Source organism: Nuphar pumila, chromosome 15 (assembly GCF_984573655.1).
Source record: "Nuphar pumila chromosome 15, dmNupPumi1.hap1.1, whole genome shotgun sequence".
Lineage (NCBI taxonomy): Eukaryota > Viridiplantae > Streptophyta > Magnoliopsida > Nymphaeales > Nymphaeaceae > Nuphar > Nuphar pumila.
The window spans coordinates 45803477-45875565 of record NC_143263.1 but is presented as its reverse complement, the minus strand read 5'-3'; the positions used below and the strand labels follow the sequence as shown (position 1 = coordinate 45875565).

Below are 72089 nucleotides of genomic sequence, written 5' to 3'. Positions count from 1 at the left end.
GCACGTATATCAAGTTAATGTTGCATTGCGACTGTTGGACGGTTTTGGAGGCCTTTGATTGCCAGTCAAAGGTGGGTGACCGTTCAGGTACCTTTTCATCCTATTTTCAAACCGTCAGATTTATGGCCATTAATCTCATTTATCGCAAAACGTTTTGGCCTCTCTAAAAGTTTATAAATATCTTCTATTTTCGTCTTTTGAAATGACAAGAATTTTCTGACTCTCCAAATCTTCTTCTTCCTTCTTCTCGATTCGGCTTGCAGAGTACAAGTGTGGTAGAGATCATCTGTCCTTGAGAAGCAGTGACTCTCTGGAGGTTCAAGCCTAGTTGTATCCTGGGAACTCAGTCGCACAAACCCCTTTTCGCTTTTTCGGACTTTCCGGAGTGGGGCGATTGAAGTTCTAAAGATAGTGATCTTAAGAACGTGCCTCTAGGCTTGAGATCTCTTTTCTGAAATCCATTTTTCACAAGGTTGTACTAACAATTTAGAACTTCAACATGGCCTCTGGTTTGACATCCAACTCCATCAATCTGCTTAGCCGTGACCTTGAAAAACTCGATCGATTTGATGGGTCAAACTTCAAGCGGTTGCAATCAAAGGTCTCTTTCTTGTTGTCCGAGCTGCATATTGACTATGTCCTCAAAAAGCCCTGTCCCACTATCATTGCTGGAGAAGTTGAGACGGAAGAACAGAAGACAGAGCGAGACAAGTCACATACTGACACCTACCGATACAAAGGGCATATTCTGAACACTTTAGCTGATTCTCTTTTTGACCTGTATTCACAATTGGAGTCGGCTGGAGAGTTGTGAAATGCTCTCGAGATCAACTACAATGCAGAAGATGCTGGTAACAAAAGATTTATCGTAGATCAGTATGTTAATTTTTCTATTGTTGATGATAAGCCGATACTTGCTCAAATTCATGAGATGCAAATATTGGGCTATAAGATCGAAGGAGAAGGTATGTATCTTGATGATGACTTCCAAGTTGCTGTCATCATTGGAAAACTGTCGGATTTTTGGAAAGAATATAGGAATCACCTAAAACATAAAAATGAGAAAATCACTTTAGATGGTCTTCTTAAGGACATTCGAATTGAGGAGGAGACTCGTCTTTGTGACAAAAAGAATTCGAGTCCTAAAGAAGGTTATCCTAAAGTGAATTTTGTTAGTAACAAGGGTGGCAAAATCATAAAAAACCCAGAAAATAAAAAAAAAATCGTGAAAGGGAAAAAGTTAAATGACAAAAAGAAAATTAGTTGTTATGTTTGTGGCAAGTTTGGCCATTTTGCTACAGAATGCAGAGAACGAAAGAGGACTGGTCTTAAGCCAAATGAGTCAGAAGAGAGGCTTGTTGTTGTAATCTCTAAAACCTTTATAGTGGCTGCAAATAAGGACTGGTACCTGGATACTGGAAGCACTGTTCATGTGGCAAACGACAGGAACTTGTTCAAGTCGTACAAAGTAGCGGGGGAAGGGATGCAATCTCTTTATAGGAAACTCTTCCTCAACTAAACTGCTGAGAAAAGGGACTGTGGAAATTAAATTCACCTATGGGAAAGTCCTAACACTTGAGAATGTCCACTATGCTCTAGAAGTTCGAAAAAAATTAATGTCTGCAGATCTCCTGTCACGAAATGGTTTTAAGATTGTTATTAACTCTTGGATTGTAACTGTAATCAAAGGAAAAATCTTTATAGGAAAAGGCTTTGCCACTGGTGGTATGTTCAAGATGAGCATAAATGAAGCTACTACTTCTGTTTATATGGTTGACACCTATTTTCTTTGGCATTCACGATTAGGACATATAAATTCTCGTTGCATTCATAATATGAATAACTTTGGTCTTCTTCCTTGTCATGTTAGAATAGAACATAAACATAAGTGTGAGACATGCATTCAAACTAATTTAACTAGACTCCTGTTTCCTAGTGTAGAAAAGAATTATAAATTGCTTGAATTAGTGCATTCTGATGTGTGTACCATGGATAATGTTTTGAGTCGTGGTGACAATAGGTACTTTATTACCTTCATAGATGATTACTCAAAATTCTGTTATGTTTATTTGTTAAAACATAAATCTGAAGCATTTTCCAAATTTCTTCTTTATCTAACCGAAGTACAAAATAGATTTAAAACAAAGATTGTACATTTAAGAACAGATAGTGGAGGTGAATACTTAGGTGGAGAATATGATGAATTCTGTAAAGATAATGGTATTATCCATCAAACATCAGCTCTTACAACTCCTGAACATAATGGAGTAGCAGAAAGGAAAAACAGAACACTTGTAGAAATGATGAATGCTATGCTTCTTAATACGGGTTTGCATTCCAACTTATGGGGAGAGGCTATACTTTATGCTTGTTATATTCTTAACCCAGTTCCTTATTCCAAATCTGAAAAATCACCTTATGAATTGTGTTTTGGTAAGAAACCTAATCTTACTTGTTTTCGTGTTTGGGGTTGTTTAGCATATGTTAAAATTCCAGAAAATAAAAGGAAGAAGGTTGGACCTAAAGCATTTAAATGTGCATTTGTTGAGTATGCTGAACATAGTAAAGCATATAGATTTCTCGACATTGTTAATGATGTTATTGTAGAATCTAGAGATACATCTTTCATAGAACATAAAAATGCATTTGATTCTCTTCTTGATGGAAGCCGGATTATAGTAGATGAACATCCTGTTAATGACATGATTGAATATTCTAATGATTGTGCTGATGAACCAGAAACTGAAGTTAGACACAGTAAACGCATTAGAAAACCAACTAATTTTGGTTCTGACTTTTATATATTTCTAATTGGGGATGATCCTGTGTCTTTTCAAGAGGCAATGTCTTCTCAAGATGCTGCCTTTTAGAGAGAAGCTATTAATGATGAAATAGAATCAATTATGTTTAACAGTGTTTGGAAATTAGTGGATTTACCTGTTGGTTGCAAAACTATTGGCTGCAAATAGATTTTCAAAAAGAAATTAAAAGTTGATGGTACAATTGATAAATTTAAAGCTCGTTTGGTTGCAAAAGGCTTTAAACAAAAAGAAAGTATTGATTATTTTGATACTTTTGCTCCTGTAACCAGAATATCTACTATTAGAATTCTGATTGCCATGACTGCCATATATAAGCTTCAAATCCATCAAATGGACGTCAAAACGGCTTTTTTGAATGGAGAATTAGATGAAGAGATATATATGGAGCAACCTGAAGGTTTTGTAGTGCTAGGGAAAGAGCGCAAAGTTTGCAAACTTGAGAAATCCTTATATGGATTAAGGCAAGCCCCTAAGCAATGGCATGAAAAATTTGATAGTTCTCTGGTACACAATGGTTTTAAAATTCATGATGCTGACAAATGTGTCTACAGTAAAGTAGATAGTAGCTCAATTATTATTATATGTTTATATATTGATGATATGCTTGTTTTGGGTAACAATAGTGAATGCATAGATCAAACAAAAAAAAATTTATCTTCATTGCTTTGTATGAAAGACTTGAGTTTTGCAGATGTTATTTTAGGAATCAAAATTATAAGAAATAAAAATGACATTGTATTATGTTAATCACATTATACTGAGAAAATTCTTACAAAGTATGGATATCTTAATAGTTCACCAGCATGCACCCCATATGATCCAAATATGAAATTGACTCCTAATGTTGGTGCAAGTGTTCAACAATTAAAATTTGTCAGTGTTGTAGGTAGCCTTATGTATGCAATGAACTGCACAAGGCCTGATATTGCCTATGCAATGAGTAAAGTGTGTAGATACACTAATAATTTTGGTCATCAACACTGGAATGCAGTAAACAGGATTCTTAGATATCTAAAGCATACTTTAGACTATGAAATTCACTATACCGAGTTTCCTGCTGTTATTAAAGGGTGTAGTGATGCTAGTTGGAATACTGACTTTCAAGATTCCAAGTCTACGAGTGGCTGGGTTTTTACCCTTGGTGGAGGAGCAATTGCATGGGGGTCTAAGAAACAGACCTGTATAACTCATTCTACAATGGAATCTGAATTTATTGCTTTGACATCTGCTTGTAGAGAAGTTGAATGGCTTAAGAATATGCTAGTGGATATTCCACTAGGTGAGAAGCCTATACCTGCTATTTCAATGTTTTGTGATAGCCAATCAGCTATATATAAAGCAGGTAGTATGAAATACAATGGAAAGTCTAGACATATTAGTCTAAGACACAACTTTATAAGACAAATGATTGATGACAATATTATTTCATTTTAATATGTGAAGTCGTGTCAAAATTTGGCAGACCAATTTACGAAAGGCCTTTCGAGAGATGTCATCAATAAAACATCGAGGGGAATGAGAATTAAGCCAATTAAGTCAACACCTAAGGATACTCAACCTAGAGCGTTGGAGATCCCACATGCACAGGTTCAATGGGAAATGAATTGGTGAATGACAGATATTGGGCATATTTATGTAAGCCCATTACTGATGTGTGCTCATGAGCTGTAACTAATATGAGGGTTGAGCTAATAGCTCTTAATGAGTTTATAGGCCTTAAGGATAGGGTGTGTGTTACAGTACACCTAGACAAACTCACCTATATGAGTGTAGAAATGTGAGTCGTTTCTTATGAGAATTGACAGTTCTCTAGAGCACTCATGAATCCAGAAAAGCACAAGGCTCTAAATGTACCAACATGAAATCCACACAATCGAACTTTTGGAAACCTATGTATGATTGAAAACTCCGTTAACAATATAAGGAGCTAAGTTCAAGGTAAGTCCACTTAGCACCTTGGTTAATTTAGGTTTTCTCTCAAATAGTGGGTGTTCAAGTCATGCAGACACTCTCACTAATGCATAAGTTTCTATGCAAGCCAAATATATTTTAAAACTAGTGGGGGATTGTTAGGAAAGTTTTAAAATTGGTGATTTCTTTCCACCAAAAGTGCTTTAAAAAGTTTAGTCCCATATCTAAGAGAGAAAAGTTTTTTAAGAGGTTTAAATATACAGTTTGTTATCTATTTTTTACTTTGGTAAGCCTTGAGTCTTTAGGTGGATTGCGAACGTTGCTGCGCATCGTGTAGCAACAAAGGCATCGTTCGCGCGCGTGCGCGTGAGTGCGCAAGGGCGCTTGAGGCGTAATTTGGCATTTTGATGGCGCACTTCGCATGCTCGCAGCGGTGCGAGGTGCTTATGAGGTGCAAATGTCCGTTTTGACTTTTCGGTTTTGAGTTATCTGGTCGTTTGAAAAGCTTAAAGTTGCATGTATATCGAGTTAATGTTGCATTATGACTGTTGGACGATTTTGGAGGCCTTTGATTGACAGTCAAAGGTGGGTGACCGTTCAGGTACCTTTTCATCCTATTTTCAAACCATCAGATTTATGGCCATTAATCTCATTTATCGCAAAATGTTTTGGCCTCTCTAAAAGTTTATAAATATCTTCTATTTTCGTCTTTTGAAATGACAAGAATTTTTTTACTCTCCAAATCTTCTTCTTCCTTCTTATCGATTCGTCTTGCAGAGTACAAGTGTGGTAGAGAACATCTGTCCTTGCGAGGCAGTGACTCTCTGGAGGTTCAAGCCTAGTTGTATCCTGGGAACTCAGTCGCACAAACCCCTTTTCGCTTCTTCGGAATTTCCGGAGTGGGGTGATTGAAGTTCTAAAGATAGCGATCTTAAGAACGTGCCTCTAGGCTTGAGATCTCTTTTCTGAAATCCATTTTTCACAAGGTTGTACTAACAATTTAGAACTTCAACATGGCCTCTGGTTCGACATCCAACTCCATCAATCTGCTTAGCTGTGACCTTGAAAAACTCGATCGATTTGATGGTTCAAACTTCAACCGGTGGCAATCAAAGGTATTTTTCTTGTTGTTTGAGTTGCATATCGACTATGTCCTCAAAAAGCCCTGTCTCACTATCGTTGTTGGAGAAGTTGAGACAGAAGAACAGAAGAAAGAGCGAGAGAAGTGGCATACTGACAACTACTGATGCAAAGGGCATATTCTGAACACTTTAGCTGATTCTCTCTTTGACCTGTATTCACCATTGAAGTCGGCTGGAGAGTTGTGGAATGCTCTCGAGGTCAAGTACAATGCAGAAGATGCTGGTAACAAAAGGTTTATCGTAGATTAGTATGTTAATTTTTCTATTGTTGATGATAAGCTGATACTTGCTTAAATTCATGAGATGCAAATATTGGCCTATAAGATCAAAGGAGAAGGTATGTATCTTGATGATGACTTTCAAGTTGCTGTCATCATTGGAAAACTGTCGAATTCCTGGAAAGAATATAGGAATCACCTAAAACATAAAAATGAGAAAATCACTTTAGATGGTCTTCTTAAGAACATCCGAATTGAGGAGGAGACTCGTCTTCGTGACAAAAAAAATTCGAGTCCTAAAGAAGGTTATCCTAAAGTGAATTTTGTTTGTAACAGGGGTGGCAAAATCATAAAAACCCAGAAAATCAAAAAGAATTTCGTGAAAGGGAAAAAGCCAACTGATAAAAAGAAAATTAGTTGCTATGTTTGTGGCAAGTTTGGCCATTTTGCTAGAGAATGCAGAGAACGAAAAATGACTGATCCTATGCCAAATGAGTCAGAAGAGAGGCTTGTTGTTGTAATCTCTGAAACCTTTATGGTGGCTGCAAATAAGGACTGGTACCTGGATAGTGGAAGCATTGTTCATGTGGCAAACGACAGAAACTTGTTCAAGTCGTATGAAGTAGTGGGGGAGGGATGCAATCTCTTTATGGGAAACTCTTCCTCAACTAAAGTGCTGGAAAAAGGGAGTGTGGAAATTAAGTTCACCTCCGAGAAAGTCCTAACACTTGAAAATGTCCACTACGCTCCAGAAGTTCAGAAAAATTTAATGTCTGCAGATCTTCTGTCACGAAATGGTTTTAAGATTGTTATTGAGTCTTGGATTGTAACTGTGATCAAAGTAAAAATCTTTATAGGAAAAGGCTTTGCCACTGGTGGTGTGTTCAAGATGAGCATAAATGAAGCTACTACTTTTGTTTATATGGTTGACTCCTATTTTCTTTGGCATTCACGATTAGGACATTTAAATTCTCGTTGCATTCATAATATGAATAACTTTGGTCTTCTTCCTTGTCATGTTAGAATAAAACATAAACATAAGTGTGAGACATGCATTCAAACTAAGCTAACTAGACTCCTGTTTCCTAGTGTAGAAAAGAATTATAAATTGCTTGAATTAGTGCATTCTGATGTGTGTACGATGGATAATGTTTTGAGTTATGGTGGCAATAGGTACTTTATTACCTTCATAGATGATTACTCAAAATCCTGTTATGTTTATTTGTTAAAACATAAATCTGAAGCATTTTCCAAATTTCTTCTTTATCTAGCTGAAGTACAAAATAGGTTTAAAACAAAGATTTTACATTTAAGAACAAATAAAGGAGGTGAATACTTAGGTGGAGAATTTGATAAATTCTGTGAAGATAATGGTATTATCCATCAAATATCAGATCCTAGAACTCCTGAACAGAATGGAGTAGCAGAAAGGAAAAACAAAACACTTGTAGAAATGATGAATGTTATGCTTCTTAATACGTGTTTGCATTCCAACTTATGGGGAGAGGCTATACTTTCTGCTTGTTATATTCTTAACTGAGTTCCTTATTCCAAATCTGAAAAATCACCTTATGAATTGTGTTTTGGTAAGAAACCTAATCTTAGTTATTTTCGTGTTTGGGGTTGTTTATCATATGTTAAAATTCCAGAAAATAAAAGGAAGAAGGTTGGACCTAAAGCATTTAAATGTGCATTTATTGGGTATGCTGAACATAGTAAAGCATATAGATTTTTGGACATTGTTAATGTTGTTATTGTAGAATCTAGAGATGCATCTTTCATAGAACATAAAAATGCATTTGATTCTCTTCTTGATGGAAGCCGGATTATAGTAGATGAACATCATGTTAATGACATGATTGAATATTCTAATAATTGTGCTGATGAACCAAAAACTGAAGTTAGACACAGTAAACGCATTAGAAAACCAACTAATTTTGGTTCTGACTTTTATATATTTCTAATTGGGGATGATCCTGTGTCTTTTCAAGAGGCAATGTCTTCTCAAGATGCTGCCTTTTAGAGAAAAGCTATTAATGATGAAATAGAATCAATTATGTTTAACAGTGTTTGGAAATTAGTGGATTTACCTGTTGGTTGCAAAACTATTGGCTGCAAATAGATTTTCAAAAAGAAATTAAAAGCTGATGGTACAATTGATAAATTTAAAGCTTGTTTGGTTGCAAAAGGCTTTAAACAAAAAGAAAGTATTGATTATTTTGATACTTTTGCTCCTGTAACCAGAATATCTACTATTAGAATTCTGATTGCCATGACTGCCATATATAAGCTTCAAATCCATCAAATGGACGTCAAAACGGCTTTTTTGAATGGAGAATTAGATGAAGAGATATATATGGAGCAACCTGAAGGTTTTGTAGTGCTAGGGCAAGAGCGCAAAGTTTGCAAACTTGAGAAATCCTTATATGGATTAAGGCAAGCCCCTAAGCAATGGCATGAAAAATTTGATAGTTCTCTGGTACACAATGGTTTTAAAATTCATGATGCTGACAAATGTGTCTACAGTAAAGTAGATAGTAGCTCAATTATTATTATATGTTTATATGTTGATGATATGCTTGTTTTGGGTAACAATAGTGAATGCATAAATCAAACAAAAAGAATTTTATCTTCCTTGTTTTGTATGAAAGACTTGGGTTTTGCAGATGTTATTTTAGGAATCAAAATTATAAGAAATAAAAATGACATTGTATTATGTCAATCACATTATACTGAGAAAATTCTTACAAAGTATGGATATCTTAATAGTTCACCAGCATGCACCCCATATGATCCAAATATGAAATTGACTCCTAATGTTGGTGCAAGTGTTCAACAATTAAAATATGTCAGTGTTGTAGGTAGCCTTATGTATGCAATGAACTGCACAAGGCCTGATATTGCCTATGCAATGAGTAAAGTGTGTAGATACACTAATAATCTTGGTCATCAACATTGGAATGCAGAAAACAGGATTCTTAGATATCTAAAGCATACTTTGGACTATGGAATTCACTATACCGAGTTTTCTGCTGTTATTGAAGGGTATAGTGATGCAAGTTGGAATACCGACTTTGAAGATTCCAAGTCTACGAGTGGTTGGGTTTTTACCCTTGGCGGAGGAGCAGTTGCATGGGGGTCTAAGAAACAGACCTGTATAACTCATTCTACAATGGAATCTGAGTTTATTGCTTTGGCATCTGCTTGTAGAGAAGCTGAATGGCTTAAGAATATGCTAATGGATATTCCACTAGGTGAGAAGCCTATAACTGTTATTTCAATGTTTTGTGATAGTCAATCAACTATATATAAAGCAGGTAATATGAAATACAATGGGAAGTCTAGACATATTAGTCTAAGACACAGTTTTATAAGACAAATGACTAATGACAATATTATTTCATTGAAATAAGTGAAGTCATGTCAAAATTTGGCAGACCCATTTACGAAAGGCCTTTCGAGAGATGTCATCAATAAAACATCGAGGGGAATGGGAATTAATCCAATTAAGTCATCACCTAAGGATACCCAACCTAGAGCGTTGGAGATCCCACATGCACAGGTTCAATGGGAAATGAATTGGTGAATGACAGATATTGGGTATATTTATGTAAGCCCATTACTGATGTGTGCTCATGAACTGTAACTAATATGAGGGTTGAGCTAATAGCTCTTAATGAGTTTGTAGGCCTTAAGGATAGGGTGTGTGTTACAGTACACCTAGACAAACTCACCTATATGAGTGTAGAAATGTGAGTCTTTTCTTATGAGAATTGACAATTCTCTAGAGCACTCATGAATCCAGGAAAGCACAAGGCTCTAAATGTGCCAACATGAAATCCACACAATCGAACTTTTGGAAACCTATGTATGATTGAAAACTCCGTTAACAATATAAGGAGCTAAGTTTAAGGTAAGTCCACTTAGCACATTGGTTAATTTAGGTTTTCTCTCAAATAGTGGGGGTTCAAGTCATGCAGACACTCTCACTGATGCATAAGTTGCTATGCAAGCCAAATATATTTTAAAACTAGTGGGGGATTGTTAGGAAAGTTTTAAAATTGGTGATTTCTTTCCACCAAAAGTGCTTTAAAAAGTTTAGTCACATATCTAAGAGAGAAAAGTTTTTTAAGAGGTTTAAATATAGAGTTTGTTATCTATTCTTTACTTTGGCAAGCCTTGAGTCTTTAGGTGGATTGTGGACGTTGTTGCGCATCGTGCAGCAACGGACGCGTCGTTCGCGCATACGTGCGCGTGCGCGTGCGTGCGCAAGGGCTCTTGAGGCGCAATGTGGCATTTTGACTTTGCACTTCGCACGCTCGCAGCGATGCGAGGTGCTTATGAGGTGCAAATATCCGTTTGGACTTTTCGGTTTTGAGTTATCTGGCCGTTTGAAAAGCTTTAAGTTGCATGTATATCGAGTTAATGTTGCATTGTGACTGTTGGATGGTTTTGGAGGCCTTTGATTGACAGTTAAAGGTGGGTGACCGTTCAAGTACCTTTTTGTCCTATTTTCAAACCGTCAGATTTATGGCCATTAATCTCATTTATCGCAAAACGTTTTGGCCTCTCTAAAAGTTTATAAATATCTTCTATTTTCGTCTTTTGAAATGATAAGAATTTTCTGACTCTCCAAATCTTCTTATTCCTTCTTCTCGATTCGGCTTGCAGAGTACAAGTGTGGTAGAGATCATTTGTCCTTGCGAAGCAGTGACTCTCTAGAGGTTCAAGCCTAGTTGTATCCTAGGAACTCAGTCGCACAAACCCCTTTTTCGCTTCTTCGGACTTTCCGGAGTGGGGCGATTGAAGTTCTAAAGATAGCGATCTTAAGAACGTGCCTCTAGGCTTGAGATCTCTTTTCTGAAATCCATTTTTCACAAGGTTGTACTAACAGGTGGGTGTTCTCTATTTGTTTCTCGAATTGGGTAATCTTCTCTTAGAAATTTTCTTTGTTGGAGGTGATAATTTGTTAGTATAATGAACATTGTCCGCTTCACTTGGCCATTTTTTTGGTGATCGATTCTTGTGTTTTCAATAGGGCCAGACAACCTTTCTGTTTGGATGATCGTGCATGATGGGTGCTCGTGTTTTTGTATCCTTTTTAAGTTGGAGTTGTTTTTATCAGTAGTTGTCAATTTAATATATTGGGTTATCCTCCGATGGACGAAGTGTTGAAGCTTGTGTGAATTCTTTAATGGGAATGGAGTTTATCTCTGTTGGTATTTGGAGATGAAGGGTGCGTGCATGTGCTTTTGCTAGACTCAGAATTTGATGTTTTTGAAGGGCATGTTTAGGTAATGTCAGTGAATGGTTTCTGTGCTTTTGAATTGGGGCTCGTTTACGAGAAACATAATTTGTGGTTTTGCAATTTCGTACTGAAGTACGCATTCAGCATGTGTTTTGACCGTTTTAGATGGATTCTACCTGTTTTCTCTGTTATTCTAAGATGTATATGTTAGGATGGTTTTTATCTGATTGATTTTGAACAAAGGGTGCTCTTCTTTCTTTGGTTGGATGATCCTCTACTAGATGCTTTACGCTAATAGTGCTCTCAGCGGTAACGGTGAATAATTTCCGTTTCTACTTCTATGGTTTTAATTCATGCGAAAAAACCCATGCCTCTAGGAAAGTCTTTTGCTGCCTACGCTCTAACCCACGCTGCCACCATCCTGCTTCAGATTCAGGCTTATAAGCACAGTCAAAAGAAGCTTATTGAGATCTAATGAGTTTCTATAGGAACTTTTGATGTTCCATTATAGCCAGCATGTCGTCCTTGATTTTTTTTTGTCTTAATATCATTAGATTGAAAGTAGGTTCATATTTGTACCAAGTTTTTTCTTAATTTTTGCTGCTTGCTTGCATGATCCACAGATCAGTACACAGTTGCAGCATCTTGTCTGTGCATGTTTAATGGAAGTGTCCCAAATCAACTAATCTTCATCTACCATCAACTTTTCATCTTGGATTATTTCCATTACCATCAAAACCACCTTGAGAATGTGTAGATCGAGGGTACCTACTGGCAGCGCCTCCTGTCAATCTTCTTGCTTTATCCTTTTATCTGGTAGCTGCTGAACAATTCAAAAAGTGAATATGATATGATATTTTGGGCAGACAAGCCAATGTTTTCTGTACATATCACTTTTATGGGGGGGATGAAGCTATGCGGAAATGGGTGAGTTTCCCTTCTCAGATACTTGAACACCTAGAAGGATCACTATGGCATGTCCAAATAGAACGCAGCCATTTATAGTCCTAGTTCTGTTCATGTACTCTATGATTGATCATAGAACTTCTCTCAAGTGTCCATCTTCAAGTGAATTACTTCCAACAAAAGAAATTGTGTGACTATGAGTTTGTTAGTTACTTATATAATGAACTAAACAATCTTATGCAATCGTGTTAAAAGGAAACGGTTTAGTGTTATGCTTAATTATCCCCATCTACATGTTTTTGTCACTTATTAGGGTTATTTTTTCAGGTTTATAGTGGTGACTGTTGATATGATCGTTGATCGAGCAAGTGCAGCTGAAGAGCGAAAATATGGTAGATACATGATTGTTGTGATAGTGTCAAGCTCTTGGGATGTATGACTGTTGGAAGATAAATGCATGTCAGCATCAAATTAGGAGGGTATTTTGTGTAGCTGTATTTTTCTGACAACCAAAGATGGATGAGAGTACATTGGGGCACATTTCCAAGATTATGGAACTCCGCATATAACAATGTAAATGGTTTTACAGGAAAAGTTGAATTTTGGAGAACGTGGGGAGCATTTTTTGTTGGTGACTTGTTCAACTTTGTTTTGCATAACAGGTGCAGCACATATATCATTAATGAAAAATATTAAAGTTTTGTTCAAGTACATCAATGGAGCCCATTCTTGCATCTATCTGGCAGCATAAACTCGTGTAAATTTAGTGCCTTTTATGATGCAATGTGGATGCTGTGTAGTTGCAACCTTCATTTGAAGGTGGTCACTACCTTGAATCCATGCCAAGACAGATCGTAGATTCGCAGCATGATTATTCTCCAAATTGATAGGAACAAAGAGGGATTTTGAGGCATTGATTTTCATTCCCGCATCTTTCAAATCCCACAAGAATATTCCTTAAGTTTCTCATAGACTGAGTGCATGATTGGTTAGAGGGCGGAGGGCCTGTTTTGTCTGCACGAGTGCCCATTACATTAAAGTCCCCAAGTAAAGCAGTCGGGTGCTGGTGGAAGAAAAAGAGTATCTGCTCTGAGAGTCGGATCTGTAGGCATGTAAACACCAAACACTGAAAACTCTCTCTGAAGGCCCGAGTGAAGCAGTTGAGCCTTGATGAAACAGTCATGTATGTGGAATTGGCGCAAAACAATGAGATGTGGGTTTGTTCCCACTCTCAAGGTTAATTGGTAATGAAGTGGGTTCAGCTCAGAACTTCAACAGACAGTAAGCCCTTCAAGATTCAACTAATAAACGGGTTGGATCTGGTTTTGGCTTTAGCATCCAAATCTAGAGAAAATCTCAATGGTTGCCCTCTGATCTCCAGCTACATTGATAAAGGCTTTTCAAATCCACATCTGAATCTGGTTTGAAATCTTCTCTGAAATCAACTTTCTGTGTACGTAGGATTATACATGTATGATTTATAACCTGAAGAAACCGCACCCGGCACTAAGACCTGATTGTGCTGGCTCAGCCTGTCATACCTACGATGGTCGTGCCGGGTAAAACTTCGAAGTTAGGACTCCTGCCCCCGGGGCCTATGCTACGTGTTAGCTTGCACAGAGGGGCGACACCCATTGGATTCGACTGCTCGTCAAGCAGCCAAGGCCCCCACCCCACTACGCAGACCCCCTATGGGGCTACATGTTATGATTCTTAAATAGTTAAATCCTGTAAAACTAGACCTGAACCACGTACTACTATCAGCCATTACTGAAGCCACCTTTTTCCCCTTTCTCACCAGAATGTAACCCACATCCAGTACCCCTGGAACTCCGCCAGTTCTCAGCCCAACCAGATTGGACATGGTTAATGTGCTCCCTTCCCAATCAAACGCGTGTATATCTGAAACGGGCTCTGGCCGTAACCTCTATCCGGATTAAGTAACATCTAGGCTGTTACAAAGACACCAGGGCGGGTGATGGGGGTTGGACTCACAAGTTCAAATTTTTTTTTTTGTGAAAAAGAGGACACGAGGACATGAATTTTTTTAGTATTTTAATCAATAAAAACTATTTGTTTGATATTTTAATGCTCAAAATTGCATTTTTATTGAAATAAAGCCTTAAACAATAAAAAATATTAAAATATTGTTTGTACGTGTCAGTATCGAGTCTATATGTTTGAGCGTGTCACCTAATTGGTCTGGAGTCTGGACCCTTTGATCCAACCGTTCCAAACCAGAATTTTTTTTTCAAAAAGAAAGTTTTTCTAAAATGTAGGATTTTTTATAGAAAAAATTCCTTCACACCTAGGAGAGGGTGGAGGAATTTTTTCTATCAAGAGAAAATTTTGCATTAAGGCCTCTACCAAAGATGAAACTGTATATCAAACCTCAAGTACGGCATAATCCAATCACAGCCCAGTCGTCGGTGGCTTAGTTGTCGATGGTCAGCACACTGGCAGTGAGTTGGGTGGAGAAAATGGACAGGAGGTACGGTGAATTGCTAACCATCCCAGCTCAGCCTCTCTCTCTTTCTTTGTGGCTAGCCACCGGCGGTGATCGGCTTGCCTACTGGCCACTGACGACCGCCTGTCGACGGTGGCAGAAAGCGTGAGGTGACGGGTAGGGGCAAACAACCATCAATAGGGGAAGGGTGGGAGTCTTGACTGGTGCTGGGTTGAGGAAGATGGGAAGGCGGTGGAGGCCATGAGGTTGAGCACTTAGACCGTTCCTCTATGGATGATCGAACGGCCTTGCGTTATTTGTAGATTTTGGACCGTCAGGAGCTGCTCAGGAGGCAGAGGTTGTCGTCGGTAGAGAAGTCGAGAAAAGCGTCGGTGTCGTCGCCGACTGCAAAAAAATTCACTCCATTATTCACATGCTACACAAACAAGCTAAACCTTTTCATTAAAAAAAAAAGTATCATATCAAAAGTTTTCGTAGGCAAACTTTCTATCAGAATTTATCTAGCTTCCAAACGTGCCCCAAAGGAAGGAAAGACGGGGAATAATGGAGTGCGTCATCGGTTCTCTCCTAAGCCAACGTGGCCATCGAAGAGAGATAGAGAGAAGAAGAAAGGCGTTGGTAGAAGCGAGAGAGAGAGGAAGAAAGGAGTTGGTACAAGGAAGCAACCGTCTTATCGTTTTCGCTAAGGCCCTCCCCTTCTTTTCATAAAACCCATTTTCTTCTGAAGAAGGGAAAAGCTCGCCGTCTCTTCCAATGGCTTCTGCAATTCCCAGCTTCCAATCACAAACCTTGTCGGAAAATACCGCATCCTTCTCTCTGTACCCAAATGAGCCGGCGAGAAACCCCAGAGCGACGACTCTGATATTGAAGAAAAAACCCAAGTTTTTGGTTTCTGGGTTGTCCTTGATCAGAGATGGTTTTAAGGGTAATTACCTTTCATCAGAAAGGAAACCTATTTTTGGGGTCTTTGGCATGTCGTTGTTAATGGGTGATTCAAGGAATGGGAGGGTGAATTATAGAGACGTGACTGTTGCTTCGATGGCTACTGAGAAACCCAAAAAGCGATACCCAGGTGAAGCCAAGGGGTTTGTGGAGGAGATGAGGTTTGTGGCTATGAAATTGCACACTCGTGATCAGGCTAAAGAAGGGGAGAAGGTTTCAGACAGCGCAGACACGCAGCCGATAGCAAAGTGGGAGCCGACCATTGAAGGGTATCTGAAATTCTTGGTTGATAGTAAGGTGGTCTATGACACGCTTGAGCGGATTGTTGAGAAAGCAACCCACCCTTCGTGTGAGTATACGCTTCAATCTTCTTCTGCTGCTTCTTTTTTAAGATAAAAATGCAGCATTTTTCTTTTGTTATTGGTAATTAACACTTTTGTGGCATATCGTCAATTTGTGACTTTCTTAGTGTTCCACATGGAGAGTACTTGGAGGGTGGAACTGAGGGGGTGTTAGAAGTTCTTTGTTATGGTTGTTGAGATTTTGGTGATCTTGAAGATGTTGAAAGTTAGTTTGTGGGCTAGAGTGTTATTTTGATTTTCAGTGATGATTGAGATACTGTCTATGTTGTTGATTGATTTCGTTTAAGTTTTTCAATGAGATTTCATAATAGAAGTTACAATTGCAAAGATGAGAATGGGACAACGTAACCACTTGTGTGTTCCCTGAAGAAGTATTCTTTTTTATGGCTTGAATCAACGATCTTAAGAAAGGTTATCCTGGGTTCCACTGCATGGTTTTAGATACATGCAAAATTTACTAGATGATTTAGGAACCATGCCGCTTGAAATTCATGTGAATTACTTAACATGCCAAAAGCCAATGGTTTTTCGGTCATTAGGGTAACGATTCTTCTATCTCCAACCACAGATTGGAAATCCCCTTTTCCAGTTCTAGTGTCGAGTCTGTTTTTGGATCTATAAGAAGGTGCTTGACTCTCAATGGCTCCAGAATCCAGCATGTTGACACCATGCCTAAAAATCTTGCACTGGTAACTAAAGCGCTCTTCCGTACATTTTTTATCCATCCAAGCATGAGAAAAGCTCGAGCAACTATATCCAAATTCTTGGCCTGCTGAAGTTGATCATTATGATCCATGCAGAGTTAATGTGCTGCCTGGCCTCTGTGAGTCTGTCCATCTTCTCACGCCTGTGATCCAGGAACACTATTCAATTCTAATGTTTGACCTCCATTTTGGTCTTCTTTGTGCATCAACACGGTGAGCCTATATCTCTTTCTTATTGTTCCTTCCCTCTCTTCTCTGTCTGCATTTCACAATATCAAAACTGATACAACAAAAAACTAGGATCTGTGAGGGGAATTTTGATACCTTCTAAGAATCCAAATAGATCCTCTCTTTTAGTGTGTTCTATGACAGGAGCATCTTGTGGACTATCAATAAGCTATCCTGTGAATTAGTTATGTGAATGAGTTCGACTATACTTTTAGTTTTCGGCTCTCAGCTTTGTAAGCATTACTATTAATTCATCGACACTTCTTGATTATATTTTGTTATGTTTATGTTCATGTGCTAATCTGCATCTCATGTATGAAGAATTGTTTTGATATGTTATCTCAGGACTCTGTACTCTTCATTAGTCAAGATCCAGTTTGTAGAATTCCATGAACAGCATTAATATAACATGAGTAGAACCTTTTAAAGAAGTGACCTCTCATTGCTTAACTGCTTTCTTGGATGTTCATCCGTGACTTGTACATGAACAGTCAATGGCACACCAGCAGAAGTAAACATGCAATTCATATGGAACCGATATGAATCATCAGTAGATTCACTGCCTTTTGTTGTCTTCAACCAAGTAAGATACAAATACACAATACAGGATTTGCTATCTAACGATTGTCTATAGTAGTATTAGAATTATACCTAGCATCCTGAAAAATAAGTACCTGACCGAAAGTTTAAAACTGTGAACCTCTGGGCAGTTGTTAGAACTAAGTTTTTTGCAAGAGTAGATTGATATCTTAATCATATTGGTCATGTCGATTTATTTTAACTTCATCTTGTGGTATGTATATATATATATATATATGTGTGTGTGTGTGTGTGTGTGTGTGTGTGTGTGTGTGTGTGTGTGTGTGTGTGTGTGTGTGTGTGTGTTGACTCAACGTATGCTGTAACCATTCAGCTTTTAGTTATTTAATACTTGGATGCAAGGTTTTAAAACCCGTGACTCGGAACTCGACTCGTTCTTTATTGGCTCGTGACTTGGCGGGTCAACTCGGTGACTCGGACCGGGTTTTGTTAACTTTTGATTTTAAAAGAAAAACAATATATAATTTGTCTGAAACCATGTTTTTGAGTAAACATAGTCTCCAAATGTCTGTAAGAATATAAAAACAACTGCAAAGAGCTATAGAGGTTTGCTTGAATAATTGAATTTGATATCTATACAAGCACTTTGACTAATTCATGACTTGAATTAGAGGATTTGGTCACCATGAGTTCAGTCTGCTACTACCTAAGGTTCCTAAAATGGCCAATCATATATGCTAGCTTGTTTTAAAAGTTTTAATTCCCTCTCTAACAAATCCATAAATGTAAAACAGGGATATATGTGCATATTGAAAGTTTACAGAATGCCCAATATCAACATAAATAAGCAATTTTCTCATGTATAAAACTATGCAGGAAATATATTAATGGCACAACTATAAAAAGACTACTAATATTTGAATATGTACAATGCTTGTTCACATAACAAATGGATGATGAAACCTAAATGTGACTTCCCATAGGCACAGTTAACCCGCCATATATAGTGAGAATCATTTCTTTAAAATATTTTGCTAGAATAAGTTGATAACACAGGGTGAACAGTAGTTCGAACAACATGGCGATTTTATTCTATGGATTTAAATGCTTTTTTATCTTTTATCTTTAAATGATTTTTATTTTCTTTTTTATACAAAATCTGGGGGTAACCCTTGTTAAAATATATGTACTTATATATTTCGAAACTGTAATTTGAAACTCAAAAAACAAATTTCAAACATCCCAAAACTCGCCCGAGTCAGGCCGAGTCAAGCCCGAGTTTTGGCAAACCGAGTTTGCCTTGCCGGGTTGACTCGCTGGAGGGGCGAGCCGAGCCGAGTCAGCCGAGTCAACGAGTTGACTCGGCGAGTTTTAAAACACTTCTTGGATGTACACTTAATTGAAAACTGAATCACAAGATTCACAACATGCTCTCTCAATGCCCTGAACAATCAATATGATCGGAAAATATCCACATACTAACACAATCAAATGAAGAAAGATGCTCAGATATCTCACTTAACTGTAGGGTGAAAAAGAATCCATGTCAATTTTGTTTTATTTGTACTAAAAATTTTGAAATCTCTAAATGGATTCCTTTATTTTTTAAAATATATAAAATTAAATTTGAAAATGGTCATGGAAAAATTTCTGTCCTTGCAACATTTCTGTGGAAGTGGCATCCTAATAGAAGTCTACAAGTGATATTTATATGATATTTGGGGGGTCTTTTTGTCCTTGTTTTTACAAAATTTTCTAGTTACAAGCATGAAAAGGTGTGTAACCCTTGCATGTGGTTCTATTCTGTCAAATGGTACTTAACCTTATTAACCCTTTCTCTTCCAAAAGGTCTCAACATATTAAAACTTTTTTGTCTCAGCTTTTTAATGCAATGTCAGATCACCTGTGCAATAGTGTGGATCAAATGGTTCTTTTGCTTGACAATCTGAAACTTGAATATTTGAGAATTGCTCATGCATTCCCCAAATCATTTACAATTTGCTTAAGGTTTAATCAACACATTTATGGTGCAGTCAGATGTCAATTTTCTAAAATATTTGAATATTTTGGTGTTTCTAATTAGATATATTTTATGTGTTTGTGAATAAAGAGAAAAAGTAGGATAAAGAGGTAGATTCCTAATTTTAAAGTGAGAAAGACGCAAGTAGCTTCCTATCTTCGAGGAAAAAGAGGGAAAGAAAAAGGTAATGGGTAGTTTTCTACTTGGAGGCCTTCTCTAGACCATAACCTTGCATTTCTTACATCCTTGGGTTCTACGTACGTATTTTCTTCCACCAAAACACTCTGTTTTTTATATATAAAGCGGACAGTGTCATATATGTAATATAGATACAGATTGGAATGACAAAAATACCCTAAGAAATTTTGGCAATTATTAAAATTTATGGTGACCTTTTGAAGGGTGCAAAATCACCGTCTCTTTTCAAATTAAAATACAAGAACAGTTTTTTTATTATTTGAAAATTATGTTCGACTTTTTTAACATTAATATAAAGGGTTTAAAGTTAGATTAGCCAACCATGCTCTTTGTTGGGATAAATCAAATAAGAACAGGCCTTACACTCATATTAAGTATGCACATGGATGAAATCTAAGTGGTTCATCTTACCTCTAAAGTATCAAGCATTTCTTTGCAACAGGGCAATGACCACGTATATTTAAGCTACCACATCCACACTTTTCAACCATCAATTTCTTCAACATCTTAATATGAGGAAAACAGCATGTAAAGGATCGCTCGCTGCTCAGTAGGAGAGGTGAAATATGTGTAGGCTTGTGCAGTAGAGGAATTCATAGGCTCACATTTGTAGGCTGAACTCATTGGCTACAATAGCAGTTAGAACGGATGATCTCATGAGAAGCTGAGGGTGAGAGACCATAGGATAGATTTCAGACATGTGGAGAAGGAGAGAATAGAAAAAATATAAATTACAGCTGAGAAGATTTTTTTTCTCCTTTTGTGATACGAATAATTGTGATGTTATCATGATTTATTTTCACTTCTATAAAAAATATCTGATTAACTTTCAGTAATAAGTCTCATGAATCCTTGTACTTTATTAGCGGAGCAACATTCTGGTTGTTCTGAGTGAAAATCATGATTAGTCCTTTTCAAATTGTGAGATCTTTATTAGTGAAATGACATTCTGTTTATTTTATTGGTGGTATATGAATCTTATAAGCATGAATTATGACATCTATCTTGGTGGCAGATGCAGGGTTCAGGAACACAGGCCTGGAAAGATCAGAGAGTTTGGCGAAAGATCTGCAGTGGTTTAGGGATCAGGGCCATATCATCCCGGAACCATCTTCCCCAGGGACTTCTTACGCTGCATATCTTGAGGAGCTGTCTGAAAAAGATCCTCAAGCATTTATTTGCCATTTCTACAATACATACTTCGCGCACACTGCGGGGGGGGTCGCATGATTGGCAAAAAGGTATAGTTTTACTGTGAGTCCTTTTCTATCTCTTGTCAAGCAATTGATATCTGAGCAAACATGCTGCTGGAATTGAAATCACATCCACTTTTCTTTTTATTTTGTTTTTAACCTATGATTTCGCTCTATTGTAGGTTTCAGGGATGATACTGGACAATAAGGAAATGGAGTTTTACAAGTGGGATGGTGATCTCCCCAAATTGTTGCAGAATGTGAGAGACAAGATCAATAGGATTGCGGAGGTAACTCTTCATTCTACTGCTTCCGCTGTTAATCTCTTGAACTTGATTGTCATGGCTAAAAAATTGTCGCAACCCAGTGTGTTGGTTTAACACCAATTTTCACCAATAAGTAGATGGATTTAGACTAGCATAACCTTTTTTTTTTGCGTATGGAATCTGCCTGAGGTATTATGTTTCTGCTGCTGACTTGTGCATTTGATGATTTTACTCAGAGTTGGACTAGAGAAGAGAAAGACCATTGCTTGGCAGAGACAGAGAAGTCTTTCCAGTACTCTGGACAAATTCTGCGTTTGATCTTATCGTGACACATTAAGCTCTTTGTGAAAAATGATCAACTTTTTTTTTTCATTTCAAGTCCTTAGAAAACCTATTTAACTATACTGCTTTGTACAAAGATGGGACAAATCCAAATTATGCATTTCCTCGATGCTGAAAATGCATGCTATGGTTCTGCTTTAGTACTCCCCCAGAATGGATAGTATGCATATATGATTCTGTCTCTTGAGCTCAAGTTTCTTTGATGGTCGTGCTATAGCAGCTTATCCCAGAAATATTTTTTTGAGAGGGACTTGTCTCAGAAATATTGAGTTCTGCATCTCATATGTTCTCAAGAAATCGCATGGGTTGTATGTTGTCATTTTCCCTCCATGGCGAACCTTGCTTGAGAATGCATGCACCCCTACCAACTGCATGGGAAACAGCTAACAGGAAGAAAGCTAGAGAGCATATTTCTTTCGTCACAGCCTTTGAGGTTCCCATTCGTCTGCTAGGAACATTGGTCATGCTTAATTGCTGATGCAAGATGTTGGAATAAGATAGGGATATAACCAGCTGACACATCCAAGCATGTTACGAGCTACAGCTATCTGTTAGTCGTTCAATCACTTTTAAGTTCACAATGAAATGATAAGTAACTGAACCAATTTTTTGCACATTTTTATCAAAACATTGCACTTTCTCTTCTTTCATTCGGACCTTTCTCTTGCTAATCAAACTAAGTTGGTTTATTGATTATAACGTAAAAGGAAGTATGATGGTTTTCTAGGAAGAGCAGCATTTTAAGGGACACGACATGGTAGTGGGTTGGAGTATCCTTGTGACAGGTGCTTTTGCTTGACTAATCCAGGTTCATACCAGCAGGCGTATGCACCCATCTTTCGATGACCCATCACTGGGGATATCTGACAGATGCCCAACAGATACGTCCTAGATAACTGGGCCTAGAACAAAACAATCTCTCTTTTTGCTGTGGGTTGGAAGCTAGTGATGGGGCTGGAAGCCTCAACACAGCCTTAATCCCAAGCATAATATTTTATTATGGCACCTTTCTCCAGGGCACATTTGATGGTGGGGGAGAAAAATGCACTCCCCCCACAGCCACCACTTTTGCAGCTGCCCAAAAGTGGGGGAGAACAAAAGTGTGTGATCTATGTCAAAATATAAATAATTATCCCGGTCGATATATTATGTTCTATTGGGACCTACTTTGTATCGTTGTATCTAGAGTCTGATTTGTTTTGGTTGAGTCATGATGTAAGTGTTGAGTCACTCGAGCTACCCTTTTACCTTAGTTTAGGTTGATAAGGGTTAGCTCGTAGATCTGAACTGTAAGTTTTTTTTTTAGCAAAACAATGAATGAATGCAAATGCGTTGAGCTTTCTTTGTTTATCCTTGTGATTACTTTCAAGTGATTGCAATTTCTCTCTCTCTTCTCTTTCGCTCTCTTGCACTCTCTATACTCAAAGCTTTCGCAGTGGCAAATGAGCAACGACTTACGGCAGTAAGGAAAGAATCGTCACACTGCACTGATATGTTGAATAAATAAGTTCTCGAGCTGAAAAAGGGACTTTGAAGTCTATGTCGAGAAACACACCAACATGCCGCAATTTAAGAACAAGACATCATGACACTCCAATACAACTTGCGCAGCACTAAAGGTAAGGCAGTTGTCGAGACCAAGGAGATGGGTTCACCTCGGAGCCATGAGCAGATGGTCGAGACTGTCAATAGACTGGTAGCTGATGTGACTTCGCATGATGAAGCGATTTCACATGCATTGGAGTTGTTCAGATGATTAGACGATGATGTAACAAGCCTACAAGAGCAGGTGAACTTGCTGATGAGACAAGTTAAGTCGCTGACTACGACAATAATCGCTCTGCAGATTGAAGTAGGGGAGCTTCAGTTGAAGAACTACACGTTGCAGCAGACAGTGACCCTAAATGGTAGAAGTGGCGATAGGCCATCAAAGATAGATGTGTCGAGGCCAACAAAGTTCAATGGTTCTAAAGACAGCAAGGTCATTTGAGAATTTTTTGTTCCAGGTGGAAGACTATCTGGATATTCAGAATGTACTCGCCGAAGACCTTAGGGTGAAGGTTGCAACAACTCTGCTTGACGGAGATGTTATAGCCTGGTAGAGAAGGAAACATAGCGATATGAAAAGAGGGCATTGTGTTATTGATACTTTTGAGGCCTTCAAAATTGAGTTACAAAACTACTTTATGTCATGGAATATACAATGACAAGCATATCGAATGATATCAAAAGTAAAGCACACTGGAACTTTGATAGATTATATCAAGACATTTTAAAAGCTCATGTTGGACGTACCCAATATGCCAGATGAAGACAGACTCAACTGGTTTATTATGGGACTACAGTTGTGGGCACAGTCCAAAGTGGAAAGGAGCAATCACAAGACTTTGAAAGATGCATATGTGACAGTCGAGCGCTTAGTGGATACTCAACGCAAGACGTTCACTCCATCGACCAAGGTCGGGAAGAAGCTGGACTATAGAAGCAAGAAAGAGGATTTGTGCGACAACAAGGGTGAGGCATCGACCCAACACCACTTTGACAAGAAGCAAAATTTCAAGAAATACAACAACGACAACAAAGGTCGGGTTGTGACTTGTTGGTTCTATGGTGATAGGCATATCGTAAGGCAATGTCCAAAGTGACTCATGAAGGACGACGAGCATGCCAATGCGGTGTAAGTAGAGAGTAGTGATATTGAGGACATGCAGTTCAAGATGGGGGCCATGCAGACTATAAATGCGGTCAGAGGCTGTGTAGTGAAAAACATATCGGTCAGCAAAGAACTCATGTACTTAAAAGTCATTAAGAATGTGAAGTCTACTATAGTAATGGTAGACTCTGGGGTTACACATAACTTTGTCGCGCGGGAAGAGGCAGAGCGGATGGGCTTAAAGCCCATGCCAAAGTAGATGACCATCAAAACGGTGAATTCTGTGGTCAAACCCATCCTTGGTGAAGCAAGGGACGTGGCTATCCAAATTGGGAGTTGGGTCAGCAAAGCCAACTTCTCAATGGTGTGCCTGTACGGTTTTTGGATAATTTTGGGCATGAAGTTTCTTCGCATATATAATGTAATAATGTTGTCGAAGGTGAACTCATTGACAATTATGGGGTCAGACTCGTCGTACACGGTGCAATGCCTCACTCTTGGAGGCAAGAATTTAATACTATCTGCGATGCAATTGAAGAAGGGTGTCAAGCGGGGAGATCAGACATTCATAGTTATTGTGCGCACTGAATAAGGGAAGGTTGAAGCAATAGTGTTGCCGACCCTTGCCCCGCTGTTGGCGAAGTTTTAAGAAGTTATGCCTCCGAAACTGTCGAAGCGTTTGTCGCCAAGACGCGAGGTCGACCACAAGATTGAGTTGACCCTGGGAGCAAAGCCCCCTGCTATGGTCTCTTATCGTATGAGACTAGCTGAATTGAAAGAACTGCGTAGGCGACTAGACAAGATATTAGAAGCAGACATTATTCGTCCATCAAAAGCCCCCTTTGGCGCCCATGTGCTCTTTCAGGTGAAACATGACGGCTCTAAATGACTATGTATGGATTACCATGCGTTGAACAAAGTTACGATGAATAACAAGTATTTGCTGCCACTGATAGCGGACTTGTTCGATCAATTAGGTAGTGTTCGGGTCTTTTCAAATCTAGATTTATGATCGAGTTACAGACAGGTGAGGATTACAGATGGTGATGAGGCAAAGACAACTTGTGGCACTCGCTATGGTGCTTATGAATTTCTGGTGATGTCATTCGGGTTGACGAATATTCTGTCCACGTTCACTACATTGATGTCTAAGATTTTCTACCTTTACTTAGACAAGTTTATGGTGAAAGTGCACTAGGATCGAGGCAACAAGCACTAGAGGGGGGGTGAATAGTGCTTTTAAAACTTTTTGCGGAATATTGAAGGATTTTGCAAATCTCAAAGCAAACACACAAAGAACACAAGATTTTATCCTGGTTCGGTCAAACCCGACCTACATCCAGTCCCCAAGCAAAACCCGCTTGAGATTTTCCACTATCAACCTTGTAAACTACAAGATCACACAGACCATAACCGGTCCCACTTTCAGTAACAATCCTACTGAAAGCAAACAACTCCTTTACACCAAGGAGTCCTTCTTTTTACACAAAAGAAATAACAACTTACAATACAACCTATGAGCCTTCCTTTTGAATGCAAATGAAATGCAATTGACTTTTGAGGTTGTTGAAACACTTTACTCACGAATTCACTATCTCTCAAAGTGATTTGAGTGAAAAACTGAAGTGAAAATATCACGTGAGTGAGAAAACAAATACTTGACTGAATAAGAGTGAAAAGCAAGATTCAAATCGATTGAATTGTTGTTTTTTAGTGTAAAATGCACTTATATTTATAGTTAAAAGATTCCATACGTTGAGAGTATGAAAGTGTGTCAAAACGGTTCATTTCGAACGATCAAAACGTTTGAAAAATGAAAAGACACGCCTTTTTGAAGTTTCAAGAAAACGGCAAAATTAGTCGACTGAAACATCAGTTAGTCGACTAATAGTTAGTTATTAGTAGACTGACAGTTATCGTCAGTCGACTGATCTGTTAATCGAGCCGTTTGAAAATCTAAACTTTTGAAACTTAGTCGACTTGAGAAAAGTTAGTCGACTGATAATATCATCAGTAGACTGAAAAACTTTTTAGTCGACTGCTGCTAAAAACTTCTGAAAAATAAACATTTTGTTCGGTCGACTGATAAAAAGCATTAGTCGACTGCTGCTAAATTTTCAAAAAACACATGTTCTGTTCAGTCGACTGATAAAACCATTAGTCGACTGCTGCTAATTTTCCAGAAAACAGACATTTTGTCCAGTCGACTGATAAAACCTTCGGTCGACTAATTTGACAAGAATGATTTTTTAGAAAATATGGCGCGAAAGGATTAGTCGACTGATAAGTCTATTGGTCGACTAATAAACATGAAAATTTAAGAAAAGAGTTTTCTAAAAAGATTTTCAAAAGAGTTTCTTTTAGAAAAGTTTTTCTAAAGACTTTTAAGGTGAAATGCAACCTAAATATGCACTCTAAGTAAGGCTCTTACAAGAATCTAAGACTTTTAATGAATTAAACATTTGCACACTAGTCTTCAAGGATTCTTCACTGAATTCTTCAATTTCTTCATAGCCTTAGCTGAAATGCAGTTGATTCTACTTGCTCATCATCAAAACCTTGTACTTGAAGTATCATGTATGGCTTCATTGTCGTAACATATGGTAGTCTTGATGACATTGTAATCTACAATAGCAACATAGAGGATCATGTTGGGCACTTGTGAATAGTGTTTCAGGTGCTGAAAGATAATAACCTCTGTGTCCAGCGAGAGAAGTGTCTTTTTAAACAGGAGAAGATCAGCTTCCTTGGCTATATTATGGGACGTGGTTTGCTGCGCATGAACGGGCAGAAGATAAGAGTCATCCAGGAATGGTGTCCGCCAACTAAAGTACCAGAGTTGCGGTCATTCTTTGGCTTGGCAAATTACTATCGATGGTTCATCGAAGGCTACTTTCTTATTGTTGCGCTCCTCACGAATTTGCTGAAGAAGAATCGAGTATGACTCTGGATAGGAGCTTACCAAGATGCCTCCAATGGCTTGAAGAAAGCCTTGGTGAGAGAACCTATGTTGCGATTGTCAGACCACATAAGACCCTTTGAAGTCCATACAGATGCTTTAGACTTCGCCATTAGCAGAGTTATCATGTAGGAAGGACATTTGATTGCTTACGAGAGTCGAAAGTTAAAGGATGCTGAGAGGTGCTACATTGTGCATGAACGTGGGATGATGGCCATCGCGTACTGCCTTAGGACCTGACGACACTACCTTATGGGTGCCCAGTTCATCATCAAGACAGACAATGTCGGCATGAGTTATTTTCAGATACAGAAGAAGCTGACACCCAAGCAAGCTCGATGGCAAATGTTCCTGGCGGAGTTCAACTTCGCGTTAGAGTATAAGGTGGGGAAGACCAATATTGTTGTTGACGCCTTGAGTTGCAAGGTTGAACTGGCGGCTGCGCGAGTGAAGCCTTTTAAAGTTCACTTGAAGGGTGCGATGGTGAACTATATCCGCGAAGGCATGTAGCAAGACACAATGGTGTAACACCTTGTCTCTCTCATGCAAGCGGGGAAGACTCGATGATTTTGGCTACGGGGCGGCCTCCTCGTGACAAATAGAAAACGCGTCTTTGTGCCGCGGTAGAGAAGCTTTCGTTGTGAACTTTGTAAGGAGTGTCATGATACACTGTGGGCTGGTCATCCAGCTCAGGAGCGGACCTTAGCACTCCTTGATCGTGGCTACTATTGACCACAGATGAGAGATGATGTAGAGGGGTATATATGAACATGTCTCGTCTGCCAGCAAGACAAAGAGACCAATCAGAAGACTGTCGGTCATCTTGAGCCTCTTCATATTCCAGAATGTCATTGGAAAAGCATTTTCATGGACTTCATTATTAGTCTGCCAAAAGTAGATGGCTTTAGCTCCATCCTGGTGGTGGTGGATCGTTTCTCTAAATATATCACCTTCATCCCAGCTTCGAAAGAGTGTCCTGTAGAGCTGTTTGTCAAGCATGTTGTGAAGCACTAGGGTGTACTAAGAAACATTATGAGCGATCACGATGCTCGCTTCATAGGAAAATTCTGGCATGAAGTGTTTCGGCTACTCGGCTCTGATTTGGTATTTTTAACAAGTTTTTACCCACAAGCAAATGAACAGACAAAGCATATTAACGAATGATTGGAGCAATATTTTAGGCACTTTGTTAGTGCCAATCAGAAAGATTGGGTGAAGCTCATAGACGTGACCTAATTCTGCTACAATCTTCAAAAGAGTCAGTCTTCTAGACATAGCTCGTTCGAGATAGCCACGAGACAACAACCGCTGACTCCGCATACTCTAGCTGCACAGGAGAAGGGAAGATCATCCTATGCTTATCAGTTTGTTCAAGATTGGCACAAGCAAACTGAGTTGGCGAAGGCGTTTCTGCACAAGGCAGCTAAGAGAATGAAGAAATAAGCGAACAAGCATTGTCGGCCTCCTGAGTTTCGTGTTGAGGACCAAGTGTTGGTGAAGCTTTATCCTGATCGTACATGCATCTTCCGTGGATGGCACCGCGGACTGATCAGGAAGTATGAGAGACCATTCACTATCACCAAGAGAGTGGGCAAGCTGGACCTGCCCTGAACTTCAAGGTTCACCCGGTGTTTCACGTGTGCAACCTAAAATTATTCAATGCAGACGGGGAGGATCCAGAACGTAGCGTGCCACAATACGTTCCTATAATGCAGAGGGCCTCGACAACACAACGAGCTGAGGAGTGAAAGTGCAGTAGAATCGAGGCAACGAGCACTAGAGGGGGGTGAATAGTGCTTTTAAAAATTGTCTGCAAAATATTAACAGATTTTGCAATTTGAAAAGCAAACACACAAAGAACACAAAATTTATCCTGGTTCGGTCTATCCCGACCTACATCTAGTCCCTAAGCAAAACCCGCTTGAGATTTCCACTATCAACCTTGTGTAACTACAAGATCATACACAGACCAAATCCGGTCCCACTTCCAGTAACACACCTACTGAAAGCAAACAACTCCTTTAAACCAAGGAGTCCTTCCTTTTACAGAAAATTGAAATAAGTAACAACTTACAATACAACCTATGAGCCCTTCTTTTGAATGCAAATGACATGCAATTGGCTTTTGAGGTTGTTGAAATACTCTACTCATGAATTCACTATCTCTCAAAGGAATTTGAGTGAAAAACTGAAGTGAAAAATATCACGTGAATGAAAAAATGAATATGAGTGAAAAGCAAAGAGTAATTGATTCAAATTGATTGAATTGAAGTTATTTTGAATGTAAAATGCACTCATATTTATAGTTGAAAGTTTTTATACGTTGATGGTATGAAAGAGTGTCAAAACAGTCCATTTTGAACGATCAAAACGTTTGAAAAATGAAAAGACACACCTTTTTGAAGTTTCAAGAAAAACGGCAAAATTAGTCGACTGAAACTGTAGTTAGTCGACTAATAGTTAGTTATTAGTAGACTGACAGTTATCGTCGGTCGACTGATCTGTTTATCGAGCCATTTGAAAATCTAAACATTTGAAACTTAGTCGACTAGAGATAAAATTAGTCGACTGACAATATCATCAGTAGACTGAAAAACCTTTCAGTCGACTGCTGCTAAAATCTTCTGAAAAACATACATTCTGTCCGGTCGACTGATAAAAGCATTAGTCGACTGCTGCTAAATTTTCAAAAAACATATATTTTGTCCAGTCTACTGATAAAACATTCGGTTGACTAATTTGACAAAAATGACTTTTTAGAAAATATGGCGCGAAAGGATTAGTCGAATGGTGAGTCTATTAGTCGACTAATAAACACGAAAATTTAAGAAAAGAGTTTTCTAAAAAGATTTTCATGAAGGGTTCTTTAAGAAAAGATTTTCTAAAGACTTTTTAGGTGAAATGCAATCGAAATATGCACTCTAAGTAAGGCTCTTATAAGAATCTAAGACTTTTAATGAATTTAACATTTGCACACTAGTCTTCAAAGATTCTTTATCGAATTCTTCAATTTCTTCACTGCCTTAGCTAAAATGCAGTTGATTTCACTTGCTCATCATCAAAACCTTGTACTTGAAGTATCATGTACGACTTCAGTGTCGTAACAAGAAGCATCTCAACAAGATCCATCGTCACAAGGTCAACTACTTAGGCGAAGCGGAAAAGTATTTTGTGCAGTGGGCGGAGGCAGCAAAATTGATGTGAGAGCCAACATTCTGAATAAAGAGCAGCTATCCAGATAAAGTCACGGCTTACCATGAAGCAGATGGTGCCAAGGGCAGTGTATGATTTGAAGGGGAGAGCATGTTCCCTTATGACCTACTTTGTACAGTTGCGTCTAGAGTCTGTTTTGCTTTGGATGAGTTATGATGTAAGTGTTGAGTCACTTGTAACTTTCTTCGGGCCACCCTTGTACCTCAGTTCAGGTTGATCAATACCCTAAAGGGTTAGCCTGTAGATCTAAACTGTAAGTTGCCCTCGGTCAAAACAGTGAATGAATGTAAATGCATTGAGCTTTCTTTACTCACCGTCATTGTGATTGCCTTCAAGTGATTGCAATTTCTCTCCCTCCTTTCTCTTTTGCTCTCTTGCACTCTCTATACTCAAAGCTTCTGCAGCGACAAGCGAGAAATCAGATAGGCTTGTGGCGGTAAGGAAAGAACTGTCACACCGCACTAGCCTGTTAAAGAAATAGGTCAGTGACATATTATCTCCACCATCAAATACGCTCTAGTGGTGCATGGAAAGGATTCAACCCAATGTTGTGAGAATCATATTGGACTCTGAATCAATTTTTAGGAAATTGGTCGATTCTGATTCTGAACTGAATCAAGCTGAATTGATCAATTTTTAACAAATAGATCACACATGTCCGAAAATAATTGAAAAATAGTTGAATTAACAATTTAGTTTTGATTTTCTTTGATATGATAGGAATTAACCAATTCAAAAAGATTTGCAAATATATCTCAAATATACTGACAACATTGATTCAACCTATGTGTCAATGTTTATTCAAGGGCAGGTGATTAGGGTTGGGAAATGAGATAATCAGATGATGCGTGTTCAAAGTTGCATTAGGTTCATAGACATGCTTGGTGAGTTAAGCCATAAGCTACTCATGATGGGTTACGAAGCCAAGCACCAACACATACATGGAAATACAATAACCCACTTTTTCTTTGCTATCCAAGTTTTTGATACATTTAGAAGTCGAGCAAGATCATTTGGGAATAGCCTAAAACATCAGACATTTTGTGGGCTTTAAGTAACCGCTACATCCATTTCAACAAGTAGGTCTACACCAGATACATTATTAATGTGTCAAAAAAGTTGATACATCATTATCTTTTTTTATGACGAGGAACCCTCACCGAAGTGAGGAAAACCCTGAGTGGGGCCCCATAACCACCCTGTCGTACGCGACCCACCTCTAAAAACTACAGACACATCTATGCACTAGCGAAGTTTAATAAGGGGTCTTCAACTCAACACCTTGACAACCCTCTATTGGCCACACAAGCTAACCCCGGGTAGGGCCCCATGACCACCCTATCGTATGTGGCCCACCTCTAAAAACTACAAACGCATCCGTGCACTAGCGGAGTTTAATAGGGGGTCTTCAACTCAACACCTTGACAACCTTCTGTTGGCCACCCAAGCTAACCCTCTATTAAACTCCGCTGTGGTGGATCGTTTCTCTAAATATACCACCTTCATCCCAGCTTTGAAAGAGTGGCCTGCAAAGTTGTTCGTCAAGCATGTTGCGAAGCACTGGGGTGTACCAAGAAGCATTATGAGCGATCACGATGCTTGGTTTATGGGCAAATTTTGTCATGAAGTGTTTCAGTTACTCGTCTCTAATATGCTATTTTCAACAAGTTTTCACCCGCAAATAGATGGGCAGACAAAACGCATCAACGAACTGTTGAAGCAGTGTCTTAGGCACTTTGTTAGTGCCAATCAGAAAAACTCGGTGAAGCTCATAGACGTGACCCAATGCTGCTACAATCTTCAGAAGAGTGAGTCTCTTCTAGATACATCCCATTCAAGATAGCTACAGGACAACAACCATTGACTCCGCATACTCTAGCCGCACAGGAGAAGGGAAGGCCATCATTTGCTTATCAGTTTGTTCGAGATTGACACAAGCAAATCGAGTTGGAAATGGTGTTTCTGTATAAAGTGGCTAAGAGAATTGAGAAATGAGCGAACAAGCATTCTCAATCTGCTGAGTTTCATGTTGGGTACCAAGTGTTGGTGAAGCTTTATCTTGATCGCACATGCATCTTTCGTGGATGGTACCGCGGACTGATCAGGAAGTATGAGGGGTCATTCACCATCACCAAGAGAGTGGGAAAATTGGACCTGTACTCAGACTTCAATGTGCACCCAATGTTTCACGTGTGCAACCTAAAAATGTTCAATGCAGACGAGGGAGATCCAGAACGTAGTGTGCCACAACGCGCTCCTATTCTGCAGAGGGCCCCGACAACACAACATGCCAAGAAACATCTCAGCAAGATCCTTTGTCACAAGGTCAACTACTTGGGTGAAGCGAAGACGTATTTTATGCAGTGAGAGGAGGCAACAGAACCGACGTGGGAGCCAACATTTTGAATGAAGAGCCGCTACCTAGATAAAGTCAAGGTTCAACATGAAGCAGATGGTGCCTAGGGCGGTGCATGATTTGAAGGGGGGAGCATGTTCCCTTGTGACCTACTTTGTACAATTGTGTCTAGAATCTGTTTTGCTTTGGTCGAGTCATGATGTAAGTGTTAAGTCACTTGTAACTTTCTCCAGGCCACCGTTGTACCTCAATTCAGGTTGATCAATACCCTGAAGGGTTAGCCCATAAATATGAACTATAAGTTTCCCTCGAGCAAAATAGTGAATGAATGCAAATGCGTTGAGTTTTCTTTGTTCACCCTCGTTGTGATTACCTTCAAGTGATTGCAATTTCTCTTCCTCTTTTCTCTTTCACTCTCTTGCACTCTCTATACTCAAAGCTTTCGCAACGACAAGCGAGCGACCAGATAGGCTTATGGCGGTAAGGAAAGGACTGTCGCGTCACACTGGCCTGTTGAAGAAATAGGCATGTGACATATTATCTCCACCATCAAATACACTCTAGTGGTGCATGGAAGGGATTCAACCCAATATTGTAAGAATCGTATTGGACTCTGAATCGATTTTTAAGGAATTGGTCGATTCTGATTTTGAACTGAATCAAGCTAAATTGATCAATTTTTAACCAGCAGATCACACGTGTTTGCAAATGATTGAAAAATAGCCGAATTAACAATTTAGTTTTGATTTTTTGCTGATATGATAGGAATCAACCAATTCAAAGAGATTTGCAAATATATCTCAAATATAATGACAACACTAATTCAACCTATGTGTAAATGTTTATTCAGGGGCAGGTGATTAGGTTTGGGAAATGAGACAATCAACTGATGCTCATTTAAAGTTGCATTAGGTTCATAGACAGGCTTGGTGAGTTAAGCCATAAGCTACTCATGATGGGTTACCAAGCCAAGCACCAACACATCCTTGGAAATACAACAACCCACTTTTTCTTTGCTACCCAAGTTTTTGATACATTTAGAAGTCGAGCAAGATCATTTGGGAATATCCTAAAACATCAGCCATTTTATGGGCTTTAAGTAACCGCTACATCCATTTCAACAAGTAGGTCTACACCAGATGCATTATTAATGTGTCAAAAAAGTTGATACATCATTATCTTTTTTTATGACGAGGAACTCTCACCGAAGTGAGAAAAACCCTGAGTGGGGCCCCATGACCACCCTACTGTACATGGCCCACCTCTAAAAACTACGAACACATCTGTACACCAGCGAAGTTTAATAGGGGGTCTTCAACTCAACACCTTGACAACCCTCTATTGGCTACACAAGCTAACCCTGGGTAGGGCCCCATGACCACCCTAACGTATATGGCCCACCTCTAAAAACTACAGACACATACGTGCACCAACATAGTTTAATAGGGGGTCTTTAACTCAACACCTTGGCAGCCCCCTGTTGGCCACACAAGCTAACCCCCTATTAAACTCCGTTGTGGTGGATCATTTATCTAAATATACCACCTTCATCCCAGCTTTGAAAGAGTGCCTTGCAGAGCCCTTCGTCAAGGATGTTGTGAAGCACTGGGGTGTACCAAGAAGCATTATGAGCGATCACGATACTTGGTTCATGGGCAAATTCTAGCATGAAGTATTTCGGCTACTCGGCTCTGATTTGCTATTTTCAACAAGTTTCCACCCACAGACAGATGGGCAGACAGAATGCATCAATGAACTATTGGAGCAATATCTTAGGTACTTTGTTAGTGCCAATCCGAAAGACTGAGTGAAGCTCATAGACGTGGCTCAATTTTGCTACAATCTTCAGAAGAGTAAGTCTTCTGGACACAATTCGTTCGAGATAGCTACAAGACAATAACTACTGACTTTGCATACTCTAGCCGCACAGGAGAAGGGAAGGCCATCCTTTGCTTATCAATTTGTTCGAGACTGACACAAGCAGACCGAGTTGGCGATGACATTTCTGCACAAGGCGGCTAAGAGAATTGAGAAATGAGCAAACAACCATTGTCGGCCTGCTAAGTTTCGTGTTGGGTACCAAGTGTTGGTGAAGCTTTATCCTGATTGCACATGCATCTTTCGTGGACGACACTACGGACTGATCCGGAAGTATGAGGAACCATTCACCATCACCAAGAGAGTGGGCAAGCTGGACTTGCCCCCAGACTTCAAGGTGCACTTGGTATTTCATGTGTGCAACCTGAAACTGTTCACTGCGAACGAGGGAGATCCAGAACGTAGCGTGCCACAATGCGCTCCTATCCTACCGAAGGCCCTGACAACACAACGGGGCGAGAAACATCTCATCAAGATCCTTCATCACAAGATCAAATACTTGGGCAAAGCGAAGAAGTATTTTATGCAGTGAGAGAAGGCAGCATAATCGACGTGGGAGCCAACATTCCGAATAAAGAGCCGCTACCCAGATAAAGTGAGGGCTTACCATGAAGCAAATGGTGCTGAGGGCAACGCATGATTTGAAGAGGGGAGTATGTTCCCTTGTGACCTACTTTGTACATTTGTGTCTAGAGTCTGTTTTGCTTTAGTTGAGTCATGATGTAAGTGTTGAGTCACTTGTAACTTTCTCTGGGCCACCCTTGTACCTCGGTTCGGGTTGATCAATACCCTGAAGGGTTAGCCTATAGATCTGAACTGTAAGTTGCCCTCAGGTAAAACAGTGAATGAATGCAAATGTATTAAGCTTTATTTGTTCATCCTCGTTGTGATTACCTTCAAGTGATTGCAATTTCTCTCTCTCTTTTCTCTTTCACTCTCTATACTCAAAGCTTCTGCAGCAACAAGCGAGCAACCAAATAGGCTTGTGACGGTAATGAAAGAACTGTCGCGTCACATTGGTTTGTTGAAGAAATAGGCATGTGACATATTATCTTCGCCATCAAATACGCTCTAGTAGTGCATGGATGGGATTCAACCCAATGTTTTCAGAATCGTATTGGACTCTGAATCGATTTTTTAGGGAATTGGTCGATTCTGTTTATGAACTGAATCAAGCTGAATTGATCATTTTTTAACCAACAGATCACACGTGTCCGAAAATGATTGAAAAATAGTTGAATTAACAATTTAGTTTTGATTTTCTGTTGATATGATAGGAATCAACCAATTCAAAGCGATTTGCAAATATATCTCAAATATACTGACAACACTGATTCAACCTATGTGTCAATGTTTATTGAGGGGCAGGTGATTAGGGTTGGGAAATGAGACAATCAGCTGGTGCTCGTTCAAAGCTGCATTAGGTTCATAGACAGGCTTGGCGAGTTAAGCCATAAGCTACTCGTGCACATCCTTGGAAATACAACGACCACTTTTTCTTTGCTACCCAAGTTTTTGATACATTTAAAAGTCGAGCAAGATCATTTGGGAATAGCCTAAAACTTCAGTTATTTTGTGGGCTTTAAGTAACCACTACATCCATTTCAACAAGTAGGTCTACACCCGATGCATTATTAATGTGTCAAAAAGTTGATACATCATCATCTTTTTTTTATGACGAGGAACCCTCACCGAAGTGAGGAAAACCTTGGGTGGGGCCCATGACCACCTGCCGTACGTGGCCCACCTCTAAAAACTACGGACACATCCATGCACCAACTGAGTTTAATAGGGGGTCTTCAACTCAACACCTTGACAACCCTCCCCCCTTGGTCGTCATCATTGCCAAAGAAAAGTTAGTACAAAAAGCTGTAAAATAAACGTGGGATCCGTGGACAACCAATGAAGGATGATCACAAGTGTGCATTTGATATGCCTTGGTGAGTTCGTGTGGAGTAATTGGTTGAATTTTATGGCTTCCAAAATGGAGGTTCTATGTTTGGGCACTTCTTTTTTAAGGAGCCATCTCGTGCTTAGCTTAGCTCAACATGAGCTCGGGCTAGGCACGAGTCTACGTGAATCAAACTTGATTCAACTTATTTAACAGCCCTAGACTTAGGACATTGGTGCTCCTTGCTTGACTTCAACCATATAGCCATAATATAACAATGATCTCACAGTTTTTTTTGCTGGGTCCCACAATAATTTGTTTCTGAGTAAAATCAGCACAAAGAACAAAAAGAGAATACATAAAAGCTACAATTTTTTACATCACAATTGATTGAGAATGTTTTCAACACAAGTAAAGTTTTTTCTTTAAAAAAAAAACATAAGTTTTGAAACATCATTTTTGAGTATTTTATTGGCTTCTCAAAATACTTTAAAAATTTTACAATATTCTTGAAATATCGCTGATATTTGCTACCGTGGTTATTATAATAATCTAAAATAGGGGAAATATCTGATACTAATGAAGGCAAATAACTATTGAGTAGAGATGAACTTTTCTTTTAAAAAAATTTTATTTGTTTGTAGATTAGACCTTACATATATGATCTATACAGTTTGTTTAGTAACAAATGAGTTTTGAATTACGTGACTGTGACATGTAACCAGATTTTTGAAAGTACTAAAAAATCAATGGCATACAATGTATCAAAACTTCATGACTCAAAAAAATCATACTTTTACGTGAAAAAAATACAATCCAAAGTCCAATGCATAGCAAACAAGCCCTGTTGAACACATCTATGCGATCAGATTGAGTTGATACCGCTTGCACCTATAATTTTTAGCCCAATGGTTCCGTACCTTCATCAGTACCAAATATTTCCCCTTTTGAAATAATAACTATTAAGTATGTTCGTCTATTCTACTCTCAATTGAGACTTTTATCATTTTGGTTAGTGTCCAGAAAAACTAAGATTGGAGCTGAAGTCGCGCTAGAGCGGTCTCATGTTCGAACAGTGTCCATCAAAAAAACGAGAAAGGTTAAAACAAAGACTGTGTTTTGAGAGAGATTTGAATGAGAACCTCCAGGAAAGGTTGTGGTGGGATTCCAAAGCAGTGCGCGTGGCAAAAATTATGATTGAAAAAAACGTATTATTAATTTTACTAAAACGCAAATATGCCTGTAGCTCAGTGGATAGAGCGTCTGTTTCCTAAGCAGAAAGTCGTAGGTTCGACCCCTACCTGGCGCGCTTCTTCCCTTTCATGTTCATTTTTTCCACCTAAGTTGTGCTCTCCCTTTCATGTTCATTTTTTCCACATAAGTTGTGATTTCCCTTTCATGTTCATTTTTTCCACCTAAGTTGTGCTTTCCCTTTCTTTCGGTTCCATCATGTAAGCTTTGGTTCATCTTTACTAAATATTTTGAAAGCTCATAGCTTTTTATTTATTTATGATCTCTCCATATTTATTGTGAATTATGTGTTATATGGTTTTAGTCGTTGGTTTATGCCTTGTAAGCTACCAGTATTCACTGCTTACACATTTTACTTATCCCGATGTATGATTTCATTTACAGAACCCTACTTACGCATTTTACTTAGCCCGATGCATGGTCTCACATTCATTGAGTCCTACTTATGCACTTTACTGTACAAAATCGGGATAATGGTTGAACTCTCCCACGAATTATAGCAACCTTGTGCTTTTAGTTCAAATCCAAGAAATTTGTCGACTCAAACTTCGTCTTAACATTCCACTACTATTTTCAACCGTACCATGATACGCCACCAACCCCTGCATCTGATTGCAGATTGAGTCATTTTTTTCTAAGATTTAACTATTTTTTGGGGAAAACAAGAAAAGAATCGACCCTGGCATGGCCTTGGAGTTCTGAAGCTTTTTATAGGGGTTGGATCCTAACCAGGCTCAAGTACTAGGCGGAATTCTAGTTAAGGTTTGATCAAATCGGGCACAACATTCCTACTCACCCCTCAATTTACCTAGTCTAAGTACTGATATCAAAGTGCAGGTGGTGGAGCATAGGAGAGATTGATGGTATGCCGTATGACACACCTCCAAGTGGTTAAAACCTTTCGGCCATTCTCCTTGCCCACTAGGAAGCTTGCTGCTTTGGCCTTAAACAAGGAATTAATGTGCACCCAATAATCGAACTCTTTAACATTCTTCAACTTAAACATCCTAAGCCAACCTACCTACCAAATGTAAGAAGCCCTTGTGGGGCTACAAACTCAAAGATCCTGTCGGATTTAACAATAAGAGTGCAGGCGATTTCACAATATATATATATATATATATATATATATATATATATATATATATATATATATATATATATATATATACAACAACAACAACTACGCCTTCATCCCAAAACAATTGGGGTCAGTGATATGAACCAAAAAAGAAATTCATTTTGGGTCTTCCACATGAATCCTTTTCCTCCAATCATTTCTATCCAATGCCATGTCCTCGGTGAGGTTCAAAACATTCATATCCTTTCCTATCATCTCCATCCAAGTCTTCCTAGGCCTACCCCGACCTCTTTTAACTAATATATTTTCCCATTTCTCCAACCTTCTAATTGGAGCATCATTAGGTCTTCGCCGAATATGTCCAAACCACCGTAAACGATTCTCTCGCATCTTATTTTCAATGGGGGCAACACCTACCTTCTTACGTATCTCCTCGTTCCGAATCTTATCTTTTATTGTATTTCCACACATCCATCTAAGCATCTGCAGCTCAGCTACACTCATTTTTTGAATATGATGTCTCTTGGCAGCCCAACATTCCGTACCATATAGTAAAGCGGGTCTAATAGTCGTCCTATAAAACTTTCCCTTCAACCGCAATGGCATTCTACGATCGCACAACACTCCAGTTGCACTTTTCCATTTCATCCACCCAACCTTTATCCTATGATTTACATCTCCATCAATTTCTCCATACTTTTGAATGATGGATCCCAAATATTTGAAATAATCATTCACCAATATTTCTTGCTCACCAAGCTGCACTACACTCCCATCACTACTTCGTTGCTTACTAAACCGACATTCCATATATTCAGTCTTACTCTTACTCAACTTAAAACCTCTAGCTTCCAATGTCTGTCTCCATAATTCTAACTTAGCATTAACCCCAGCTCTAGACTCATCAATCAAAACAATATCATCAGCAAACAACATACACCACGGTACATTTTCTTGAATTGATCTCGTAAGCTCATCCATCACTATCGCAAATAGGAAAGGGCTTAAAGCAGATCCTTGATGTAACCCAACCGTTATCGGAAAATTGGTTGTCACTCCTCCACAAGTGCGGACATTGGTTACTACTCCTTCATACATATCTTTAATTATACTAATGTACTTGAGAGAAACACCTTTCTTCATCATTGTCCACCAGAGAACGTCCCTAGGTACTCTATCGTATGCCTTCTCTAAATCAATAAAAACCATATGCAAATCTTTGTTCCTCTCTCTATATCTTTCAATAAGTTGTCTAAGAAGATGTATAGCTTCCATAGTTGATCTTCCAGGCATAAAACCAAATTGATTCTCTGATATCATGACAACCTTCCTCAACCTAGACTCAATCACCCTCTCCCAAAGTTTCATAGTATGACTCATGAGTTTTATACCACGATAGTTTGTGCAATCTTGTATATCACCCTTATTCTTATATAAAGGCACCAAAGTACTCTTCCTCCACTCATTAGGCATCTTATTTGTTCGCCAAATCAAGTTAAAAAGATTTGTCAACCATTCTAAACCTTTCTCTCCCAAGCATTTCCAAGCCTCGATAGGTATACCATCTGAGCCAACTGCCCTTCTTGATTTCATTTTCTTCAAAGCCTCTGCAATTTATTTCTTTTGAATCTTGCGCATGAAGTCACGATTTATCTCATGAAAAGGAATGGAGAAGTCTCCAAGATCTAGAGCATGACTATTATTAAATAGCTTATCAAAATAATCTTTCCATCTCTCCTTAATCTTCTTATCTTTGACTAAAACCCTTTGCGTTTCATCTTTGATACATCTAACCATACCCAAATCCTTCGATTTCCTATCTCTCATCTTTGCAAGCCTATAAATATCCTTCTCGCCTTCTTTGGTATCCAACTTGTCATAAACCTCCTTATATACCTTAACCCTCGCGTTTCGAACAACTTTTTTAGCTTCCTTCTTTGCTAACATATACTTCTCCAAATTCTCATTATCACGACTCTTACTTAGATTTCTATAACACTCTCTTTTAACCTTAATAGCTAATTTGACATCCTCGTTCCACCATGATGTATCCTTACCTAGTGGTGCACCGCCTTTAGACTCACCCAATACCTCCTTAGCCACTTTTCTCATGCCACCCGCTATCTTATTCCACATTGATTCTGAATCCTCCTCGAGACACCAATCAGCTTCCTTAACTACCTGCTCTACAAACATTCCTTATTTAGCTCCTTTCAGTGCCCACCACTTAATTCTAGGATCTATCCTATGTCTATCCCTTTTGCGGCATTGTCTAATTCTAAGATCTAAAATTAAAACTCTATGTTGTGTAGCTACACTTTCTCCCGGTATAACCTTACAATCGATGCAAAAACCCCTCTATCTTTCTAAGTAGGAAAAAAATCTATCTGACTCATATTAACCCCACTTTTAATTGTTACTAGGTGAGACTCCCTCTTCTTAAACCAAGTGTTTGCTAAGATCATATCTAGGACAAACAAAAATCTAAAATCCTTTCTCCACTTTCATTTCTTTCTCCTATACCATAGCCTCCATGGATACTCTCAAATCCATCCCTACTAATGCCTACATGTCCATTAAGGTCACCGCCGATGAAAAGCTTTTCTCCATAAGATATCCCTTGTACTACTCCATCTAAATCTTCCCAAAATTGATGCTTAATGGAATCATCTAAACCTACTTGAGGTGCATAAACACTAATAATATTAATAATATCCGTACCTAATACTAATTTAATAAGTAAAATTCTATCACCCTTCCTACGGACCTCAACTACATTATCTATAAACTGACGACTCATAACAATCCCTACTCCATTCCTATTCCTATTTATTCCTGTATACCAAATCTTATATATATATATATATGCAAGTGACAGCAAGCAGCTCTAGGGACTTGTTTTTGAACCAGTGACTCACTACACTTTACTATCAAGGAGAGGTGCTCTACCACCTGATAGAAGTTCCAGATGAACAAAGATGAAAATGATTCTAGCTTTGTACCACATAAACACCAGAGAGAGAGAGAGAGAGAGAGAGAGAGAGAGAGAATCTTGAGGTTAATAATTTCAAATATGGAAGTACAACAAGCAACGCAAAATGACAAAATCTGAATTACTGTTCCACCGCTAATCATCATGAGTGCTCATAAAACCACCTACAAAACCTGCACCGTTGCAGTTACCGCACAATATCTCTTTCTTGCCTCTGTCCACAAAAGCCAGGACAAATGGATCGGACTATGGTCATGATATATCGCAACATAAGCAAAGCCAGTGTAAGCTACAAAAGAAAAGCAAGAGAGATGAACGCTGTCTAAAAATTTCATTTTATTCAGGCTCAGGGATCATGCCCCCCATCTCGTGGAAGCTCAAATATCAGCTATGATGCTTATATGCATTAAAAAATGGCTCTTGAATATACAAAACTTCTTCTCGACCAGTGTATATACTACATAATATCTGGAAAGACAACCTGATTTTTTGGTAATGACAAGTTATATTTAAAACATGTCCGTTATTCTCAATTCAAAAAGAAAAATAGTTCTTTTGAAGATTAAGGTGAAACTTCTAACAAGGGTTCAAGAACAAATTAGGTTTAGATTAAAGTTCCATAACTTTTCAGTCATTTATCTGCAGCATAATCCATTTCATATTCAGATCTGGACTCAGAAATGAGCACATTCCTGCAGTCTTAGCCTTCACTGCTTTTTCATTTCTAGCATAGTATTGTCCCACTGTCAATTGCATGAGAGTTTAATATTCGCTCCTATCTCCAGGTACTTATATTAAAAAGAAAAGTGCATGCATTTGAAGCTGAAGGTAAATCTTATATTGCCTAAGGGTTTAAAGTTACTTCACAAAATGCAATTATTTTCTAATTTACACTTCCATACTCTAATATACTAGTAATGCATGTTCAGGCGTAAGAAGCTAGTTTAAGAGTTTAGAATGTAAAATAATTTTCTGTGCCTCACAATCTGCCGGTGCCATTTAATTTTGTCAGTAATGAGAGAATCAATCATAACAAAATTCATCGATAGAATTTATTAAGGAAAAAGGGAAAACCTGCAAAGCCAGCATAATCCACCAGCTTTAAACCGCCCATTAAAATGGTCAACAGAATTTACTGCACTGCCTTTGCACTGTGAACAAAGCACCACACCTAAGATTTGAGAAAGGAAAAAGTCAGCAAGGATATATTCAGATATTCTTAGAGAGAGAGAGATAGAGAGAGAGAAGCATATATATGGACACGATTCAAAGAAAACTGGTGATTCTTTAGGGAGATAAAAATACTAGCAGTGAAAAGTTATAGCGTGCAATATCAAATTTCTTAAACCATGGATAGGGATACAGAACTGATGTACCATATATACCTCAGAATGCACATACGACACACCATAATAAATATATCTTTCTTTTTGGGTCAAAAAAGTAATCTGAAATATGCTTCAAAGATATCAATAGGGCAACAAAACTTACTCGGCCAATTTCATTGAACATGGAACCCTCTTAAAGACATAAATGTGGGATAGGCTTATAGGGTAGAAACACTATCATAGGATCATTTTGCAAAGCTCATAGAGTGATGGAAGCTTAACAACCAGAAGCAGAAAAGTGGAGCAGAACAAAGACAAAATGAAGGCTGCAATTAACAAAGACCTTGAATCAAAATATCCATGTAGTATGGATGCCAAATTAGTCCTATAGATATAACATGCCTTGGAGGCTTCTTTGGGTACTTCAACAGATCAAAGCATATATAAGGTCCAGCACAAATACAAGCTTGTATGTTGAAAAATTTAGTATAACAAGCAGATTTATTTTTCTTTCATGATTTACGAGCACAAGAAAGCATGGTTGGACAGATAATTATTCCTTGACCCGACAAAGCTTTATTAGATCATATAAGGCACAGCTGATCGTTTCCAAAGAAAATGTTCTCATCCATACAAATGGCATTTGTCGATGAAACAAGAGCAAAAAGAACCACCAAAAATGTCAAACTTAAATTTCCTTTTCCACCAGCAATCAATCTTAGCTTCTGATCACAATCCTATCAAACATATGCCATTCCTCAGAACTCATGATTGCCAAAGCAATTGAACATATTTTTATACAAATGGGACTTTGTGAAGTTTTTTAATGAATTAAATTTTTTTACATCTTAGTAATTTTGAAATTGCAAAGAATATATAGATCCATGATCATCCCACTTAGTGTTCACCACAACTAGATTCCTGGAATTTACACTATACAAAAAGAAATCTAGAATACAAGTAGAGCATTATAAGCCACAACAACCTGAAAAATAAAACTTACCATATCAAGTGGCATAGTATTGGTACTGCAAAATAAAATAAGGGGAATACAGCATATTTCCAATCATTAAGTCACATTTCATTCAACAGGAAATGATGAACTCACCATTTCCATCACAATCAACACAAACAATGCTATTTGTCTTAGTTCGCTGGTTACTGTCAGCAGCCTGCCATGGAGAAATTAAATACACAGCTCAAACGGCTACCATAAATGCATATAACAAAGCAAGAAAGCATCTCTGTTTTTTTTTGCAGGTGGTGGGGGGGGGGGTGTTGTGGGGTTTAGTGTGCAGGTGGGTGTGGAAGAGAGTGGGGGAGATGCTTAACCATGAAAAGAATCTAGATATAACAAAATGAAACTGAAAAGACATTTGACACCCAACAAAAATGAATCATGGGACCAAGTAAGATGTAAAATTTGCTTTGATAGAACCATAGTCACCAATGTTACTGATATTTTGAAAATATTGTGATAATATCAGCAATTTAAGGTAAGACGATAATATCGGAAAAATATCATGATATTTTCAAAATATTTCCAGAAGCTAAAATATCACAAATATTGCGATATTAGCACGATGTTTTTTTTTTTTATATTTTAAGCCTAGTTTTTGTTTTTTTGTTTCTTTTGTATTTTAAAAACTTTTCAAACTTATTTCCTTACATTTTTGCAAGAGAAACTATACATAACCAATTGTTTTCTTTATTTCTTATTGTTTTATATATATATTTTTTAAAATTTTAAAACTTCTGAGATTTTCCCAAGAAAAACCACTTAGTGAAATCTCTCAAGAAAAACCCTTTGCGAGAAATTACGTTGAACAATACAGTTGGCCATGGATAGAACTAAAATGAAGACTATATCCCCATATCATGAACTGTTGTAGGTGGAGAGGGTGGATACTTTCAACTCCAGTGTGCATTTTGGAGGTTGTCAACCCCTTTTAGCTTTAGTTTGTCACTCAGTTAGATTAAACTGCAACTGTTGCGGCACACATGTGCACTAATCCCCAAAACTACATTTTCATTGGAGGTTGTAACCCCTTTTAGCTTTAATTTGCCACTCAGTTAGAAACAGCAACTGCTCCCTCACACTTGAGCACTACCCCAAAACTACATTCTTGTTGTCTAGAAGGTGCTTTTAGTGAAAGAGGGGAAAAAGGAAAAAACAACAAACATGATAAGATATTGCTCTATAAATAATGCTATCCATAAATGTATCTAACAACAAAGAGTCAGTAAACATATGGGAAAACATAAGCAAAGTATTATTTCCAAACAACAATATGAGAAATAATTTGAATTTTCTTTGTTTGTGTTTTATAAAAAGAGAAAACCTCAGGGACAAACAAGTTCAGTCAAAATTCTATAGGATGCAGAGTGCATAGTCTGCAGACCACATACATCACCATTTATCCATTAAGCAGGGAGCAGGGTATTCTTTGCAATCGATAAAACACTGACTCCAAATAAAGTTATTTCACTCAACACGATCAACCTAATATTCCATTGAAATTGTTGAGACAGTATCACCAAAATTTTCTCAGAAATTTTTCGTATGTAAGGCTATAAAAGATGAAAAATTTTCTATGAAAAGTTTGATTGACTTGCTTCATTGTTTATCATGTTCATCAATTTAAAGCTTCCCGCCTGCAAGAAACACATACAGTTGGCTTAGAGGAAGTCATATGCAATATGCATGGCATAGCAAAAAATGGATTTTATTCTTTAAATATTCCACATTTGATCTCTCATCACTGAAGCAATCCAAATTGGAGCCCCCGACTTTGCTATCATGAAGACTAATACAAAGAGAAAGAAACTTGCAGTAATAAAAATCCAAAGTTTCAAGCGTTAGAAAAACACCACAATTGTTGAAAGCAAAATTATGTTTGTTAGTATTGAAATTTGGAAGCATTTAATACAAATGTATATACTCGTGAACTAGATATGCACATCTCATGAATGTAGGAATGGAGAAAGACGAAACCCTTCTGATTGATGTCCTTTTGCACCATAAAGAACCAAAAATAGACAGTTCATTATTCTTTCTATTTTTCTTTTCTATTTGTTCCTTTCTTCAACTAATAAGAATTTTTCAAATAGTTAGGCAAAGCTGTACGCTATTTAAAGCTAAATACAAGTCTTACAAGAAGTAACTAAATGTATACTTCAATATACTTATTGATGGTTACCTTCATTCTATGCAGATAATTCTCACTGTAAATTAAATCTTTGAAGATTGGAGCTCAAAATGAGCGACCAAGAAATTCCCACCAAAGGAAAAAACAAAAGAAAAAGAAGACTATTTGTCCATGTACCACCTAAAATGCAAAGTTAATTCCACTATATAAAAGAGAAACGATAGTGGAGAAAAGAAGCAACCTTTGCCTGGATTGAAGTACGCTTTTTGGATTCAGACCGGCGGACAGTGACCACTTTACCAGGATTGGAGCTTGTAACTTCCAGAAATTTACTCCGTGGAAATCCAACTGTAATTGCTAAGAAGACATCACGGGAACAGAATGGGAAAACGAAGACGTTTGTTAGTTACTGGGTAATAATGATTAATTTAGCTGGATGGTTAGAGTCACACTATCATAACAGAGTGGTCTCAGGTTCCAAGACCACTGGGGCAACCCCTAGCTTAGCAAACTAAAAATAATGGAAATAAAGGTTTTCGAAGTACAGATGGAAACCAAGGAAAAGCAAACAGAAAAATGGCTAGTAGATAGAACAAGGAAAAGAAGAGTTGAGAATGCACAAAGAGAAAAGGATGGAGAAATTGAGTTGGGAGTCTGAGTAGAGAAGTACCTGGCTTCAGAGGAGTAGATTTGGTAGCACACATTGTGCTCAAGTAGAGAGCGGCCGCCATTGCAGCAACTCTCTCTCTCTCTCCACGGCAAGAGTTAATGAACCGGTTTTATGTTTTGCTTTGGTGGTGGGAGAGAGGGATATGCCTTTTAAGATAAGACCCACAAACGCTGTCCTTGCCTTCAGGAAACTTTTGGTAGAATGCCGTGAACGTTCATGCTAATAACGAGAGTGCCAATTTCCTTTTGTTCCCAATTTGGGAATAAGATCATGAAGATATGATCTTATATGGCATGAACGGCTGGACTACATAGAATATAATTGTTTAGCATGCAATAGGAGAGCGATTGGTATCTATCTCCAAATTCTATTCATTGTATGTATTTTGAAGAATGAAGCAGTTATCTAGACAGCGGACCCATGGTAGAAACAATGAGTCATCTGATATCCGACCGAATTAGATTCTATTTAGTTGGGTTTTGTAAGCTAAAACCATATAGACAGATATCTGAATTTAACCCGAATCGGTTTACATGTAAAAAGTACCATATGAGGTTTTCAACATCAAAATTTGAATTCCAATTAGAATCTGCTTATCTAACATCGAATTAGTCGATGGTCTTAGCCACATCCCATCCGAATCCAAACAAATTACATCCCTAAATGCTTATGATTTATGCAAAATTTGGGGCAGCCAAGAAGCAAACAAATATAGGTTATGCAGATTTTTAGGAGGAAATTTTACTAGCTCATAGGTGACAGAAGATAGCCGAAATGAGCTTATAAGTTATACTAACCCATCTAATTGTGTAATTGCTGAGAGCAAGAAAAATTTTGATCATTTATTGAAAGTAAGGGCAATCCTGTGATTTCGTCGTAAAGTCGTGCAATTGTTCACTTATAAAGAATTTATCGTCGTGCAAAAATGTGGAGCAAAAGGAAGACGGGGAAAAAAAGAAGAAAGGAAGAAACACAAGAAAGGAGGCGACCATGGCAACGACAACTTTATCGTCGGTTCTACTCCACAGAGTTTCTCTGTCTTTGCACCCTTCAGGTAATTCATTATTTTTACTCTTTCCATGTATATTTCTCAATTAGTTGGTTGATTTTCTCTTCAATATTCTAATCTCCACCAACCTGCTTCATGGATAAGAAAAACTCGATTCTGTACGAAATTTTGGGTCGAATCATGATGATGGTCAGTAACTAAATGCTGCTGATTCCCAATAAATTTTCAGTTTTGGAGACAGATTTTCTTGTTTTGAGTAACTTGGACTATCAAGTATTAGTAGTCAAGGTTATACACAATTGGTTGCCAAGCAATAGAGATGAATCAAGCAGATGCCGCATGACGATGGAATTGCAATTTGCATACCTCTTTACGGTTGCCCTTCACGTTGATAAGATGCATTGTTAATTTAGTATTTTATCCCGTGTGGGAACATGTCATGTTAACAGGTATATCAGCCACAAGGTGTACAAGGCGCACGCAGAATTTTTCTGATGCTTTTCTGAATAAGCAAAGTTTTCCATGCAAGGGAATTAGTTGGGGTCGTGGGAGTTCCAGGGTGGCTGCACGGATGGTACGTTATATGATAATCTAGATGATCTCCACATGTTAATTTTCCTCCAATTATGTGAATGCTAATCTTAGGCTTGTTAACTCAACTTCAAATGGGATTTGTGGAATTTAAAAGAACGGTTTGGGTGAGCAGTGATTTGATCTGCTTACGTGGGTAGAGGCCTTTGTCGAATTAACAAGTGGGAGTTCCAGAACTATCCTGGCATCAATGAGGAGTGCCAGCTGCTCTAATTGATGAGCTGTGTCAACTGCTCTAATTCATCTTAATTAATATCTACATTGTTAGCTTTAGCTAGGGTAGGATGCATCATGGAAGGGCCAACGCACTTTGCATCTTTAACAAGATATGTCTACACGTTACTAATGTGCTCGTGAGTGCAGTGTAGAAAGATGGCAGGCGAGTCATTTTAGAATGAGGAATTAGAGGAGCTTCCTAAAGCAGGCATTAAGCTTGAATATAAAGCAGAGTTACCAGAAGCTTCTTAGATAGGTGGAAAGCCTGCTTCCCAGAAACTTGTTTCCGAAGCACGATAGTCCTCGCTTTCAAAACTTAATGAGAACCTCGATTCTCCCATGCTTTCCACACGCTTCATCTATTCTTCTTATATGTTCTCTTACTCGACTTTTTATGTTTTTTATGTGTTTTCTCTCTCTTCTCATTCACTTCCATGTGCTTTCTCTAAATCAGTACTCATCATTTTTAGATTTTGTTAAAAATTTACTTCTTACACTAAAAATCATAAAATTTAATATTAGTCACTTTTATTTTAGTTTTTATTTGTGTTTCATTTTGATTCCCATTCAATTCTTATATATATATATATATATATATATATATATATATATATTCATGCTTCTCGCTTCCTATAATTTTAAAATTCATCGCTTCTCGCTTCCGCTTCCCGTATCGTTTCCCGCTTCCTCTTCTTAGTCTGACAACCTTGATATAAAGTAATTCTGCTGAAAGGAAAATATGAACATGTCTGGCCTACTATCTAACACTTCAACAAACTGAATCCTCTGTTAAAATCCACATGAACATGGATTGCAAAAAACACCAATCAGTGCCTCAAAGAAAGACATGCACTTGGTCTTTTTTTTAGAATAAAAAGACAGGCACTTGGTCACATGACTAGTTATGCTCTACTCTCTCAAAATGAAACTAGGATTCTTTCAGCCATTGTGTAAGAAGCTGGCTTGGTAAGAAATATCATAACTGAAACATGTGTGCCTCTGCATGTTTGGGGAGTGGGAGTTGTAAGATGTGAAATTTGCCAAAACCATTGAACGGTTTCATTGGAGGGCAGTGACTGGGGAACATCTGTTAAAATGCATTGGATCCTATTGATAAGATATTTTATAATATATATATATATTCTTTTTGTATGTAAACTGAAATACCCATCAAGGGTATTTTAGTCATTTTTTAATGTAATAGGCGCAGTCCAGCAGGGACTGCATTGTGTTTTTACTTATTCATTTATTTATTTTATTATTGCCATTGGTCAAAGGACTGTTGGGGCAGTCCAACTAGCTGTTGGATTGCTCCCAATGGTCATAAATATTACTGTTGGAGGCAGTCATATGGACTGCCTCCCATGACTCCTCTTTTGTATCCTTTCCTCTTTTTTGTACTTATAAATAGAGGATTTCCCCTTTATAAAAGTAATGCTCTTCTAAAGCATTCTAACTCATTTTGCGAGTATATTATGAATAAAATGTTATTTATTTTATTCTTTCTTTTGTATTTTAATGCATGGTATTGCCCTTAGTGATTGTTTGTATTGCCTATCTTGGCACTTTGTATCATCCCATGGTGGACTTGTGCATGTGCACGTTGTGTTTGTGTTATTATAAGCCCTTTGTGGCTCTTGCTTTTGTTTTTTCACATATTTCATGACATGGTATTAGAGTGAGGGATTCTTGATCTTGGTATCTTGTTGGAGTTCGTGCTTCAAAAGAAAGATTTGGATTGATATATGGCTTGGACTCGAGGATCTCGTATTTTGGTATCTATCTCTTGTTTAATTAAAAAAAGGTATTTATAATATATATTCTTTTCTTTTCAAAATTTGTTTAAAATATTATGGTTATTTTTTGGGTATGTAAAATGTGTTTTATTGAATCAATTGGAATTAGAGTTTTGTGAAATGCTTTTTAATAAAATATTATTTTAATAGCTCTTGTGCTTATTTCTTTTTGACATTAACCCATAAGTAGTCTATTCTTGAGCTCCTTATGGTAAGTTCTCATTGTTATTATTGTTTTTAATACAAAAATATATAATTTTATGATCTCATATACATACATATATATATATATATATATTTATTTATTTATTTTGGGTTTCTTGGACACCATTATAATTGTTGGTGACTTTATGCATGTGTCAAAGCATGTTCTTTTAATTCTATTTAGGTGTTTTCATTGAGATGTGCTCATTAAGATTTTTTAAATTCTTGTATGTTTTATATCTTGAGTCATCATGATTTTAAGTTAATTAGTCATGTCATGGATGCTTTGTATGCTCTTATAAGATTTCTCTATCAACATTTCATCTTTATATTTATGTGTTATGGATATATGTCTATGCATGTTTTATATGCCATTTGAAAATTGTTTTTGGTATTTTGGGTTAAAAAATTAGATATTTTGGGTATTTCTTGATGGTCTCAAATTAAGTTGAAATTAGAGTTTTATTTTAAAAATCTCTTTTTTAAGTGAGCTATTGTTTTATTGGCTCTTGCGTAAGTATGATAATTCAAAATATATTTTGGGTATATTAGTATCTTATGTGAAATCATGGTGTTCACATGCATAACTTATTTGTTCCTTCATAAATTTTTTTGGCTTTAAAGTTATCATATTATTGGGTATACATGAATTTTGATCTCTTTGTGAGTATCCATGATTAGTTGTACTTGTGTATACTCTTGGCTTTTTATATAGTTCTTTAAAAATCTCTCTATATGTTTTTATTTATTTTTAATGTTGTATACCATTGTTGTCTCATAGTAGACTTGCTTATATTGACCATGCATATGATTGCATCATTTGATATCGTGTTTTGCATATGATTGCACTATACTCATTCAAAAGTTTGTCTACTTTTATTGGATTTGTTTTGAAACTTTGTTTTTTCAAATTTCTTATATATGAACTCACTTATTTGGAAACTGTTTTTTATGAGTATGCATTGCCTGACATTTGAATTGTCCATTATTGAATTTTACATAATGCATCATTTGGCCTTATCGAGGTGAGTTGTATGCACTTTTATGTTGTGGGATCAGAGTTAGTTGTTGAGGTGAATTATGTGTGCATCTCTGTCTTTGTAATGACCCTAAACTGACCTTTGAAAATTTTGCAGATTTTTTTTTTAATGAATAAATGATTTTAAAATAACACGGAAAGATAACCCAGGGACCCCGGGCACATTACAGTTTTAATATATAAAACCCAACATACATCTCACACATGAAATAAATCAAACCATGAATTTGAATTAAATTGAATTTAATAGAACAATCCTCATTTAGGGTTTAACAAGTTTCTCCAAAACAATAAACTGCCAACTTTATCAGAATTCGACACACTGTATCATGACCCTTGCTTCCTCCTGTAATGAGATATTGCGGAAATATAAAGAGTGCATACAAGCACATACAACAATGAATAAAAGAGAAAATATCACAAGTCCACGAAGGGACAATACAAGCACAAGCCTTTAAGAAGGCAACAATATGCAAAGCCTCTTATTGAAAAGAGAGAGGAGCTCTCCAAGATCAGAATACACAAGGGGATCACCCCTATTTATACAAGAGAAGGAGGAGGAAAAAGGAGGGCCAAAGGGCCTCAAAAGGAGAGCCAAAAGGGGGCTCCCATAGAGTCGTTGGGAGCCCCCAACGGTCACATTTGTGACCGTTGGGGGCTCCAACGACTTCTATGTTGGAGCCCCTTTAGGTCCTCAAAAATAATAAAAAAGAAATGAAAAAAATAAAAAGTAAAAATTACATTTGTTCAAAAAAGAAAAAATAGTTGTTTTTTAAAACAACTGTGAAATTACAAAAATACCCCTATCGGGTATTGATGTAATAAACAGAATTTATATATATATATATATATATATATATATATATATATATATATATATATATATATATATATATAATAGGTACATTTTAACACCCCCCCTCAAACTTTACGGGGGAAGGACGGAAAGTTTGCCGAGAAGAAACATGAACCGAGGAGCCGGAAGAGCTTTAGTGAAGAAGTCTGCCAACTGATATTCTGAAGTGACATATGGCAGAGCAATAGTTCCTCGTAAAAATTCGTCACGAACATAGTGGCAATCCATTTCGATATGTTTCGTACGTTCATGAAAAGTATGATTGCTTGCAATATAGATGGCACTCTTATTGTCGCAACACAGCTTTGAGGCTTCAGTAATATCAACTCCCATATCTTTAAGCAAACTGCGAAGCCATATAAGTTCCATTGTTGTGGTTGCCATTGCCCGGTACTCAGCTTCAGTGGATGATAGTGAAACTTTCTGCTGCTTCTTGCATCGCCAGGCAATCAATGAGTCCCCTAAAAAGACACAAAAACCAGTAGTTGAGACTCGATCATTGGGATTACCTCCCCAATCTGCATCAGTATAAGCAAGAAGATTCAAAGGGGAAGAGGAGGATAGAAATAGCCCTTTATTGATGGTATTCCGAATGTAGCGGATGATTCGGAGAACCGCACTCATATGCACGGTTGTAGGAGCATGCTGAAATTGACTGACTGAGTGAACCGCATGAGTGATATCTGGTCTGGTGATGGTTAAATATGTAAGAGACCCAATGAGTTGTCTGTACGGTGTAGGATCTTCCAGAAGAACCCCATCCTCTAACCGCAACTTGGCATTAATAACCTCGGGAGTCTCTACCTTCTTATCATCAGAAATCCCAGACTTAGAACATATATCTGCAACAAGCTTCATCTGTGACAAAATATATCCTCTAGGAGAATATGCAACCTTAATTCCAAGAAAATATCTGAGAAAACCTAAATCAGACATATCAAAATTATCTTTTAACATATTTTTAACATTAATAATACTACTTTGATCATTTCCAGTGATAATCATATCATCAACATAAAGCAACAAAATTACGATACTACAACCTGCATTTTTAACAAAAAGAGCAGTGTCAGTATAACAAGAATGAAATCCTAATTTTATCATGATATCACTAAAACGATCATACCAAGCCTTAGGAGCTTGTTTAAGACCATATAATGCCTTTAAAAGCCGAAGTGTTTGACCTTGCTTAATATTTATTCCGGGTGGTGGATCCATATAAACTTCTTCACTTAAACTTCCATTTAAAAAGGCATTTTTTACGTCAAGTTGATAAATAGGCCATTTTTTGGTTGATGCGACAGCTATTAAGGTTCTGACACTTGTCATACGAGCTACGGGGGCGAATGTTTCTTCGTAATCAATACCATATTCTTGGGAGTATCCCTTAGCAACCAATCTTGCTTTATATCGTTCCAAAGAGCCATCGCTTTTAGTTTTAACTTTGAAGACCCAACGACAACCAATAGGTTTTTTGTGTGAGGGTAGATCAACTACTTCCCAAGTATTGGCCTTTTTTAAAGCATTTAGTTCAACTTGCATTGCTTCAACCCAATGAGGTATAGATTTAGCTTGATTATAGTGAGTTGGTTCAAAATAAGAGTGTAGAGTTATCAAACATGCCCGATAGTTGGGAGTTAAAGAGTCATAGGAGACAAACCTATTTGGGGGTATTGATATTCTAGAAGAATGCCTAACTTGTGGTTCCTCAATGGATTCGGAAATTTGAGAGTATTTTTCGAGGGCACTAATAGGTTTTTCTTGATTTCTTCTTGAGTAAACATTTATATTGGCATTGCTATCATGAACATTGGTATTTGAATTACTATCATTTGAGAGTGTTATGTCAAGAGGGGATACCTCGGGAGTGTCATCTATGTTTTCAAGAGAATCTTCTTGTATGTCATCAATAAGATCATATAAGAATACATAATCGATTTCATTTGTCTCTTCTATTTTATCAAAACCGTTTTCTTCTTCGAGAAATGTTACATCTTTTGAAACATATAGTTTATCATTCTTAAAATCATAACATCTATACCCTTTTTGATTTTCACCATATCCAAAAAATACACATTCAATTGCTTTGGGAGATAACTTATCCCTTTTATGTAGTAGGACAAAACATTTGCAACCAAAAATGCGAAGTCGATTAAAATCGGGTGAAAACTTAAAGAGTTTCTCATAGGGAGAAGCATTTTTTAACTTAGAAGAGGGCATTCTATTGATTAGATAGGTTGAGGTAAGAACGGCTTCCGCCCAAATTTTTTTTGGAATATTTCTAGACACAAGCAATGTTCTAGCGGTTTCTATAATGTGCCTATGTTTCCTTTCCGCTAGGCCATTTTGTTGAGGAGTCCTAGGACATGACTTTTGATGACAAATGCCATTTTGGTTTAAATAGTTTTGGAATTCGTGAGATAAGTATTCACCACCGGAATCGGATCTTAAAATAGATATGTTACTTTGAAATTGATTTTGAACCTTTTTATGAAAATCTTTAAAGAAAGTAAATACTTTCGACTTATGACTAAGGAAATAAATCCAAACATACCGAGTAAAGTCATCAATAAACGTAACATAATATGAATAGCCCCCTTTAGACATAACCGGAGAAGGACCCCAAACATCCGAATGCACCAATTCAAAAGGCCTTGATGAGAAAAAAGATCTAGTTGGAAAAGGAATAGACTTCATTTTTCCAAAAATGCAATCTTTGCAATTAGTTTTTTTTTTTCCTTACAAAATTTGTTTCCAAAAGGAAAGAGATACATTTTGGAATAACTTGGATGACTAAGTCTTTTATGCCAAGTTTCCATATTTTTTTCTTGGACATAAGAACAAAAAAAATTTGTAGGGAGATCAAGATGGTCCATATAATAGAGGTCTCCCTTTCTATGGCCTTGCCCAATCCGCTTCCCGGACCGGAGATCCTGCACAAAGCAACCATTAGATGAGAAAGATATTTCACATCCATGGTCGGCAATTTGAGAAACCGAAAAAAGGTTTAAATTTAATTTGGGAACAACTCTTACTTTTGGAACACAAAAATTTTGAGAATCTTTAAAAGAGCCAATACTTGAAATTTTCAAAAAGGTTCCATCGGCCGTTGAGACACAAGAGTCCTTTGAATTGATGCAAACATCACTAAGTGCATTCTCATGAGGGGTCATATGAAAAGAAGCTCCGGAATCAAGGATCCAAGAATACGTACCGGGTGATGATGTTGAAGCAATGGCCGCACCCGATGTGGAGGAAGAAACTTTTAGCATTTGTTGGAGAGCCATAGATATTTGTCCAAGAGTTTCTTTAATGTCATTGTTTTTGCCTTCATCTTCTTTGGAGGTGGTTTCTTCAAGAGAGGCTACTTTAGGCTTGAAGGCTCCCATAAGCTTTGGACAAACGGGTCTAATGTGACCCAGCTCATTGCAATAATGACAAACAATCATTTTTCTTCCTCCATTGTAGTTCCCTTGTTTCCCAAAATGAGGAGGCTTATAGGTTCTAACATTGTTACCCGGTTTGGATACGGCAAGGACTTCATCAACATGCTTACTCATGCCAAGCCTTGTCTCCTCTTGAGTGATTTCGGCAATAGCATCCTCAATAGGAAGAAAAATAGATCTATGGAGAAGTGAGGATCTCACTTGCTCAAATTCGGGGCGTAGCCCAAAAAGAAATTGAAACAATCGCTCTTGTTCCATTTGTTTTTGTCTTAAATTAACATCTTCCATAGAAACCCACTTTGGCTCTAAAAGAGCCAATTCATCCCATAGTGGGTTAAGGGCACTATAGTAGTCTTGAATGCTAGAATCATCTTGCTTGGTGGTTCTAACTTTTTCTTGCAAGAAGTATGCTCTTGCAAGATCCTTTTGGGTATACATACCCCTCATAAAGGACCAAGCCTCATTGGCTCTACGAAATTTAGCTATATTAGCACATACCTTAAGCTCCACATTGTTCATAAACCACGCAAGGATTTTTGCGTGATTGCTTTCCCAATCTTCTACTTCCTTTTGATGATTTTCAATGGCCTTGAGACGAGCATCTCCCTCAAGAGCTTTTTCTTGATCTTCTTCCATTTTTGTGAGCATAAGCTTAGGTTCCGGAATGGTCCCCATGACATAACCCCAAAGCTTCTTCCCTTTGAGATTATTCTCCATTGCCGATGCCCACATCATATAGTTCTTTCCATTGAGTTTGAAAGAAAGATCAATCTTTGTCTCCATGATGTTGCCAAGAAGTGAGAAGATGTCTACCAAAATAAGAGATACACGAACCACACCTTCCCTTCAAGAATCGAGTGGCTCTGATACCATGTAATGAGATATTGCGGAAATATAAAGAGTGCATACAAGCACATACAACAATGAATAAAAGAGAAAATATCACAAGTCCACGAAGGGACAATACAAGCACAAGCCTTTAAGAAGGCAACAATATACAAAGCCTCTTATTGAAAAAAGAGAGGAGCTCTCCAAGATCAGAATACACAAGGGGATCACCCCTATTTATACAAGAGAAGGAGGAGGAAAAAGGAGGGCCAAAGGGCCTCAAAAGGAGAGCCAAAAGGGGGCTCCCATAGAGTCGTTGGGAGCCCCCAACGGTCACATTTGTGACCGTTGGGGGCTCCAACGACTTCTATGTTGGAGCCCCTTTAGGTCCTCAAAAATAATAAAAAAGAAATGAAACAAAAAAATTAAAAATTACATTTGTTCAAAAAAGAAAAAATAGTTGTTTTCTAAAACAACTGTGAAATTACAAAACTACCCCTATCGGGTATTGATGTAATAAACAGAATTTATATATATATATATATATATATATATATATATATATATATATATATATATATATATGTATATATATATAATAGGTACATTTTAACACCTCCATCACTGTGGTTCAATACCTGAAAAAAGTTTTTAAAAATGGGTTAAGAATCGAAGTTGTCGTACGAGACCCTCTCGAAATCCAATAGTAAGAAAATTAATATAAATCAAATCAAATATAAGTTTAAGAGAGTTCTATAAACATCACATGTTCAGAACAAGCTTGCAATATAAACAGTTTAATTTAAGCAACCAACAATCTCATGCTAAATTAACCATTTTAGAGATGTATGAACCAATGCAACATGCATGTTTAATTATCAATATTGCATCTGCATGCATGTCCTTACTTAATCCACACAGTTAAATTCCCATATATATAAAACCCTCAAATACTCAAAATGGGTCAAATTTGCAATTTTCAGTGGTATCTTAACACACAATTTGTATTTTATTAACAGAGTCCTACACATATCCCTCGATAGACATCAGAAATCAATATCATCAATCAGAACATTAGGAATACCACATGGGAAATGAAAATTTCCAATGAAATTGCATTGCTTGAAAACTAACTTTTTGAACAAGTTGATATTGTCATGAAATATGCAGAAAAACAAAAGCAAGGGTCACAAAGGGCTTATAATAACACGAACACAATGTGCACATACACAAGTCCATCATGGGATGATACAAGGTGCCAACATGGACAATACAAACAGCCACTAAGGGCAATACCATGCATTAAAGCACAAAAGCAAGAATAAAAATAAATAACATTTTATTCATTTTACAAAAAGGAAATCCTCTATTTATAAGCACAAAAGAGAGGAAGGGATACAAAAGAGGAGTCATGGGAGGCAGTCCAACAGCTGGTTGGATTGCCCCGACAGTCCTTTGACTGATGACAATAATAAAATAAATAGAAAAATAAAAAAACAATGCAGTCCTTACTGGACTGCACCTATTACATCAAAGGAAATGACTGAAATACCCCTGATGGGTATTTCAGTTTACATACAAAAGAATATATATATATATATATATATATATATATATATATATATATATATATATATATAGGATCCAATTCAGTTTAACACTCCCCCTAAAACTTATGGTGTGATATACCGAAAGTTTTAAAATGCAAGAAGAAACAATAGAAATTATCCAAGTCTTCAATGATAATCTACACTAAGAAGCCATAATCAGCTATCTCCATCTTCACTATGTGTCCAAAATATAATTTTTTTCTCATCCCATGGCATCTTTAAGAACCTGCAGAGAAAGAACAAAACAAAGATTCCAAATGTTAAGACATTGTATTCTTACTGCTCTTATCTGGATTTGGGTCTGATGTGGATCCAAGATCCAAACCTGTGTTATGTAATTAGTTTTTATAACCAGGGGCTGTTTAGACTTTTGTATGATAGCCCGGATCAGAGGCTACATTATATAGAACAGAATGATGCCTGGATGTGTGTGCAGCTTTTGAGATTAGTGTCATTCAGCTGGTACCTCACTGTTGCATCCTCTTCCGCAGATCCAGTCAAGCCTCGTTCTAGGTACGCTCACGCACCTTGCAGCTCTAACATGGTATCAGAGCAAGGTTCGTGATTGGGCGTGATCAATCTGTGTGCTCCCTTCTACGTGATCTGTTTGTGCTTCTCGTGCTCCCTCCTGCATGATCTGTCTGCGCTTCTTAGCCTGCAACGATCTATTATTTGATCCACATGAGGTTTTAAATAATCGTTCTTCCCTGTTTCTTTCATATTATATGTTTTTGTTCTCCAGATTAGATTCAGTCCTTTCTGACCACGAATCTAATTATTCTCTGGATCGTGGACTTTTTACTGCACGATTTCCTTTTGGGTCATTATTCTATGTATCGTATATCTGGCCAGAATCGTTATTTTTAGTGTTACGAGTCTGATTCCTCTTGCCTGCTCACCTTGGAACCTCGGTATTGTGAATATTATTTCTGTATCGCTGAATATTTTATTTCTGTTTTGATTCTGCATCTGCTGGTACCGTGCATTTAGATTGGTTTTATTCATTCTTACTCTAGTTTCCTCTCCACTTAGTTTGGTAAGCACATCTTCCAACGGAGAAGAAGAGAAAGAAGACAAGAAAAAAGATCTAGTTTGTTCGAACTCGGGTCTAAGACCATTTAAAAAATTAAAGAAATGATCATCTTTTGATTGTTTGGCCCTCAATTTAATAGCCTCTCCACTCCATTTAGGTTCTTGGAGAGCAAATTCATCTCAAATAGTGGATAGCTCGGCAAAATACTCTTTAATGGACATTTCTTCTTGTTGAAGGGTTAAAGTCTTCTTTTGGAGATAGTATTTATGGGACAAATCTCTTGAAGTATACATTCTTTCAAGATATTCCCATACTTGATATGCCTTTTTGAACTTTAGTATGCTGGTATTAATTTTGGTCTCAACCGAAGAGAAGAACCATGGTCCATGAGAGTATTTTGTAATTTTTCATTTCCCACTCTTCATGCTTCTTATTGTAATCTTTAAAAGCCTTTTCTCTTTCTTCTCCTTCAAGAACCTTGATCTCTCCTTTCTCAAAGATAGTAAATTTAGGTTCGGGTTCGAGAATAGTTCCTTGAACATATCTCCAAAGACCCTTTTCTTTTATATGGGCCTCCATATTCCCGGCCCATACATGATAGTTCTCTCCATTTAATTTGAAGCCAAGAGAGAAGTGTGAATCCTTTTCGCCCATTAGAGAGGATACAAAGAGAAATAAATGCGTACCACAATGCGAAATGAGTTCCTACTTGATGTAGGAGTATTCTAAAATATTGAATGAAGAACCGAGTCTTCACTCTAACCACCACAACTTAATGACACACTTTTCGAGGTACTTCAACAAAGAGAGAAAAATGCACGATCTTCTTTTCCTTTGAGCCTAGCTCTGATACCATGTGAAAATATCTCAAAAATGAGATAAAATGTGCTATAAGCACAACACCGCCAATGTGCACAAATTCACAAGAACACTTAGAACAAATGTACACAAAGGTACAATAAAGAAACGCAAATGCACAAAGCCATACAAAATATAAAGAATTTTTATTGAGAAGAATGGAGAACAAAAGCTCCAAGAGATAGGAAATACAAAGGGGGATCTCCCCTATTTATAAGATGAAAGGAGCCTTGGAGGGGCTCCACTAGCTGTTGGAGCCCCTCCAACGGTTAGAATTCTAACCGTTGGAGGGGCCCAACAGTTAATGTTGAGCCCCCTCCAAGTTGACCTTAGTCAACGAAAATAAAAGAAAAAAGAAAAATGAAAAGAAAAGAAAAAAAGTAAAAATATTACAACATATTCATAATTATGAATATGCGCAAAATGGGAGGAAAAGACTATAATACCCTTGTGGGCTTTACAAAAAGATATTTACATATATCTATAGATGTATACATATACATATATATAACATATATATATGTATATGTATCCCTCTTTATATATATATATATATATATATATATATATATATATATATATATATATATATATATATATATATATATAAAAGAGAGATACATTTTAACAGTGCACACATAACTTACCTCAAAAGCTAACCTTGACTCCACAACATCGAGGTGTACAATAAACAAATGAGTGATACAACATACTTATAGAACTGAAGGTCAATCAAGTGTCAGTCAGAGCTAAATCATTTGACAATCTATATTGACAAGACTGACATATCTCATAAATTTTTTGCCTAATTCTAAATTTAATAAATATAATTTTTATTAAATAAATATATTTTCGTGATATAATGTAATATAATATATATATTAGTGGCTGACGTTAAATGGATCCCGATATGGATCTTGGACTCTTTGGGTTGAGATCCATGATCCATTGGTGTGTGGATGAATAGGCTTTCACAAATAAATTATAATAATAATAATAGATAATATATATAGATATTATACCCTTTATATATATATATATTTAATTAAGAGTTTATTTAGAGAAGACTTCTATTTTCATAAGGAAATAGAAGTCTTTCTATTTCTGAAGGTTGGAAGCTAACATTTGCCATCTTAATGCTTTGATAGGTTGGAAGACAGGCCTACAAGCGAGCGACTGTGGTACCTGATCCAGACTATCGAATACCAGTTGTTTTATTAGGTACACAATTGACTTCTTGGTTCATTTAGTTTGAAATGATTGCTTGTGGGTATTTTTGTTAATGTATAAATTTTCTTAGATAAATGAGCGTCTATGTGGAGAACTGATCCTGTCAAATGCCATATTATGAAATCTGTCATAGACCAATATAGGAGCGACACCTATCTGCTTACACTTGTTAAATTCAGTTAAAGACAACAGAAAAAAACAACAAAATCCTATTTCTGAAATGCTTCTTTCTCATCCTCTTGCCTCTTTTTGCATCATCCATGGTGGAAGGAAGACATGTAACATGGATATTCCATTGTTGCTTTGCTTGCTGTGCCATATTCTATTATATACTAATTGTGTTGGAAAACTTTAGGAAAAGAGACATCTCTACAGGCATATCTATGTGGCATAGGGCAGAAGAAGCTGGTGATTGTCACTGAAATATTCATGCTGGGACATGCTGACTCAGTCTATTAATACTAGTATTATTTCAATAAAAATACCATTAAAATATCAAAAAATAATTTTATATTGATTAAAAAAGTTACAAATTTTCATGTTCTAGTGTCCTATTTCTCAAAAAAATTTCAACCTTGTGAATTGAACTTGCATCATGTATCCTTGTGTCCACGTGTCTTTCTGACATAGGTGACAACCCAGCTGCTACACCACCAGCTAGGTCTAGTAAATGAACCCAGCCACTTACCAGGCTCAGTAATTAACTTGCTCAGACTCATGAAAAACCTCACATTCATCTTGTTATGTTAAATGACTTGAGCATGAAGAACAGTTATTCATCTCAGCTGGGCTTGCATTAGCTTAAATAGGTTCCTAGGCTAAAATATGTATATGTTTTATAAGATATATGTCATATAATATAGAAGTTTGGAATTTCTTTGTTTCCTTCACCATTCTTTGGAGAAAGAAAATCTTCTTACAGGTTTGGGAGCTGAAGTTCTTGTTCTTCTTTAAAAATACACCCACCCACCTACTGCCATTCACCTCCATGCATATGCTTGCACGCACACATGCACATGCACACACACACACACACGTGCATGAACACACACAAACCACACAAGCCTGGTATTTGTGCTGGTCTCAAAAGAAATCTTGCTTGTTTGCATAAGTTTGTAAACATGAAAGATGTAGCTTTATCAAAAGGCTTCATTTGCCTACTTCACTAGGGAAAACTGCCTACATATCTACCACCATGGTGAATTTGACTAATAGCTCCATGTTTATGGCAGATATGGTGTGAATATATATTCGGTTCCATCACTTTGTGTTGGCGGTGTTTACTTCATTGATGGATTTTGCTCCAAAATTACATCTAACGTCATTGTGAGATGAGTATTAATATCAACCATGTATTGCTCTGAATTTGAGGTCAAGTGAAAATTCAGTTTTGCAAACTTTTAGTTACAGGGAATTTGTTTGCATGGTCTTGAGAATGCCCTATGGATCATAAGTAGTTTCTGTTTTTGTGCAACCTCAAGGCTTTTGAAAGGGTTATGAAGGTTGTTCTGATTGTAAATTGTTAGAATTGTATTTGACTCTAAGTTGGCTTCCTTTTGGTGGTGGAAGCATTGGAATTATGTAGAGAATGGTAAGTATGATCTGTTAAGTAGATTTTATATTAAGTTTACCATTAGAAATTTTATCAGTATGTGGTCTGAAAAGCAGCGAATAAATCAGGCATGGAAATTCTGTTTCTTTTCTATTTATATGGACAGCAAAATTTGCTAGGGTTGATTTTTGTGAAAATGTTGTACCTATCCTGGCATTGGCCCAAAAAACTTTCTTATCTGTGGAAGTATGACATCTAGGCAGCAAAATTAGCAGCAACTGCTGACCAACGAAGTAGATCCAGTAAAACTCAATTTAGTAGCCTATCCTTTTTTCTTATTTTTATTTTTTTATTAGTTTGGACTTTTCCCCAACTCTTGAATCAAGTTTTCTGTAACCATTTTTTCCTACTCAGGCTAAGTTTTCTGTCTTGGTTTTTGGTGATAATTTTCTATCTATTGAAAGTGAAAGAAGGTGTGCTTATTTGATCAATTTGATGAGTCAATTGAGCTTGTGTTCACTTTTAAATTCTTAACTTCGATTATGAATTGGTAGCATTTTCCTTTCTGTTTTCACTTCTTAAGTGAAATGACCATTGACCTATGCCCTTTTAATGGGCATTGCAAATTGAAACAGGTGTGGCAGGTGGATTGATATATCAAGATAATTTATTACTTGCAGCTCCAGTTGGTTTGCTTGGATTACTTCTATTGTTCCAGGTCTCAAATAACTTCACCTTGAAAAAACATGTTTGTCATTTCTGTAATGCCTCTACTAGTTTTGAGGAGATATGCATGTAACATTATAGCATAATAACATAGAATTTGAATATCTTGTGTTTAACTTTACCCAAATAATTAAAATTATGTGCATTTACAACATTCCTAACTACAGTCTGAGGTTATAATCTAACAATATGATTGAGAAGAAAGTGAAATGTATTGTTATTTGGGAGTTGATAGAACTGCTAGGACTGTTGCAAGTTCAGTTTTGAGATAAGTGATTGTCAACACCCCTTCTCTTTTTAATGGATTTCCTTTTAACATGTGAGAAATATATATGGGCTATGCATAAAATAATTGTTCATCCAGTGAAAGAGTAAAAAGAGTAATGGATGAAGATTTGGCAGAAAGGTGGTATGCTCAAAACCTATGTCACATGGGTGCGGGTGCGGGTGCGGGGGTGCGGCAGGGGCAAAAATGTAATATATATATATATATATATATATATATATATAATTTTGAAGTTTTAACAGTTTAACATTTAACAGTTAACATTGTCATAATATCATTCATCTTGCATGCAGTATATCAACCTAAATATCAAATTATCAATCAAATAAGTAAAGCAATTACATAAATCAACCTAAATATCAATCAAATAAGTAAAGCATAAAAGAACTAAATAACATACCAAAGTATATTCTGATGAAGTAATGGATGTTAATAATTTTCTTCTTCATCATCAAATGCATCATTAGAAGGAATACTGAGCTCAACTAAATCCATGTTTGTTATGTTGAAATCATGCTCTCCTTCGAAGTCACACTCTTCTGGGTTTACATCCCAAAATTTGGATGTTCCTTGTCTGCGTTACAAACTTAATTTGAAAATGTTAAATACAATACAAGTATATTTAAATGAAAACTAAGAAATAATCAAATAACTAAGAGAGCAAATTAGTACATGTATTCATCATTGCTTCGTGAAAGTAATTGAAGATTTGAATGAACATATACTAAATCCTCTGCACGCTTGCTGGTGAGTTTGTTTCTCTTCATGTTGTGGATTTAAAAATATGTGCTCTAATTTCTTTCACAACAAGATGAACTAGCAGGCTGCGATAGCAATCTTAATGCAAGACGTTGGAGAAGAGGTGTTTTTGATCCAAATGTTGACCACCATGTGATATGATCTATATTATCTTCTTCTCTCGCGAATAATGCCGGTCCATATAATCTCGAATATGAAAATTTTTCAAACTCTTGTGTGACTTGATGTAGAAGACATGCTTCTGGAAAAAGTCTTGTCATACATATATTTCTATGTCTTGATAGCTTTGGGTCTAAATTTGGAGGGACACGACCAATACCACCAGCCCGCCACTTATTTGCATAATATTTTAGATTAAGAGAATGTGCCATGCAATGCAAATGAGTGTTGCTCTTATCCTATCTTCTGACCAAAATTGAATGAATATGATTAAAAAAATCTGAATCATCCAATGCAGAATTTTTTTCTTCATGCTTGAAAACTATAGCTTATATTTTTTCAATCATATTATCCCGCATTTCATAAACTTTATGAAGCATGAGCTCATCATTATCAACTTCTCTTAACATTTTTCAAATAGGTTGCGTAAATTGAAGGAAGTATACTACTCTGTCTCAAAACTCATCATCAAGAATGAATTTTTTAATTTCTTGAGTCTTGATATCATCATCAACATGATAGAATGTCCAATTTTCATCAGTCACCATGTTAATCAAAGCATTCTTCACTTTTTTAATCCTCTTCACCATCACAATTTTGGACAAAAAACGTGTTTCAGCGACCTTCAACAATTTCAAGTCAGAATGCCTATTAAATATATCATTAGCACGATGGTAGTTAATAACAAAATTACTAATGCTTTTGACATTTCTTTTTAAATCTTCAATTCATGAACATAAAGCATATGCTTGTGAATTTTCTTCTTCTTTAGGGTTGCAGATGCTCTTTAGGGCTAGATTTAAGCTGTGTGCTACACGGGGAGTCCAAAAAAATAAGGGTAGTCACTCTCTAAACTCAACACTGCACTTTTACAAACTGGAGTGTTGTCTGTAATAATTTGTACCACTTTCTGATCACCTACTTCTTTTATCACTTCTATAAACAATCCCTTCAAATACTCTGCATTTTTATATTCCCTAAATGCATCAACTGCTTTCAAGAATATTGGGCTACTAAGCGAACAAGCAATGAATTGATTAATGGACGCCTTTGAATATCTGTCCAACCATCAGACACAATAGAAACTTCATTTTGCTCCCATGAATATTTTTTAATCTCCAGCAACCTCTCCACATTTTCCCTCTCTTCTGCAAGAAGTGTGGTTCGTATTTTTTCTGAACTTGGAGGCACATAATCACTCAAATTACAATTTGCCAAGGATGTTACTAAATTCTTCCAATAAGGATTTTTAGCCGCATTAAATGGGAGTGAACCAGAATAAAAATACCTCTTAACTTTTCTATCTAATTCTTCTCTTCCATATGTATTGAATGATGCTTGTATCGTTCCTCTACCTTCTACATTGACTTTTCTTTTTTTTCAACATCTTCTTGGTGGCTTGCAAATGACACACTAACTGCACAAGAATCGGCCATTGCCTCTCTTCTCATATTCTTCTTGTATTTTCTTGTATTGTTTTTGCATTGTCTCATCAACTTTTCTACAAGCTGAAATGCCATGTTCTGCTATCTTCAACAAATGAGCCTCCACTCTTATGTAAGACCCAACAAAATCTCTTTCGCAGAGCTTGCATCGAAATCTCTTGTTTCCACCACCTCCTTCTCCAGTTTTTGCAAGTTTATCTATATGTACCCATAGTGGCCCCACATCATCAATCCCACTACAACTATCAGCAAAACTAGCAGCAGAACTCACATGTTGGGATGAGGATGACGCAAGTCCTTTCCCTTTATCCGTCATTTTTATTCTGAAAACACAAAAAAAATACATTCAAAATTTTAAATCAATTATACAGATTGACATTATCTTGATATAAAATCACCAAGGAGGAGGGATCTGCCCCTCCCCTGCCAAAAACAGGGAAGGACTCAGCCCCTTCCCTGCCGAAAATAGGGAGGGGCTCATCCCCTCCCCTGCCGAAAACAAAGGGAACAGGGGGGGCTCAACCCCTCCCCTGCAGACCCAACATTAGAGCGAGAGGGGGGGGGCTCGGCCCCTCCCCTGCCGAAAACAGAGGGAGCAGGGGGGGCTCAGCCCCTCTTCTGCCGACCCAACAAGAGAGCGAGAGGGGGGGCTCGACCCCTCCCCTGCCGACCCAACAAGAGAGCGAGAGGGGGGAGGGGCTCAGCTCCTCCCCTGCCGACCCAACAAGAGAGCGAGAGGGGGGGCTCGGCCCCTCCCTTGCCGAAAACAGAGGGAGCAGGGGGGGCTCAACCCCTCCCCTGCCGACCCAACAAGAGAGCGAGAGGGACGTACCTGCGACGAGGGAGAGGAGGAGCTTCGGAGGTGGTGTCGGGGCGTTGGGAGGAGAGGGTTGCGCGGGAGAGGAGTGATTTGGGCAAAAAAAAAATTGCCCTAATCACTCCTTTTCATCGGTTTTTTTTTAACGTCCGAAATGTGGACGAAAATGACCCTGGGTGCGTTGACCACACCCAGGATCGTGTTGACTGCACCCGGTGCCGTACCCGCACGCGCACCCGCGTCGCGTCACGTCGACGCGGGTGTGGCACCTGCGTTGCCGAGTCCCTGTTACTTAGCTCAAAACCAATTATCATAATCGATTAAAAGGATTATGTGGGTTACTGTTCTGAGGTTTGATCTTCATTATTCAAAAAAAAGATGGGCCTCATTCTATATAAGGTATAAATTAAGACATGCATTCATATCTGTCATGGTATAAAAAAATTCAGACACACCTTTGTGCTGTAACTACATCTTGAATCTCTCCTGTGCCTTTAGGAACTTTGAGCAGTCTGTTTCTGTCCCTTTTTATTGAAGCCATTAATTTGATTCGATAGGAAGTACTCAGATCCACATTTCCCCTCTATTTTCGTGCAAAATGAAGTCATTTGTGATGTAATTACATTCTGAATCTTCTCTATATTTATATGAATTTAGCATGCTCTTTTTTCTGAAGTTGATTATGCTATATGCTTGGTTTCCTATTCATCTGCTAACTCAATTTTATGGTCTTCTTTCCAGACCACCAGAGTGAGATTCGTATTTGATGATGAGGCCTTGGTAATGTTCATATCAATCGCTAGAACTTGATAACCTTACATGATGACATGCACTGCTTAAAAATTAAAGATTTCTTGTCCAACTATATGTGCAGTTAGCATTTTATTCAATAGCTATTTAGCTTGGTCAGGGTGTTAAATTGTATCTCTCTCTCTCTCTCTCTCTCTCTCTCTCTCTCTCTCTCTCTCTATATATATATATATATATATATATATATATATATATATATATATATATTTCACATGTAACCCATAAGGGTATTTTGGTATTTTCCTCTTTTGCGCATATTCACATTAGTGAATATGTTTGTACTTTTTCTTCCTTTTTCTTTTTTCTTCCTCTTCTTTTCCTTTTTCCTTCTTTTTCTTTTCTTCCTTGTTGACTTAGTCAACCCTTGGAGGGGGTCCAACACTAGACGTTGGACCCCTCCAACAGTTAGATTTCTAACCGTTGGAGGGTCTCCAACGTCTAGTGGGAGCCCCTCCAAGGGTCCCTCTTTTGTATAAATAGGGGTGAACCCCCCTCATAAATGTATTCAATGCTTGGAGCATTGTTCTCCAATTGTTCAATAAAATTCTTTATATTTTTACATTTGTGTTCTTCATTTGTATCTTGGGTACATTTTGTTCTAAGTGTTCTTGTGCCTTTGTGCACATATCCCTTCGTGGAGTTGGTGCTTGTTTTGCACACTATCTCTTTTTGAGATATTTTTACACAGGGCTCTCCCAGAATTGTACTGGAGCTTATTCCACCTATATTCTTAACTAAGTAGTCCAAAATTCTAGTCTGCGCCTAGGCGCCAGCCCCCTAAAAGGCCTAGTCGGTGCCAAGGCGGGATCAGTCAGCCTAGTCAGGACCATAAAAACAAAAAAAATAATATAAATACATATTCAACACAATTTATGAAGCTAAACAACCAAAACTTAAAAAAAATCATGAATAAATTTCAATAATCAAAACATAATTACATTTCTAACATTCAACTTCATCCAAACAAATATTTGTTTAGCTGTGTCACTTAGAAATGCACAAAAAAAATAAAAATATAAAAGCATAAAAATAAGAGAAAAAGCTGAAACATTTAAATATTTCAAAATACTCAAATAAAACACGATTATAATGTTTTAAATATTATAAAAACAAATGTAAAATATCAACCTTGGTGCCCCTCCTCCACCTAGTTACTTGCCTAGGCACCTAGGTGCTCCTAGTTGGTTGACTTGTGCCTAGGTATCCTAGGCGGGATTTGAGCTACATATTTCTTTCTGCTACATATGCCATGAATTTTGAATTGGCAAACTTCTTGATAGTTCTAATTAAAATGTTATGCAATGTATTTTATTCTTCTGTTAGACTTTCTTGAATGCTTCAAGTGCACAAATTCAGGTGATAGCTTAAAGTAAATCAAGGGATTTAGTACGTGGCTAAAATGTCTTACTGCACCGAATTACTTGCTTTAAAAACAATCTAGTTTTTTCCCTTTAAAGTAGTTTTCTTAATTTGCTAAATTCAGGAGGTTAAAATAGGGGATCAACTTCAAGAATCAGGTGATAATGTATTTGTTGGGGGCAAGAATCGATGGAAGTGAGTATTCTTATGCTTGCACTTTTTTATGGAATTTTGTCCTATAATTGTTCCTTCAGTGCTCCTAACTAATATATTGTGAGAATTTTGGAACTAATAATCTGGCTTTCTCCCCAGATATTCTACATTTATAAATTGGGAGCTCTGGTGGCCTAGTTTTCCAATTTTGGTATACTTCAAAGAGACACAAACAAAACCAGAGGGACAAGTGCACTTTTTCCCAGTTATTTTTGTAAGTATTTAATTGTGAAAAAATAAAAAATTTTCCCAATTATTTTTTAAGTATTAAACCATGTGAAAAAATAATTCCTATATGTGAGTTGAAAATATGAACATTGTCTTACATGCAAAAGGATATTTTATCTTGAAAGTAAATATATGTCTTTGTTTTGACAGAGCTTTTCTGACAGTTTTGCATGAGATATGGTGTCTTTCTACCTTATCTGCATTTTAGTTTTTTGTGTAACCAACTAACTATCAACTGTTTGTGGGAAATTTTATTATTCAGTCTTATGTTTACTCTGTTTTTGGATCTCCAATCATGCAGTAAATTATTCTTATAGTTCTTGAGTTATTTCTCATCATTCAGCTCTGGGATAATTGGATATAGCAAGTTTACATGGGGTTAAGGTGAAAGGAGGAGAATGGAATATCAATATCATAGAAGAAAAAAAGGAACCAGAATAATTTCTAATCAGAGTCCTACCCTAATATTGGGAGATAATCACTAGTATCCTTAGTGCACTAGACACAATAAGGAATGTTGATGCTAAAATAGGAAGTTTATTTATCCCTCTACTTCAAGAAACAATATCACAGATTTGTGTATAGTTCTGCAGGCAGTGACTGGAGTGAATGTGGTTGATCTTTTCTAAATCTGAACAATCTTGCCAGCACGTACAGTGGATTAGGATATTGACTGTGTAATTGTTGATTCTTTCAACAGGAACTTTAGCACGGGATTGCCCCAGTTGGTGATAATTCTTTGATAAGATTGATTCTCATATTAGGATGTAGTTTGATATGATATGAATTTACAAGATTGGAAGCATAATACAAATTTTATTATTGCTTTTCTAGTTGATAAACCATCTAGGATCAGAGCAAAGAATTTCTGACATTAGTGGTATCTAGAAGCTTATGATCGCAAATCGAATTCAAATATGATGATTATTCAAACTGATATCTGCATAGGCAACTAAAAGCAAACAAACAAATAAATAACTTGATGGAGATGCTTCTGATAGAACATATTATTCTCAATGATGCAAAATAGTGAGTTAATGATGAGATTGGCTGGGAATGGTGATGGAATGGCAGACCTTGCAAAAAAGAGAATTAGTTCTTATTTTATTATTTCATTTCACTTCCCCTACACTTGTCATTAGAGATATGGGCCTTTTTTTTTTGTTTTTAGAGAGAGAGAGTACTGTGACAATGCCGTCTGATTACCAAAATATGAGAATGCCTGGAAGTCTTTTTGGTGCACTTCACTACTTGAAGAGAATTATGTTTCTTTCATTTTTTTACTGGGTATATTATTTAATTCTTATAAAACTTCCACCTTTTTCTTGTAGAATGGAAGGCAGCTGTATGATGTTATGGTTGAGCGTGCTGGTCCATCCAAAACAAGTGGGCCCAAGAAGGCTTAATATTCAAACATGTTATAGTTTTGTTGAAATTTTTTTCTACGCTGCATCTTAGTTATATGTACTCAGGATATGTAAACAATATAAATCCGAACAACCAGATGTTTATTTAGTTCTACTAGTTATGTTGCCGTTTTGTCAAAGGAAAAGAAAAATATATGCCTCCTCTTTCAGGCAGTTGCCATATAGTAGTTTGAAATTAACCATCTCATGGAACAGCATAAGTCCTGTTGTCCCATTAACCACCTACATTTCTTCTCACTGACACAGGTTCAACCAAAATTATATTTGACAGTCCACATGATAAAAAGTAATTCTCATTACATCAAATACATGTCCTATTTTCTGAATGTATCATCATCTATCCTGATTATGTTGTTTGACTCAAAATTTGTAGCCTTTTGAACCAAGCTCTTTGGCCAAATAACCTTCTCTTTATCTAGTTTTTTGGGAAAAAAAAATCAAGGGAAAACCTACTTTATGAAATATGTTTAGTTCCATATTGAACATTTTTGAGAAAACACATTGGGTTTAAAATGTATAGAATTGACTTAGAGGGCAAAGTCCTCGACATGTTACCACAATTGGATCCATGTTTGGGGGTGGGGCTTTGGTTCTCTTTTTGTTGTCATTTTTCTTTATAAGTGGCATATTGCGAAAGACCTAAGATATGTAAAAGTGTCTTC

The 72089-nt window shown here is 37.3% G+C and overlaps 3 protein-coding genes, 1 non-coding gene and 1 pseudogene across 9 annotated transcripts; 4 read left to right on the top strand and 1 right to left on the bottom strand.

Moving 5' to 3' along the window:
• Positions 1–15390: 15390 nt before the first annotated feature.
• LOC149815313 (heme oxygenase 1, chloroplastic-like) lies at positions 15391–21649 on the top strand (annotated as a pseudogene). The gene is made up of 4 exons (XR_016427872.1): positions 15391–16005; positions 20724–20949; positions 21084–21191; positions 21404–21649. The product of XR_016427872.1 is annotated as a heme oxygenase 1, chloroplastic-like (transcript).
• A 10030-nt stretch (positions 21650–31679) lies between these two features.
• Positions 31680–35100, top strand: LOC149815312 (uncharacterized). Its single transcript, XM_089990519.1, has 2 exons — positions 31680–32142; positions 34775–35100. The coding sequence occupies exons 1-2, from the start codon at positions 31680–31682 to the stop codon at positions 35098–35100; spliced, it is 789 nt and encodes a 262-aa protein (XP_089846645.1).
• A 2595-nt stretch (positions 35101–37695) lies between these two features.
• On the top strand, positions 37696–37768 carry TRNAR-CCU (transfer RNA arginine (anticodon CCU)). Its single transcript has one exon. It is a non-coding gene; the product is annotated as a tRNA-Arg (tRNA).
• Positions 37769–41830: 4062 nt separating this feature from the next.
• LOC149815310 (protein BUNDLE SHEATH DEFECTIVE 2, chloroplastic-like) lies at positions 41831–47068 on the bottom strand. 3 transcript variants are annotated; one of them, XM_089989331.1, is made up of 5 exons: positions 46931–47068; positions 46502–46617; positions 44220–44283; positions 42858–42954; positions 41831–41997 (listed from the first exon to the last, which is right to left on the bottom strand). In XM_089989331.1, exons 1-5 carry the CDS (start codon positions 46989–46991, stop codon positions 41919–41921), a joined length of 417 nt encoding a protein of 138 aa, XP_089845457.1. In that variant the 5' UTR covers positions 46992–47068; the 3' UTR covers positions 41831–41918. The 3 variants fall into 3 exon arrangements, with proteins under 3 accessions (XP_089845457.1, XP_089845458.1, XP_089845459.1); XM_089989332.1 differs by having other exon boundaries at positions 46502–46608; positions 46931–47052; XM_089989333.1 differs by having other exon boundaries at positions 46502–46614; positions 46931–46988.
• A 794-nt stretch (positions 47069–47862) lies between these two features.
• LOC149815309 (uncharacterized) lies at positions 47863–71587 on the top strand. 3 transcript variants are annotated; one of them, XM_089988421.1, is made up of 9 exons: positions 47864–47984; positions 48389–48513; positions 61565–61637; positions 63834–63916; positions 68132–68170; positions 69684–69754; positions 69872–69986; positions 70151–70180; positions 71332–71587. In XM_089988421.1, exons 1-8 carry the CDS (start codon positions 47921–47923, stop codon positions 70172–70174), a joined length of 594 nt encoding a protein of 197 aa, XP_089844547.1. In that variant the 5' UTR covers positions 47864–47920; the 3' UTR covers positions 70175–70180; positions 71332–71587. The 3 variants fall into 3 exon arrangements, with proteins under 3 accessions (XP_089844545.1, XP_089844547.1, XP_089844546.1); XM_089988419.1 differs by lacking the exon at positions 70151–70180 and having other exon boundaries at positions 47863–47984; XM_089988420.1 differs by lacking the exons at positions 68132–68170; positions 70151–70180.
• The last annotated feature ends 502 nt before the right edge of the window (positions 71588–72089 follow it).

Excerpts from the sequence above, each read along its gene's own strand:
- LOC149815312 (XM_089990519.1), top strand. The coding sequence starts at position 31,680 with ATGTGGCCCACCTCTAAAAACTACAAACGCATCCGTGCACTAGCGGAG. Across the intron at positions 32,143-34,774 it reads CTGCTACAATCTTCAGAAGA|TGTTGGTGAAGCTTTATCCT; the intron begins GTGAGTCTCTTC and ends TTGGGTACCAAG.
- LOC149815310 (XM_089989331.1), bottom strand. The coding sequence starts at position 46,991 with ATGGCGGCCGCTCTCTACTTGAGCACAATGTGTGCTACCAAATCTACT. Across the intron at positions 46,618-46,930 it reads ATCTACTCCTCTGAAGCCAG|CAATTACAGTTGGATTTCCA; the intron begins GTACTTCTCTAC and ends ATGTCTTCTTAG. Across the intron at positions 44,284-46,501 it reads GTACTTCAATCCAGGCAAAG|GCTGCTGACAGTAACCAGCG; the intron begins GTTGCTTCTTTT and ends TCTCCATGGCAG.
- LOC149815309 (XM_089988419.1), top strand. The coding sequence starts at position 47,921 with ATGGCAACGACAACTTTATCGTCGGTTCTACTCCACAGAGTTTCTCTG. Across the intron at positions 68,171-69,683 it reads TATTTGATGATGAGGCCTTG|GAGGTTAAAATAGGGGATCA; the intron begins GTAATGTTCATA and ends TGCTAAATTCAG. Across the intron at positions 69,755-69,871 it reads GGGGGCAAGAATCGATGGAA|ATATTCTACATTTATAAATT; the intron begins GTGAGTATTCTT and ends CTTTCTCCCCAG.